Source organism: Eriocheir sinensis, chromosome 21, assembly GCF_024679095.1.
Source record: "Eriocheir sinensis breed Jianghai 21 chromosome 21, ASM2467909v1, whole genome shotgun sequence".
In the NCBI taxonomy this organism is placed as follows: Eukaryota; Metazoa; Arthropoda; class Malacostraca; order Decapoda; family Varunidae; genus Eriocheir; species Eriocheir sinensis.
In genome coordinates, this window is record NC_066529.1 from 18,560,523 (window position 1) to 18,632,611 (window position 72,089).

Consider the following 72,089-nt stretch of genomic DNA (forward strand, 5'->3'; position numbering starts at 1 on the left):
GCTAAGCCTATTCCACTCATCCACCACCCTGTTAGTAAACCAATTTTTGCCTATGTCCCTGTTGAATCTGAATTTATCCAGTTTAAACCCATTACTTCGTGTCCTACCCGGTTCTCTTACCAACAAAACCTTATACACGACCTAAATAGACATAAATAGACTTGAAAGACTACCAACCATTTATTCTTATTATCTTAACTATGAGCAAAGAATGTCAGCCATTCTGGAGAGCTCACGGTTCTATATATCCAACTCAGTCAGAGGGGGGAATACCTAACCATGGAAAAAAAATTAAGTACTGCACACATAAGAAACACATAGTCTTACAGGATGATTCTATGTTGACAATTAAAGTGATTGAGAAACTCCACAAAGTCTAAAAGTAAGTCCGGAGATAAATATGAAGAAAACAAAGGTAATATTTAAAGTTATCAGTTGGCAGGACAACAAATAATGTCTGAAAACAAAACACTTGAGTAGAAGGATACACATATCTAGGACAAACAACACGTGTAAGCCCAGCCCATGGATGAGGAATCATGATGGGATAGTGTGCTTTTGATAAAGGTAAAATTGGGAGCATATGCTGTAGCTGAGCGTGGCCATGGTGCTTATCTCTGTCCCATTGGCCCTTGAGCCTGTGGTGGGTGAGAACGCATTAACCTGGGAGAAAGGGCAAGTGCAACAGCCAATTTACCACAGCTTACCTTCCCCAGGTTTCTCCAGGTACCCATTTATTGACAAGCCCCAAAAGGAAGGATGAACAGCTGTGTGAGCTGAGCAAAAATTGCCCAGGCCAGGATTCAAAGCCTGGCCAGTGGATTTAGAGTTAGCCATGCTAACCACATCACATAGGCACATAGCACTAATATCATGAATAACAACCTGTCACTCACCCTGAGTCCTAACATAGTGTTCAGAAACTTGATGCCTCACAAAAGATATAGAGAGAAAGCTAAGAAACACACAAAGGGAAGTGGAGAGAAAAATGCTGGGTACAACATGGAGAGACATAAAGCAAGCATCATGGATTAGAAAACAGACAAAAGTTTGGAAGATATTTTGATGATTATTATGAATAAGAAATGAAGTTGGGCAGGCTGTATCATGTGTAAAACTGGTACAGATGGACAACCAAAGTAACTGAGTGGCAACCCAGAACTTGTGGAAGTCAGAGGACCAGATGCTGAGAAAATTAGAGCATTTGGTGGAGCAGGATGGAGTGCCAACATCAGACAAAGGTGGAAAATGTTGGGAAGGCCTTTGTCTTGCAGTGGACTAGTAATGGCTGAAGATGATAATGATGATGATTTTGATGACTACACTAAAGAGAAACATTTGAAAATACATCCTACCTGTGTCTGAGGTTGAAGGTGAGCCATGGGACAAAGCGGTACTTGTAGGACTTCCACAAAGTTCCAAGGCGTCCCATCCTGCCAGATGCTGGTACACAGTCGTGCCTGGCGGAACATAAAACATGTACTCCACAACAATTTCCACTTCCTAGCTTAAATTTCATGTTAAAGTTATACTTCTCTGGTTATTATATTTTTTTTAAAAATACAAATTTATTAATTACATGTACTTTACTAATCATCATACGGTACTAATGATTACTCTACCTACTATTACTTGAATATTTTTGATGACACCAAAATCATACAACTTATACCTACTACTTAATTTCTTTGATGAGGTGCTTTTCACATGTAATAAGTTTAGTATTGGTAGCCACTTATTGCCTGTGCTGTGATGACCACCCCTATTCACTCATATTTAGAATAATAATATTAAGTATATTAAGAGCTCAGCACTCAGGAAAACCATACAGTTCTGAAAGATCCTTCAACAAGAAATAACAAGGATCTGATCGATCTCCTTTCCCACACCACCAGCATTGCTATACCAAGTACAGCAGCGAGAGTTGCGTCTCTGGAACCAGGAACCAGCCATCTTCAGCCTTCCGGACTTTGAAAAGTTTAGAAGGAAAGAACTGATTATATTTCTGGTGCCAGAGCCTTGGGAACCAACACATAACTTGCAGCCAGCTCTCTCTATGCCATTAGTTGCACTGAAGTAGCCTAAGGCAATGAGTTCATCACACAGGGATCACTGGTCAATTATAGATTTGAGAATGGCATAGAGCATCTCCTCAAGTTCAAACATCTTGGTAGGGGTGTACACTGCAATGAGAGATATGAAGCCCAAGCTGTGCTTAAACCTCACCAGCATCATACACTCGTCCACCAGAGTAACCCCAACAGCAGAGGACTGCAATCTGCAAAAAGTGGCTATAGCTACTCCTTTGAGACAGGCACCACTGCTCTGGCCTGACGAGTTGTAGGTATAGTCCCCACTACTGATCTCTCCATTCCCAGGCCTCATCTCTGAAAACCCCACTATGTCCACTCTCAACCTCCCGAGTTCATCTGATGGATGGGATAGTCGATCCTCTGAGAGGCTCAGGGTGTTCCAGGCACCCACACAGAAAGCCTGCTAGAGGTTATCCATGGGACTGGCTCGACAAGCTTGTGTCTCATATGCACCACCCTGGCAGCTGCCAACAAAAGGGGGTGGGTGTGATTGGCGGGGCAGTGATGCTCTCATACCTACACCCCAGACCTGTCAAAATACTGGATGCCATAGACATGTCAAATTCACTTGATTAAATTAAACCCACACCCTCACCCACCACGGAACCCAACAAGAAGAGGATGATCATTGAGCCTATAAGACCAACAGCCCCAGGGGAGACAAATGTTATCCTGCTGACTGTGATGCTACTGTTATCCTACTGAGATGCTAAGTTATGTTATCCTACTGTGACACTACTGTTATCCTATTAACTAATCGATTACAGTGTGTGGTTGTTGATGGTGCCTGCTCTTTTTCTCTACTTCTTGTTTCTGGTGTTCCTCAGGGCAGTGTCCTTGGACCTTTATTTTTTAAGATCTTTATTTCTGACTTGGGCATTGACCTCAAAAAATAAGCTTATTTCATATGCTGATGATACAACTCTATAGTCCTCTGTTCACTCTCCTAGCAACAGAGGTGAAGTTGCTGCATCTCTGAATAGGGACTTGGCAATGATCACCGCTTGGTGTCAACTTTGGGGCATGAAGCTTAATGCTAATAAAACACATTCCATTACCATCAGTAGATCCCGTACCTTGAAGCCACCTCATCCTTGTTTGCATATTTTTGGTGAACAGATTAAGGATGTTTCTAGTATTTGTTTGTTGGGAGTCACTCTTGATTCTAAACTGACATTTGAGGAGCACATCCGTTCCATGTCTTCCACTATTGCACAGAAGACAGGCTTACTTCGTAAGTGCTTCAAAATATTCGCTTGTGACTCAACTGTAATCAAATCTTTTGATGCATTCATTTTGCCCCACTTTGAGTATTATGCTCCTGCTTGGATGTCTGCTGCCAATTACCATTTAAACTTACTTGATAAAGCTATCAATTCAATTAAATTTATTTCTCCAGCATTTGTTCTTGATCTTGATCATCGGCATCAAGTTGGTGCCTTTAGCATTTTATTTAAAATTTTTAAGAATAATCGGCATCCCTTACACAATGCTTTGCCTGATCCTTTTACTGCTGCCCGGGTCACGAGGTTTGCTCTCAGTCAAAACGATCTTGCTTTTAATCCTATGAATTTTTGTACAACACAATTCTCATGATATTTTCTTGTCGTTGACAAGTTTATGGAATCAGTTACCCAATGAGATTGTCCTTTCTGCAGACATTTTTACATTTAAGTCTTGTGTGAATTTTTTTTTGGACCAGAAATTTTATTTTTCCTCCTTTTGGCTTTGACTGGCCAGTTTCTTATCTGTTCGTTGCCTTGGCTTTTCTCCAGTGCCTTTTGGTATTATGTGTGGTTCAACTTGTTGTATTTGCACCCTGAAGGGAGGCTTTAGTAGCTTATCATAATAATAATAATAATAATAATAATAATAATAATAATAATAATAATAATAATAATTGTGATGCTAAATTATGTTATCCTACTGTGACGATAAGTTTTGTTATCCTACTGTGATGCTAGTAAGTCAAATTACCTTACTGTGATTTTTTATTTTATTTATTTATTTTTTTTTTTTTCGTATACACCTGTAGCGCCTGTAGGCTCTCTTGAGGGGCTTGGATGGTAGTCGGCCCAAGCCCGTCATGGCGCAGGCAAGTGTTATTTATAGTGGCGCCATCTTCTCTTGGCTCATGTTGCCCCCCGGAACTCCTTCTTGATTCACTGGGACGGTTTCCTCTAGAGTCCAGGTTGATGGGTGGTCTTCAGGGCAGCATTTGGGTAGTTTTAAGCCACTCGGCGGTGACTGAAAAATCCGAGGTGGTAGCGTGGGGATTCGAACCCACATCGTCCATCACGCAGTGAATGTGGGCCCAGCACGCTACCAATCAGCCACCGCCTACCTGCTAAATTATGCTATCCAACTGTAATATTATCCTCCTGTGACACTGTTATGTTATATTACTAAGTTGTTAGCCTACTGACTGTTATGCTAGGAGACAAGAGCAATGTGATCAACCAACTGGATCTGGATGAATAATACACATGGCACCCGTACAGGTGCATAACAGGCATATATGTGTTGGCTGTTGGGGGGACGGGGGAGTCGGGTGTGCAGGGGAGGGAAGTGAATCAAGTGTAATTGTTGATGTTGATGTGTTGTGGTGACAAGTGATTGTGCATTTGTTTTCTGAATGAGTCTATTGTACCTCAGTCTAAAATCTGATGAGGGAGGGTGTTCCAGTCACGTATGGTGCGTGGATCTGGATCTGGATCTGGATAATAATGCACAAGGCACCTGTATGGTGCATAACACGCATATTAGTTGGCTGTTGGGGGGACGGGGGAGCCGAGTGTGCAGGGGAGGGAAGTGAATCAAGTGTAATTGTTAGTGTTGGTGTGTTGTGGTGACAAGTGAGTATGTATTTGTTTTCTGAATGAGTCTGTTGTATCGCAGTCTAAAATCTGTTGAGGGAGGCTGTTCCAGTCACGTATGGTGCGTGGAAAGTATGAGTTCTTGTATGCGTCAGTGTTAGTATGATATGTTTGGTATTTATGGATGTGTGTGTTACGAGTACGTTGACTGTTTGCCTTGTGTAGGTATGTTTGTGGGTCAATGTCAATGTGAGTGTTTGTGATCTTGTACATAAGTGTAAGTCTGTGTGCTTGTCTGCATATGTGAAGAGGTTCCATGTTTATCTGTTGTTTGATCCGTGTTGTGATTCCATGTGATGTGTTTGTAATGAACCTAGCCGCCTTGGTGTTGATTTGCTCTAACCTATCAATGTTTCTGTGTGTGTAAGGATCCCACACTGTGGAGCAGCATTCCAGTGTTGGTCTCACAAGTGTGTCTTAAGCTATGTGTTTAATGTCAGGTGTGCAGTTATGTAAATTCCTCCTCAGGAACCCCAGTGTTCTGTTGGCTGTGGCACTGATATGGTCTATAAGTATGAGTAGGTAAAGATTCGTATTAGGTCCGTGCCAGTATCTCATAATCTACTTTATGAAACATCAGTATCTCTTCATATATCTTTTCTACAAACCTTCAACAGTCATGGAAATGCTTTGAAAATCCAATTCAAGGACTTTTTTTTACTCTTGAAAATAAGGGATAATGTTTGCGAAAGCGCGTCGCCTCCTCTGCTGGCCGCGGCGACGCTGCAGCCGCCGCAGCCGCAAAATAGCTCGCAGAGGGCTTAGGGCCGGGGAGCATATTTAAACTACTCCAACCGAACTTTACGACCTACTAACGGGGGGGCTGCGCCCCCCTCGACCCCCCCTTCTGACCAGGGAGGGCTACGCCCCCCCCTAGACCCCCCCCTCATGTATATGTGCCTTATTTCAGCGAGGAGGTATTTCTCGCAACACCCGCTCTGGCGTCGCTGACCAGCAGAGGAGGCGACGCGCTTTCGTAAGCATTATCCCCTATTTTCAAGAGTAAAGAAAAAGTCCTTGAATTGGATTTTCAAAGCGTTTCCATGACTGTTGAAGGTTTGTAGAAAAGATATATGAAGAGATACTGATGTTTCATAAGGTAGGTAGGTAATGAGATACTGGCACGGACCTATAACGAATCTTAACCGTATGAGTATAAAGTATGAGTGCTTGTATGCGTCAGTGTTAGTGTGATATGTTTGGTATTTATGGATGTGTGTGTTACGAGTACATTGGCTGTTTGGCTGTGCAAGTATGTAAATGGATCAATGTCAATGTTAGTGTTTGTGATCTTGTACATAAGTGTAAGTCTGTGTGCTTGTCTGCGTATGTGAAGGGGGTCCATGTTCATCCGTTGTTTGATCCGTGTTGTGATGCCAGGCGTTCGAGTATAATTGTTTGTAATGAACCTAGCCGCCTTGGCATTGATTTGTTCTAATCTATCAATGTTTGTGTGTGTGTAAGGATCCCACACCGTGGAGCAGTATTCCAGTGTTGGTCTCACAAGTGTGTCATAAGCTATGTGTTTAATGTCAGATGTGCAGTTATGTAAATTCCTCCTCAGGAACCCCAGTGTTCTATTGGCTGTGGCACTGATATGGTCTATGTGAGAGTTGAATTTCAAGTTAGTTGAGAAATGGATAACAAGGTACTTGTGTGTGTGAACTGATTCTAAATCTGAATTATGGAGGGACCATACAGACCGCTGACCGGCATGACACAAGCTCCTTATAAGGGTGTCACGTGCCCCTTCTCATGCTGGTAACCAATGTAAAGGACGTCACCGATATTCACCTATGAACAATCTCAGGAGCTTTCCTTTTTACCGTAATATCACACAAAAAAATTAAAGCAAACTCCGTAAGAAAGCTTCAAACAAGGAGGATCGGTCTTGATCTTGGTCATGTGCTCTTGCTCTTGCTGTACAGGTGACCCGTTGGATTGAGAGTGCCAGGGTGCTGGGTGAGGAGCAGAACGGATTCCGAGTGGACAGGCGAGCAGAAGATAATATGTTTGTTGTAAATGAGCTGATTGAAAGGAAAAAGAGAGAGGGAGGGAAACTGTACTTAGGCTTCCTAGATATAGAGAAAGCTTATGACAGGGTGAATAGAGATGTGTTATGCAGAGTGCTTGAAAAAGTTGGGCTGAGTGATAAGATTGTTAACATAATTAGAAGTATGTATGTAGGTACAAGAGCAAAGTATAGACTAGGTGATCTAGAGACAGGTTGGGTGAAGAGTGAAAGAGGAGTGAGACAAGGCTGTATATTATCACCAACATTATTTAGTCTTTTCACAGAGGAATTAGCAGTCAGAATGAGGAGAATGAATGCAGGAGTGAGAATTGGAGAGGATAAAGTATGTGTGTTGTTGTATGCGGATGATGTGGTGGTTATGAGTGAGTCTGCTGAAGAACTACAGAGTCTCCTAGATGTGGTAGGGGGTTATGGAAGGGCTTTGGGGTTAGGTTCAGTAGTGAGAAGAGCAAAGTAATGATAGTGAATAGGTCAGAGGATGAGAGAGAAACAACTTGGAGACTGGAAGGGGATGAGTTGGAACAGACGGAAGAATACAAGTATCTAGGGGTGTGGATGGAGGTAAATGGATGCGGCAGGGCCAAGAATGTAAAGATAAGTATGGCAAACCAGTGGGTAGGCCGTTTAGGGAGTGCAGCGAGGATGAGAGAGCAAGTATGATGTCATCCGTGAGGTTTGGAATAGAGTGGCTGTCCCGAGCATTATGTATGGAATGGATGTGATGACATGGAATGACAGTGAGATAGAAAAATTGGAAGTGGGGCAGAATAGGGTAGCAAGAATGGCACTGAATGCACCAAGGTTTGCAGCAGTAGAGGCTCTTAGGGGGGACATGGGATGGAGCACGTTTAGGGAAAGACTAGTAAAGGCAACCTTGAGATATAAAGTGAGACTGGAACAAATGGAGGATGCAAGATTAGCAAGGAAAGTATACTTGTGGAGTATAAGAGATGGCAAATGGGCGAATAAATGTGGGCGAATGATAGACAGGAATGTTATGCTAAGTAGGTGGGTGTACCGACCCTTTGAAGATAGACAGAATGTGTTTGAATGGAGAATAACAAACAGAAATGGAGAGGGGTTTGAGTGGGATGTAAGAAAGTGGAAGAATGTGATAGATATGGCAGTTAAAGATGAGGGATTGAGCAAGTGGAAGAATGAGATGGAAAGAAACTCTCGACTGGTATAGGGAGAAAGAGGCCCCAAAGTGTGAGGTGTGGTATGAGGGAAGCCTGGGAGGTGATCTTCTTTTCCGTGCTAGAGCGCAGTGTCTGGATGTGAATGCAAGGAACTATAGATGGTCTGAGTCCCGCAGCAAAGTATGCCAGATGTGTGACAGGGGTGTGGACGAGACTGTGCAGCATGTAGTGCTGGAATGCAAGAAGTATGACAGGGAGAGAACGAAGATGATGCATGTGTTTTTGAGCGAGATGGGACGTGATGTAAACGGGAGGACTGGAAGGGAGTGGATGGTGCTGCTGCTGGGGCTCAGTGGAGAGACGAGTGGACGAGTGATTGAGGCAGTGAAAGAGTTCTTGGAGGGCATGTGGCGTGAAAGATGTAGGGAATGATATCTTGCCCCGAGAACATTGACTTCCCGCATGTTTTGTTTTCTTTTCACAGGAGCTGCCGATATAAAGGCCTGGCTGGGGAGAAATCCCGAGCCACCTGTGACATCAAGATCAAGATCAAGATCAATGGAAAGTCAGGCCTTCGCATCGGCACAATCTGTAAAAATAAAAACAAAACAAGCAGTATCCATTACAAATCTTCCAATTCCTTATTTCTTGCACACCACATCTTTTCCAGAAAACTCTTCATGGCTTCTATAATTCTATAATTTGCTTCAGCACTCAGTCCCAGCAGCAGCAGCATCCATTCCCTCTCTGTTCTTGCAATCCTCCCATTCACATCCCATCTACATCCATACGTCTCGTATGGAGTATGCATCTCACGTGTGGGGAGGCTCCACTCACACAGCTCATCTGGACAGAGTGGAGTCTGAGGCCCGTACCAAGAGTGCCTTCAATCCTTACCACAAGTCGCTCGGGAAGGTAAATGCACATACACACACTGCAACCTTCTTTTCCCCTACTAGATCTAATGCACGCACACACATACAAACACACCGTGCTATTCATGGAGGTATAATACCTCCATGGTGCTATTACAGCCATAATATTGTCCGTTTCATTCCGTCTGTCCACTCGTGAACGAAGATGTGGCACCTGCGCATTGTGAGTTTGTGATTGCGTGAAGATCATGTGAATGTTTGTGTATTCAAAAAGTCCTCAAACCATCGTATATGAACCGCAAACAGAAGATTTGCATCGATAATATACCATTCAAGGACACAAAGAAACAACTTTGTATATCAAACAGTATAGTTTGATCATATTCGAATGATCTATAGCCTTTCAGATACTCATATTTCATCTCATTAAGGGATATATAGTGACATACGACTCTGCAAGTGTCTATACATAAGGAATTTTGATGTTGCAAGTATAAATAACATGGGTAGCCTAATATATTCGAAATAGCCTGGCTAGCATCGCATTCAACAGTTATTATTTATTATTTCATGGGTTTTTTTCCATTATTAATCGTTATTTGCATGCAGTAAAATATTAAAATACCCTTTGTTTGCACTTGCAGAGCCAGATGTCTTAACTGAAATGAGAAAGAATTTGAAAACCCATAGATCGTTGGAGAATGTGAGCCACGAAGGTTCCCGCCTGGATGGTACCTCTGTGCTTTGAAGGCGCGTGTTGTTGTTGTAAACAAGACAAACATATTCGCTACAACTATAATATACGACTTTCCAATTAGGGAAAATATTTTCTCAGATTGTTTTAACTGAACCGCAACTATCTGCCACGCCAAATTTGGAAAATAAACATATTTTTCCTCGAAGGTCTGAGTGAAGACACGGGGTAGACCAAAGAGACTATATACGTTCTATAGTTCTATAGTCCTTCGTCTCTCCCGCAGACCTTCGTTCCAAAAATGCTAATGACTATAGGTACGCACCGTCCTTCCCTTCGATCTTCGTCGCTAAACCTTCGTGACTCTTGGTACGGGCCCAACGGCGGAATTTTCAGTGAAGCTCTTCCCTCTTCGTCGAAGCGTCGCTTAGAGAGTGTGTTTCCGTGAAGAGATATTTTCAAACCCTAGTTTCTCTTCCCCCTTCGAAACAATCTTTCCGTGTAGTGTTGGTACTACTGCAAATCAAACAAACGTTGAAAACCGAAACATTAATGCATTTTAGGTACATTTCTATAATGGAAAATATTGTGTGGCAAGTACTTATGTAAGCAGTGCTTGATACAGTGACATACACTATATATAGCAGAAAATTTACATTGATGGGTTTAATTGGTTGGTATCTGTGGCTATGTTTGCTTCGCTCTGATATCGTCCCGTTACCTGTGGGCGGAGCTTAGGAGACCTCGTTAGAATAAACTGCTTTTATTTTCTTTATTTTCCTCCTGTTCCATCTTTTCTTTCTCCTTCGTTATTTCTCCCTTGTAAATATATTTTTAACTAGCTTTAGAGCTCCTATCAGTGGGTGAAAAATGGTATCATCTATATTGCTGAGCTTTGCTAAGCTCCACCCACAGGTGACGTCACGAGTTTGGAGATTGGCTGTGGGAAGCCCAGCACGGAGTACCACATAGCACCACATATTCATATTCAGAAACATTCACCAGCTGTCAGTCCGTCACTTTTAAATTTGTCCCAGCACTCTTCATGCTTATGGTTTGAAGTGGCCGCCCTACAAACGCTTAAAAAGGAGAACTGTTGTGAATAGTTGAGTCTGAAGGGCGGGGCATGCTGGCTTGGAGGTGCGTTCCAGTGTTGGCTTAAATTATCATGGGAACCGTGAAGTCTTGAATAAACAGAAAAAAATAATGTTTCTCGCATTGTATGACTTTTTATATAAGGCCCAGAAAATTTATATTGTTCTTATACCCAATTAATAATACAGCTACATGGAAAAATGTTGTAATAAAGCATTAAATGTGCGAAGATATTAGCGAAGAGCGGGCCTTCACCTCCTCTTCGTCAAGAGAGGAAATTAGTTCATTTTTTTCCCGCTCGCCGCTTCGCGCGCTGCATCAAAGACACTCCTCGTCACTGAGCATACCGTTTGGTCCACGAAGCCTTCGGCCGTATTCTCAGTGAATCTCTTCCCCCTTCTCGCGAGGAAACAAGGCTTCGTGGACCAAACGGTATGCTCAGTGACGAGGAGTGTCTCTGATGCAGCGCGCGAAGCGGCGAGCGGGAAAGAAATGAACTAATTTCCTCTCTTGACGAAGAGGAGGTGAAGGCCCGCTCTTCGCTAATATCTTCGCACATTTAATGCTTTATTACAACATTTTTCCATGTTGCTGTATTATTAATTGGGTATAAGAACAATTTAAATTTTCTAGGCCTTATATAAAAAGTCATACAATGCGAGAAACATTATTTTTTTCTGTTTATTCAAGACTTCACGGTTCCTATGATAATTTAAGCCAACACTGGAACGCACCTCCAAGCCAGCATGCCCCGCCCTTCAGACTCAACTATTCACAACAGTTCTCCTTTTTAAGCATTTGTAGGGCGGGCACTTCAAACCATAAGCATGAAGAGTGCTTGGACAAATTTAAAAGTGACGGACTGACAGATAGGTTTCGGCCTCCGGGCGAATGTTTCACAAGTCTGTATGAATATGTGGTGGTATGTGGTACTCCGTGCTGGGCTTCCCACAGCCAATCTCCAAACTCATGACGTCACCTGTGGGTGGAGCTTAGCAAAGCTCAGCAATATAGATGATACCATTTTCCACCCACTGACAGGAGCTCTAAGGCTAGTTAAAAATATATTTACAAGTGAGAAATAACGAAGGGAGAAAGAGATCTCATGGAACAGGAGGAGAATAAAGAAAATAAAAGCAGTTTATTCTAACGAGGTCTCCTAAGCTCCGCCCACAGGTAACGGGACGATATCAGAGCGAAGCAAACATAGCCACAGGTACCAACCAATTAAACCCATCAATGTAAATTTTCTGCTATATATAGTGTATGTCACTGTATCAAGCACTGCTTACATAAGTACTTGCCACACAATATTTTCCATTATAGAAATGTACCTAAAATGCATTAATGTTTCGGTTTTCAACGTTTGTTTGATTTGCAGTAGTACCAACACTACACGGAAAGATTGTTTCGAAGGGGGAAGAGAAACTAGGGTTTGAAAATATCTCTTCACGGAAACACACTCTCTAAGCGACGCTTCGACGAAGAGGGAAGAGCTTCACTGAAAATTCCGCCGCTTGTTTCCTCGCGGGAAGGGGGAAGAGATTCACTGAGAATACGGCCGCAAGGCTCTTCGTCTCGTCAGCTCTCCTCCTCCTACTGATAGTCTTCTACCTCTTAAATTCCGCCGCGATGTTGCCTCTCTTTCTTCTATCGATATTTCCACGCTGACTGCTCTTCTGAACTTGCTAACTGCATTCCTCCCCCCCTCCCGCGGCCCCGCTGCACACGACTTTCTACTCATGCTCATCCCTATACTGTCCAAACCCCTTATGCAAGAGTTAACCAGCATCTTCACTCTTTCATCCCTCACGCTGGTAAACTCTGGAACAATCTTCCTTCATCTGTATTTCCTCCTGCCTACGACTTGAACTCTTTCAAAAGGAGGGTATCAGGACACCTCTCCTCCCGAAATTGACCTTTCTTTCGGACACCTCTTTTGATTCTTTTTGGGGGAGCAGCGAGTAGCGGGCTTTTTTTTATTATTGTTTTCTTTTTTGGTGTGCCCTTGAGCTGTCTCCTTTGTTGTAAAAAAAAAAAAAAAAAGCCCATCTCACTCAGTGCCACCCTCATCATCTCCGTCCTTTCTCTCAGGTACTTTCCACACACCAGTATCATATGCACGACAGTTTCATCCACACCCCTGTCACACATCTGACACACTTTGCTGCGGGACGCAGACCACCTGTAGTTTCTTGCATTCACATTCATACACTGCGCTCGAGCTTGGAAGAGAAGACCACCACCCAGGCTTCCATCATACCAGCTGACACACTGCGGGGCTTCCTTTTCCTTGTGCCACTCCAAAGTAGTCTTTCGCTTCATCGCATGCTTCCACCTCCTCAGACCGTCACCTTTCACTGCACTGTCTATCTCTCTCTTCCATTTTTTCACATCTCATTCTAGACCCTCGCTATTCCTGTCAGTCACCTTCCATTCAAAGAAACGCCTCCCTTCCTCTCTGCTCACCCACCTGACTCGCATACCAGAGGAGGATTAAAAACTCATGCAGTTTTTAATCCATTTGCTCTCATGCACACTCCACAAGTAAACCTTCGATCCGTGCCAGTCTCGCGTCATCCATTCGTTCCAATCTGACTTTGTATCTAAGGGTAGCCTTCCTAAATCTTTCCCTAAAGGTACTCCACCCCATATCACCCCTTAAAGCTTCCACCGCTGCATACCTTGGTGCATTCAAAGCTAACCTACCGATCCTATTTTGCCCTGCTTCCAATTTATCCATTTCCAACTCACTCCATGTAATCACCTCCATCCCATACATCACACTCGGCACTGCTACACTCTTCCACACCTCTCTCAGCACATCATACTTACATGCTCTCATTCTTGACGCACTTCCCAGACGGCCCACCCATTGATTAACTAGACTAATCTTCTCATTCTTTGTCCTTTCACATCCGCTCGGACTCATCCATACACCCAGGTACTTGTATGCATCTGTTTGCCCTAGCTCTGTGTCTCCTAGCCTCCAGGTCCTATTTCTCTCATCTTCTGCCCCATTCACAACCATTATCTGACTTTTTTCATTACTATATTTTACTCCAAAATCTCTCCCATACTCATTCACCACATCTAATAGTTCCTGCCTAACACCTCTTTCACTCCTCACCCACTCTGTCTCTAATGCTCCTAACCTATACCTGGCTCTTGTATCCACATACATACTCCTAATGATTCGCACTATCTTATCACTCAAACCTACTTTCTGCAGTACCTTGCACATCACCTCCCTGTTTACTCTATCATACGCTTTCTCAATATCAAGAAACCCAAGATACAACGGACTTCCATTCTTCTTTTTCCTCTCTATCATCTCATTTACCACATACATATTGTCCTCTGCCCTCCTGTCTGTGCGAAAACCATCCTGCTCCTCACCCAGCACTCTCTCTTTCAATCCACTTACACAGCCTTTCATTCAACACAGCACAGAAAATCTTTCCCACCGTATTTGCCAGGGCTATCGGCCTATAATTCTTCAGCTCTTTCTTACTCTTATGTCCTCCCTTGTGTATCAGAGTCACTCTGCATTCGTTCCATTCCCGAGGCACTCTTTCATTCTCCCATACACAGTTGAACAGCTCAATCATCCTGTCTATCACCACCTCACCTCCATTCTTATACAATTCATACGGGATCTCATTCAGCCCTGCTGCCTTGCAATTCTTCTGCTTCTTCAAACATACCTCGACTTCCTCTCTGCTAATTCTCTCATTCAGCTCATCCGCATCCTTCCTCTCAAGCGTTACACATCCCTCTCTCACCTCAAAAACTTCACCCAACCCTCCAATTTCTTCCCAGAAACCTTTTATACACTCTTTCATTCTATCTGTGTCCCTGATATCCTCACCATTTACTTTCAGGCATTCCACGGTTTCACTATCAGTCACACTCTCACCCCTCAAGAATTTATACCATTCACGCCCACCTTCTAGGCCTTTTTCTTTCAGAGCCTCAATCACACTCCTCTCACACCTGACCTTGGCCTCCCTAATCTTCCGTTTAGTGACCCTCTGTTGCCTTACATACTCTGACCATGTATTCTGATATTCATTCTCTGGCTCAATGTTTTCATGTCTCTCTTTCCTCAGTCTCCTACAAACCTTATTCAGCCTCTTTCGCTCCTTCCTAGCATCCCTGATCTCCCCATTCCACCACGGCTCGTACTTTCTCTTCCTTCCATTCGTACTCACGTACCCAATCCGTCGAGTTGCGGCTCTCCTTACATTTCCTACAAACTCACTATTGGCTCCATCCACGTCATGCACACTTCCATTTATCCAGTCTAATTCCCTCAGGTCTACCTGGAAATCTTCCCATCTAACATCCCTCAACCTCCATTTCTTTCTTTCCCTCTTCACTTCACCTTCATTCCTAGCATACAGGTCACATTCCACCACCAGCATATTGTGATCAGACACTACATCAATCATTCCGTCCTCATCTATCCACATACGAGACACACGCTCACGCATTCTCCCATTCACTAACACATAATCAATAGCAGACTCCTGACCCCTCGCACTCCACGTCACGCGTCCCTCAGCCATCGTCACATTCAAGTTTTCCAGATTCATTTCATCCACAAACTCATCCAGCATTTCCCCATTCCGGTTCATTCTCTCCCCAAGCACACCCACATGTGCATTCATATCTCCCATGACCATAACTTTCTCTCCGGCATAATCCCTCACAACTTTCCTCACTACGCCATATTTCCCTCTGTTCTCCCTCACGGCTCCCTCACCTTCCACCGTCATGTACAACACAATCACTATCAACCTCTCAGACTTACCCTTGGCATTCACACACTCAACTTTCACTGCTAGCACATCTTCAATGTCCGCACTGGTCCCTACATTTACTTCTACTCTGAAACCCTTACTTTTCCTGTGGAGTAGGGCTACACCTCCTCCCCGTGTATTCTGCTTCTTTCTGCCTTTCCCAATCATAGCAAACACTTCCCCATTCACTTTGTATCATCCGCTTTATATCAATTAGAGTCCCTTGACAGAGAGAATCCCGACATAGGCGGCCCAGGCTGCTGGGCGCCATTATTGGCCCTTCGAGCACCGCGCCGACTTTGAACTGAGGTAATAAAAACATAATTTTACCTATTTTGGAAGCGGATTCGACTGCTTTTTAACGTAACAAAGCCTTGCTGCCTAGCCTTCGGCTGTAGCAACATGCCACAGAGGGGATACGAAGTGTATAATTTGACTACAAGGCAGCTGAGAAAACAGAGGTGTGCTAACAGTCAGTCGTCTTGGGAGGAAACCATCGGTTATGATATCAAGACACACACACTGCCATTGTGTGTGTTGCTGTCATAACCGCCCTCCCTTTGCACTGTCTATGAAAATCGTTGTGAGAGAGGCACAGCTACAAGGACTGAAACAATCGTTCACCTCAATTCCAGACACCGAAGCTGACGAGGGAAGCTTATGGCCTTATGGCCAAAATTAGTGGCTGTGATCTCTCCCACAGGGCTCTAGCTGTTATTACAAACTCACAATGGATATTTCACAGTCTCATCAAGGCCACAGTCTAAAAGACTGGACGTGTTACAAAAGTTTAGATGAACAGAAGCTAGCTTTTGGTGAGCCATAGGTACCTGTCTTGGTAAAACTCAAGAATCACACCCAACTCACTCTAAATGCTTACACATTACTTTTTTATGTTGTATTTCCTAATCATCACTCTGGTAACCGTTTCCATTATTTTTACTCGTTTATGAGATTTTAAAATGCGGGGAAATATTACTATTCCTGCGGTGATAGGTTAGGTTACTATTTAAGAACATAAGAACATAATGTTATGCCGGACGTATTACTTGGGTTCCGTGTCGCCGTCAGGAGACTCCGTGGGAGGGAGATACGTAAAACACCTTGCACAGCTTCTGTTGTTTAATAATCCTCCTTAGTACAATTCATTTTGATTCTTCACTGACCACTAGCTGACTATGACTTACAGTGGGGTACCGAGGAGGGGGGGGGATGGACCCATGGCCCCCCCCTTTTGCAAAGAAAAATAATAATGAATAAATAAATGTTACAGGAAAATAATAGGAATATGTATATTAGTATTACGATTACGAATGTGTGTGTGTGTGTGTGTGTGTGTGTGTGTGTGTGTGTGGAATTGAGAGCTCAGTGGCACCGACAGACAGAGTTATTTCCCCTTTGGTTTTGTTTTGAGTTAATGGTAGGATATAAGGTGTACTCTGAGTGAAAAAAAAGTAAGGTGTTAAATGATGGGTTCATAAAATTGTGTGTAGAGTGCGATGTCAAGCTGTCAACTGAAAGCGGCGGAGGGGTGTTTGTAGCGGGAGCGGGGAGACAGGAAGAAGAGGAATACGAGAATGGGATGGCTCTGGCAGAGAGAGAGCACGAAAGTCGTAAGTGTGACTTCTCTCCTTCTTGCCTCTCATATTTACTTGATTTTAGGTGTAAGGTGCAGTCAAAGTGATTGGAGGACTATATAATTATACTGTAGAGGCACTAAGTGAACTTGTCTCGTGACAGTGGTGAGTATATATGTAATATGATTCTGTATTATGACGGGGAGAGTGGCAGGCGACGCGAGACGCGTATGGGACCTGTAAGGTCGACCTTTGCCGCTATATTATCACCTTTAATGACCGTTTTGTGCTTGACAGTGGACAGTGTAGAGTGGCTGAGTAACTATATTGTATGTTCAGCACTTGAACAGTGGAGCTGCTGAGTTGAATAAGAGCAAGTGATCTATTTTGAGAAACATTCATTGACGACGTAGGCTCACGTGGCCGTAGCCTATTCATGTTATCCGTATAATATTTTCTGACCACAAATTCCAACTTTCTGAAAATTATGATTGATAGACTTCATTTTCTGTTTATGTATTACTTTTTTTCTATAGCGTGTGTCATTTCTTGAATTCACGGAGGCTTGGGATTGGTGCCTTTCCATTCTTTACATATTTTCTCCTTGGTCACAAAACGCTAGAAAACGCTTCACGTACGTACTCTATCTGGTGTAAGAAAGTCACCACTGACTCGGCTGATGCCCCGGATAATTCAGTTAATCAGGTAGGTAAATAATGAAATAATGATTAAGAATAATTACTGCAAAACACGTTAGGTGAAGAATCAGCAGCCAAGCCTAATTTAAAGCAATAAGTGACCCAGGTTTTCTCATGAGTTTGGAAGTGCTCACCTCAGTTCTAAGTGTCACTAAACCCTTGCCAGAAAAGCTGCAGGGGTCACAACAAGAACTGATGGGTGCTCTTGGAAGTGTAGCTACACAGAACTGCATAGATGCATTTCAGTCCTATCGTGATGGAAATAAGATCAACCAACTTTTTACCCAAGCTGAGGAAAGGTACGGAGATATCATCCAGAAGCCTTGAACAATCAGTGGTCATCAGAAACATAATTAAGGCTAACCCTCCAACAGCAACTCCATAGGAGTACTATCGAAGAGCTATTTTTCTCCCATTTTCGGACACTGCTATAGCACAACTCAGGGAAAGGTTTGCATCTAAACACATTAGTAGTTTTTTGTTGGGAAATCTTGTTCCCTCTCTTTCAGTTGATAATGATTTAGTGAACTGAAGGAGGCAGTTGAATTTTGTGGAAAATTTCTTGATGGAGATTCAGCTCTCGTTGAAGATGAATATCTACGGGGGCAGAGTTATTGGAAGCGTCGTGAATCTCATGAGAGGTCAAAGCAAGTTGAGACATTGGCATGTGCCAAAAAATTGGGCACACATCCAAAATTTTTCCACCTTATTGCAATTTTCTCAACCCTACCTGTTACCACTTCCACCAATGAGCGCTCCTTTAGTGACCTTAAATTGTTTAAAGCATACCTTAGGAACGCAATGAGTGAAAGTCGTTTAAATGGACTGGCCTTACTTTGTTTGTTGTGACACAAATCTTGATCATGAAGTCCTTGATGAATTTGCACGTAAGAACAGACACCTAAATTTGTGGTAAACCAGTTTCAATGTATTGTTGTTAACAGTAACTAATCTAATTCATCTAGTTAATTTTTATTTTATATTCATAAAATACCTGACCCAGTTTCCATGTATCTTGTAAAAATATGTATTACAGCACCAGCCTGTACAAACGAAGATTATACATGTTATATGAATATAACATATTTTTCCTTGCCAGTATATTACTTTTTTTTTATCAGAGCATGTAGTTTTAAAGTAAGTAGTGTTATTTCGAGGGTAAAGTTTTGCAGCCCAAATTACAGAAATGAACAAGATTTTAAAATTAATGTTCGCTCAAGTAACATAAAACTTTTAAGATTGTTTAAATCTCCCAGATTTATGTTGTACTTATATGCTACCAACAAACTTCTAAAATGTACAATGTATGTATATGTATGTATCAATTCATGTATGTATAAAAAATAATAAATTTACCCTAGCGATCTAACCCGAATCCTCAAGCTGTATGGGATCCCTGCGCTTGCAATATTACTGGACGTAGAAAAATTATATATATATATATATATATATATATATATATATATATATATATATATATATATATATATATATATATATTGGCCCCCCCCTTGTCAATTTTCTGGGTACACCACTGATGACTTACTATGACTGTGACTGACTCCTCTCGCCCTCTTCTCAGTCTAGAACGTTAAGGCGGCTTTACACCTGGCAATTCCTAGTCGGCAATACAGGCGCGGCTGCATTTTTGGTCTGGGTCTGGGTCTGGGTCTGGGAGCCCTTCGCGCGGCAGGTTTTCTGCAGCTAAGCGCGTTCGTCTTGTATTGCCGACTGGCGGCTGAGTACAACATGTCGGCGCCAATAAAACAAGAAATGACAGATACAGACAACAAGATTTGGAGCCAGGAGGCCGAGGTGGCATTACTAGAAGAAGTGAGGCAGCATAGATACTTGTGGGACCCACAAGATAAGCTGTATGAGAAGCTGAGTCCACGCAAAACAACTTTTGAGAGAGTGGCAGCAACATTACGAGAAATGTTTATCTCTTTGCGAGATATCGAAGGAGGTAAGGAACGATTATTTTCGTGTATTATATAATCACACTTTGTAATGCCTGGGGGTTGCGATGGCATGTTCCTCCCTTCTCCTTTGTTGTTAAATGCAACAATGAACAATCAATCAATCAATACTACTGAAGGTAAAACTCGTTTACTTAAAGTATTTCTACAATATTAGGCTAATGGACCAAACTCATTGTGGTTTTAATATATGGTAGTAGCCTTTTGGGGTCTCTGGGATGAATTCATGCACTTGCATTTACTTGCAATTTATGTCTTGATGCTCCCGGCGGCTCCTCCCACGTGTGAACGTACTTGCTCCCTAGAGCACCCAGCTGGTCTAGCCGCTAGATCGTCGCGGCTGTATTGCCGCCCAAGATTTGCCAGGTGTAAAGCCACCTTTACAGTATATTCGATCATACAAGAATGAACATGTAGCAAAAATCTGGGCGAGTTGGCAACACTTCCTGCCTGGAGCCTGACCTCGGGCCCTGCGGGGCGCGGGCAGGGCCTTACTCCCCGCCCCCTTGCTCGCATCTCCCGGAGTCTTCCAGAGGCCCATAGACCCCGGGGGAAGCTTCCAGCACAACACTATCCCCCTCTCTTAATTGTGATCGTCCCGATCACACACTTAACTATATACAAAAATAAGAAAATTAATCAAAAACATAATAATCGTCGTATCGCCGTGGACGCCTGCGTTGTCTCTGTCTTCTGTCCTCTGCCTCCTGCGCGTCTGCCTCCTGGTGCGCCTCGTCGTCGTCCGCTTCTTGGGATGTTCCTGGAACATCTGCCGAAGGCGGGAGGTTATCTCCCTCGGCTGAAAGGTCCAGAAGACCTATGTCGTCGTCGACCTTCTCTCGGTCCTGGACGTCCCTTGCATTTTCGTCGGCTGCTGGGTGTATGTAGTTGTCCCAGGTGTAGTTTCCCGGACCGTCACGACCGTGGTACCTCCATAATAGCCGGTTGACGTGGACAACTTTCGGCTTGGTCCTTTCCGTTCTCCGGATTCGGTAAGTCACGTCAGAGAGGCGTTCTAGCACAGTATAAGGGCCTTCCCAGGGCCTTTGTATCTTAGGAGACTGTCCTTTCTTCCTCTGCGGGTTGTAAAGCCAGACTTGGTCTCCTTCCTTGAAGTCAAAGTGGCTTGCCCTCATATTGTAACCGCGCTTCATTGCCTCCCAGGAGAACTTCAAGGCACCACGGATTTGATGGTGCACCTCTTCCAGCCGTTCCTCTAGCTGACGGGAAAAACTGGAGGCGTCCCTTTGTAGCCTTTTGGGGTGTCTGGGATGAATTCATGCCCTTGCATTTACTAGCAGTTTACGTCTTGATGCTCCTGGCGGCTCCTCCCACGTGTGAAGGTACTTGCTCCCGAGAGCACCCAGCCGGTCTAGCCGCTAGATCGTCGCGGCTGTATTGCCGGCCAGGAATTGCCACGTGTAAAGGCGGCTTTACACCTGGCAATTCCTGGCCGGCGATCTAGCGGCTGGGTGCTCTCGGGAGCAAGTATCTTCACACGTGGGAGGAGCCGCCGGGAGCATCAAGACGTAAACTGCTAGTAAATGCAAGGACATGAATTCATCCCAAACACCTCAAAAGGCTACTACCATATCTTAAAACCACAATGAGTTTGGTCCATTAGCCTAATATTGTAGAAATACTGTTGTGCTGGAAGCTTCCCCCGGGGTCTATGGGCCTCTGGAAGACTCTGGGAAGAGCGAGCAGGGGGGCGGGGAGCAAGGCCCCGCCCGCGCCCCGCGGGGCCCGCGGCCAGGCGCCAGGCGGGAAGTGTTGCCAACTCGCACATATTTTTGCTATATGTTCTTGTATGATCTTATATATACTGTAACGTTCTAGACTGTACTGTTCTGTATATATATATATATATATATATATATATATATATATATATATATATATATATATATATATATATATATATATATATATATATATATATATATATATATATATATATCCCATTCAGCTCCAGAAAAAAATTCATAGATTTTTGCAAAACTTCTCTGATATATTCCTTAGTTTGTGTAAATCCTTCCTATAAAGAGTATTTTTCAAAATTTTACCTGTGGGATGAATAATTGCACCTGAAAATTTGTCCCAAACCTGGGACATTAGTGTTTTCACTCTTTTTAAAATTACAAGTGTTCTGGATTATGTCATTATAGTAAGAAAGGGAGGGAGACAGAAAAAAATGTTTTATGGTTTATTGTTAGGAATTTATTTTCACGTTTAATAATGAAAAATTTAACTTCTAGCTTTCTTAAAAAAAAAAAAATTGTATTTTTATAGAAAATTATACATTCGTAGAAAAGATACATTATCATAAAAAAAATAAAGTAACTTAATATCACATGACTTTTCCAGCTTATCACAGCAAAGGCACTGATCTAGGTAATATAAACTCAAAGACTATAGTTTCTGGTAACAAAATAGAACTGCTATTTTATGACTAGCACAATCATCACATTTCCTTTAATATCCTTAAATTTCCTTAAAATTAAAGAACAAAACATGTAGTTCTTCACTGCATTTTAAATGCTAATAACTTAATAGGTACACAATGCATTTTAAATATTAATGTTATAAGTGAGTGCTTTGAGGTAGCATACATAATATGTTGTAATCATAACTGAAGTCTATCAGTACTTAAGAGTAGTAATAGAGCTTCACTTATGATACTGAAAATTCATTGTTTAACAGACGTACATAATTGCATTGTAACATCTACATCAATATCTATAGTAGTTGAGCTCCTTCCTGCAAAGTAAATATCCTTTACATTAAAAAGGAAATCCTTGTGTTATTTCTTCATTCCAACCTGAAGCAAGCTGATGTAGTGAAAATAAGGTTACAAATTCACTCAGGTTTATTCACCACCAGGCTTCATCACCTTGGTTCAGGTTGGAATGAGCACAATGCTGTTAGTGTTTTACATTAGTTCACGGCATGTGAAACAAGCTGTAGCAGTTTCTTTCTGATGAAACACATAGGAACATTTTGCATGTTGTGCAGGAAAACCTTGTCTTCTCAGGACAGCCTGGATACCTACACCTGCGTCTCTCTGTGTACTTTGGCAGTGATGTAGGCATATGCAAAGCATGTGTTGCACGATGTGGAAAGCTAGGCAGAGGCAGCACACGTTTCCTGTCATGATCCTCATCTGATTCAGAGTCAGTCGCATCATCAGGTTGACAGCTAAGCTGACCACTAATCAAAGATTCTGCAATCTGCATTTTAAACATCATACTGTCCATGGCTTTTGTACCAGCTTTCTGGCAGTCATGTCTGTATTCTAGCCAAGAATTTCCACAAGCTAAGTCAAAGAGATGTAGAATTGTTCTCACTGAAAACTTTGCAGTACGAGACTTACTGCGGTAGTAGAACAGCACTTGATCTGCAACGTCCACCCCACCCATATTTGTGTTGTATGCCTCAACTACTCTGGGACGGGGTACCTGCACATGCTTGTGGTCTTTCTTTGACCAGCGTTTACACTCTGACACTGGGTTAATTCCATGTTCATTAGATGCAATGAAAATTGGCTTGCTGTCATACCACACTGTTACAGAAAAGGCATTATCATCTCTAACAAGAGAGTCCACAGTGCCTCTTCCACCTTTTTTTAGTTGTTTCTCAGTTTTAAGGGAACTGAGATTTGGGACTAGATTTTTTTTTAAAGTACCAGTAGCACCCATGCCCAGGGAATCCATTATTTCAAGTAGTCTAGGAGTGGTAAAGAATCTATCAAAATAGAAACTTGTACCTTGTGGCACTGACTTTACAAATCTCAAAACCCCTGCCTCTCCCAAAGTCATCTTCTCTACATGGGGTAAATTTAACCCAGTTCTCTCCACACTTGCAATTAGTTCCTCTTTTCCTTGATAGAATTCCAAATCTAAAATCATCCCATCAGGAGCAGCTAGTGCAAACATCTTCAATCCATTTGGAGTGGGTTTCCTGGGCATGAATACTTTCAGCTTACTACGCCCTGTAAATGGGATCATCATCTCATCTACACTTACTGAGCATGGCCTGTCTAACTCTAAGCATCTGCCTCTCACAGACTCCAGTAAAGGTCTTATCTTCCACACTTTATCCATTTTTTTTTTAGCTGGAGTAGTAAGGTTATTGTCAACTACCCTTAGATTGCTTCTAATTAACTCATACTTCTTCCTTGACATGCAGTCAGCAATCAGTTTGATCCTGAAGTTTTTCTGCCAATACATATGCTGTCTAGGATATTTAAGAACAGACATCACAAATGTTATGCCTATAAATGTTTTCATCTCCTCCACAGTCAAAGCTAAGGGGTTGCCTGTCTCTGACATATGTTTTTTTTGTGTTTCCAGTGTAAGTGCATTCCATATTTCCTCAGAAATATAACCTGAAAAATATTCAACTGGAGAAACAACAGTAGGCTCTGTAATTGCAGCTTCATCAGTATCTGCTGGAAACATTTTCCTAAAATGTGAATCTCTGTGAAATAAGTCTGATCTATTTACCACTCTCCTTTGATTTGATGCATGATTTGGTGATGGATGTACTGCCAGATCATCAAGATGTGCTGTACTTGTGCTTGGAGCATCTGATGAAGACTCGACCTCATCCACTTGCGACTCATCTTCTGTGTCTGTCTCAGTAATTATTGTTCCATGAGGAAAAAGTTCAGTGGCCTCAAGAGAAGCAGTTGGCCAGTCATCACCTTCCTCTTCATCCTCCTCCTCCTCCTCAGAGGCCTCAAGCAGGCGTAGTATCTCCTCCGTATCTGTAAAAGGAAAAAAAGATCAAGGAATGTTCACATAAGATGCATCTCAAGAAATGTTCCCAGTCACTGTCAATTATGATCTGAATGCACAAACTCTGTGCAAAAGCCTCTATTTTCCCTCAGTAATGTTGAACAGTAATGCTACAATAGAAAAAGCTTGTAATTTATACAACATAAATTTTTCACTAATCATAACTGTGGTGGAGTTTATTATGTGTTTGATATAACAATGTGAAATGCTAAGGTAATTTGACATTTAATTCCTGACACCATTTTTAAATGCATTGGCTTGATTTAATTAAATACTTGTAATTTACTTTTATTACTGTAAAACCAACTGGGATACCTTAATCTCAATTACACTCAACCATAAAAGGCTACAGAAACTCAACTTTCAATTCTTTCACATCTGCTTTGCTTTTTAAAAGCCTATTACATTAATTAAATGTCTTCATGTTTTTTAAATCCCATGCTGCAGTAAACTCACACAACAGTCCCTTTAAATTGATTAGGACGTGTACAATTGCATCAACTTTCAATAGGAAATCTTCCACATTATTCTGAAGAAGTTCCAAATACCTCTGTAAGCTTCCATAACCTTAAGCACTTTACACAGTCATTAATTCAAAAGAAATCAGTGAACTTCTGTAACACCGATGCCCCAAATTTGGAACAACTCAACAGCAGGCACACCAATGTCCCAAATTTAGAACCAGATCTACAGCACCCATCCACTACAGAATTATTAAAAATGCATGATTATCGGATTTTAAGACATCAGGCACATGAACAACTGTCCTGCGTCAAAAACAAATCCCAAAATTAAATGTCTACATGTCTCTGACTTTCCAAGCTGCAGTGCACCCATAAAACACTCCCTTTAAACTCATTAAAACGAGTACAATCTTATTAACTTTTGATGTGAATTCTCCAGTATGATATTCTGTAGTAGCTCCAAATACCTCTGTAAGCTTCAGTGACATTAATCACCTTACAGAGTCTTTAATGCTTCCTTAAAAGAAATTTGTGATCTACTGTAGCACCGATGCCCCAAAATTGGAACAAGCTCAAACACCCCCCCCTGAACTGCTTAAAATGGAATGATTTTCGGGTTTTCGGACTTCAGGCACATGAACAACTCTCCTGTGTCTCCTACAAACCATTAAAAGCTAAAAATCCTAAAGCAAACGGCTGTAAATAAGGATTACTTACCCATGTCCTTCAGAGAGCGGAGAAGACAAGCACCACATGCAGTTCCCTTGATTGGCGCCAAAGAGACTGTATACGAAGAGATAGTGGTATGTAGTAATTCCTCGGGCGTGCGGAAGTAGCGCCATCTATTGCAGCCCACCAAAAACGTCACTTTTCAGGGGTAGCTTTACTATTTTTGAAGTACCTGCCACAGCACCCTATCCTGCCTTTACTTATTTTTTTCATTATTGTAAAATGATTTACTAATGGGGTAAAGAAAAATATATTTGTTCTTATGTTTTATTAGGTATTATCTACACTATATCAATTTGTTATTTTAGGAAAAATATGGTGTAGAAAGCATTTGATAATATATATATATATATATATATATATATATATATATATATATATATATATATATATATATATATATATATATATATATATATATATGTGTGTGTGTGTGTGTGTGTGTGTGTGGCAAACATATCCAGTGCTTTAAATACAAGCAAAGCATACATCATTCTATGCATGCTAGATTACTATAATGCCTTTGCAACTGTGGTAACCTGGATGTCACACTGGTCCTGTGTCCCAGGGTAATGGGTTCCCTAACACCACAGGCTCAAGGGCCAATGTTACAGAGATGAGCACTGAGGCCACGTGCTGCTACAGCGTATGCCCCCAACCGTACCTTTACCTTTTGCAACATGCTCTTAGCTGAGCAAAAATATCATACTAACTGTACAAGTGCCAGATAATGGCAAGCATTGCATACTGCTTGACAGGGCAGAGAACAAAAGCTTCTAATCATTACAACTGAAATAAACAATGGGAGACACTCAAAGCTTGTTAACTGAACATGACCCGATTTATAACAGGCAAAACCAACAATGGTGCGTTATATACAATGAAAACTATATAAAAATGTTGCAAGGCACATCAATATAAGAGCAAAGCACCATAAAACATTCTGAAATACATGATGGAGGACATCAAGAAGGTAACACATGAGTTGTCTTAAATGGAATGCAATAACTTGGTGGTCCTGGGAGACAGCCGAGACTGGAGGTGAAAATGAGATGTAGGACATGATATGATCTCACAAGGTCTGACCTTGGTGTCATGGTCATGAAGATATTAAGCTCAGTAGGCACAACTATGCAGCGGAGGCACATATGATAAAAGCAAATGAGACAAAATAAGGCAACTCAGTGTAAAAAAATAGCAGGAAAGTTATGCTGCAGTATGTGACACACCAAATTACAGGGCATTACATTTTGTCAAACAAACAAACAAACACCTATGTGATTATGTATATCATATAAAGCAGAAAAAACATTGCATGCTGTAATACAAACAAGATTACTCCTGGAAGCCACATTAATGATGCCAGACACGTGATGATAGACACTTAGTGTGATGAAATTACATGCTGTATTTCACATTATGAAACCAAGCAAAGTGTCACTGCAGCACATATTAGGTAAGGCAGACACCAAAAGCTTGCTACCTGAACAAGATTAAATATAACAGGCAAAATCCACAATAAAGCATTGCATACTGATGGCTAGGGAAGAGAACAAATGCTTCCAAGCATTATACCTGAAATAAACAATGGCAGATATTCAAAACTTGTGAGCTGAACAAGACCTGATTTATAATAGGCAAGACCAACAATGGTGCATTACATGCGATATCTGGCAGGGGATTCCTTGCATTAGAATTGGAAAGTGGCAGACACCTAAAGCTTGTTAACTGAACAAGATCTGATTTATAACAGGCAAAACCAACAATGGTGCATTACATGTGATATCTAGCAGGGAAGATAAATGATTCCTTGCATTACAACTGGAAAGTGGCAGACACCCAAAGCTTGTTAATTGAACAAGATCTGATTTATAACAGGCAAGCCCAACAATGGTGCATTACTTGCAATATTTGGCGAAGTATATGGAAAAAAATTCTTGGCGTAACATGAGTAATACTAAATAATGGCAAATCCCACGAAGTTTCTCTTCTTTTGACAAAGCCTGTGCTCTTTGCTGCAGGGCTGTCAGAGTCTATTTGCTCCAGCCAACATTTACTGAAATACCCCTGAGCCATGAGTGAAGTGTTGAAACTGAAGGCAAGTGAAATACTGTGCTCAGAAATCTATTAGCATTTGGACTTTGATAGTATAAGGCCAGAGCAAACCTCCTCTCTTGTAACCCATATCCTTCTACTAGGCTTAGATCTTGGCATCTTGCAGCATGTTGAACCTGACCTCAGAAAAAATCCACCCCTATTGGATCTAAAAAATTGCTGGCTCTGGGCAAAAACTGCCCAGGAGTTGTAACAACCTGGGCTTTGAGCTGCCTTGCCTCCCGGTGCAGACGGCAGACTGTTGTGTGCAGCAATTTTCACTTTTCATGTCTGAAAATACATGAAAAAATATTTAATCACAATTAATCACAATTCTAAATAATAAAATAGGTGTATGTAATTGCATTATTGTCAGTGCTATAAGTGAATCTAAGCATTGACATTATGTCTGCACACCAGCTTCGATGGAAGGCTTCACTTAGATTGCCTGACAAGAGTAATATTTTCAGGAGATGGGGGAGAGGATACAACTGGAGACTCTTGACAGATATAATGTCAAGATCTACAAGCACCCATTTACCATATATATCTTTGATGTTCAGTCCATACTAAAACATTTGTCAATGTGTTGCCACACTAAAAATCTAAAAATTCCCTGTTTCTTCAATGTTAGTCATACCTAAGCCCTGCTAAACCATCCAAGTGAATCAAGAATGAGTTCTGGGCGGCAGCATGAGCCAATACTAAATGGCACCACTATAAAAAAAAATTGCCTGCATCATGACGGGCCTGGGCCGACCGCCAGGCGCCTGAAGAAAACCTACTGGCGCTATAGGCAGGTGGAAAAAAAAAAAAAAAAAAAAAAGATCACATCAGAAGAATGGACAAAGGTTTGTTAGTGGCACTTCAAGGTTATGCTACCTCTTCAAAGATTGGCCAGTCATGGTTTAAAGTGGAACAGGATAAACAAGAAAGAGGTAGATATCTGTGGACACTACTGTTACTATCAATTGCCAGCCAATGGCAAAATTTGAACCTATGCTATCAAAAACATAAGACCCATATGCTGATCACTTGACTAATCGTAACGGTACTACACCCATTGAAACATAATAAAGAGTTTGAATATATCATTCAAAATTTCAACCTTTTTACATACGTTTTTTTTTAAGATATGAAGCCTACTGGTGTAACAGTTAAATATTGAACTCAATTTGTATGCAGAGATGTGAAGTATGTTATTAAGCTGTAATGTTTCCAACAGATTAGTTGTGATTAAAGCAACATGGAATAGTTACTAAAGAGGATAAATTATCACTGAGAAGAAGAGGTTCCTTACTATATTGTGGTGAGCTTGATGGCCGAGTCGAGTTTCCTCCAACCCCATCAAGTTCACACCCTGCTGAGAGGCAATTTTTTAATCAAAGTGAAAAATGGATGCAAATGGTCACTAAAACTAGTTATTATACTTGGTGTCACAAATTTGGGCAAAGAATTTAGGGAAGGATTCCCGGACTTGGCGTCACTGATGAGGTAAATGATCTCGTGCACTCATTGGGCTATAATATATACATTATTATAATGTGTATTATTGTCTTGTTACTATATATTACCTACTGATAATGGAAATACATGTCAGGATTAATCATCAAATACAAGGAAAAAAGAATCATGTATGGAAATTGTGAACTTTTAAGTTCATGTAACAAACAAGGTTTATTATACACAAAAAGGTTGGATACTTCAGATGTAAAAGATTTTTGGATATAACATCACCCCCCTCCTCCATATTGGTTCTTTGAAGCAAGGGTTGACTACAGCTGATTATTATTTGCGGCAGGTTACACGACACTAATTTTTTTTAGTGCAAACCATCTGGAAATCAATGATCATTATAAGGAATACTTCTCATGAGTAGCTACTAAAACTTGATAACCTAGAAGGATGCACCATCAGACTGTAAAGGATAGATATATTATAAGACATAGCTACATTGGTGGATCCAAAGGGGGGCCCAGGCCCCCCCCAATGTTCCTGAGTGATACAGGAAAACTTATTTAAACATCCTGTAACTTTAAAACGAAGGCGTTAAACACAAATTGCCATAGATGAAAAAGTGTTTAGAGTTGCTTTTCCTATCACTTAACGTGTGGGGAATACTATTTTATACATACCAAGAAGCCGATGTATGAATTTTCACTGTATGTTAATGTGCAAGTATTTTTGGTTAAGCTCTACGGATAAAGTGTTGAGAACATTGCTGCAACCTATTACAAGTGAAAAATTTCAATGCGGACATATGCCCGACGAAACTTGTTTTCTAGAGCTATTTTGTGAGGGTGGCCCACGGACTAAGCGTCACTTGCAGGGCCTTGGCGTGCAGCTAGTCTAGTATGTAAGTTTGTGGATGGATGGCACAGTTGTATTTAAGTTTTGTAACTTTACATTGATTTATTGTGTTTTACTGAAGGCAGACCATTCATTTCAGTTTACATATGCCTTATTACTATGCTGCCTTAACTAAGAAGTGTTTTAACTTGTTAGCTTGGTAAGCAGCAGCCAAGTTTTCTTTATAGCCACAATATATGAACTGACAGTTCCCCCTGCTTGCTCCTCCTGGAGACTTCCAGAGCCCCATAGGCCCCGGGAGAAGCTTCCAGCACAACAGTATGCTGGAAGGCGGACCCAAACACGTGGCCGCCCTAGTGTTGAAGGGGCGGGTGCCGAGATGCTTGACTTCTTAATGTATTGATAAAGTCCATCAAAGGCGAGACCGATACACCCAAACCAGGTGCTCAGAAAAAAAAAAAATTGTTATACAAACATAATTTAAAAAAAAAAACTTCAGTTATGCTTGATTTTGCAGGGCTTTCTTGTAAGAAAGATTTTTAGAGGATAACTTTTCATCGGTCATTTATTTTCTCTCGTTTGCCAATAGATAAAGCAAAGAGAATGATCAACTACATTTTTATTAACAACAGTTTCACTTATTGTATTGAAGTGTAATTGTTACAAGCCCTAGAGAAAGACTGGTATGTTACGATAATTGAAAGAATAGTTCAAGCTTTGTGGGCCCTGCCACCTAAAACCCGCGGGCTGGCAACTTTGAAATATAGGGTGAGGGTCTATATACACCAAGTCAAGTTGTAGTGCGGCGACGGCCTGATGAACGAGCCTCACATAACCCAGTTAGCCAGTGGGGTACCTCTTTGGCCGACTCGTAAGGAGTGGCTCTCCCGTCACGCTGGTCGCGGGTTCAATCCCAGGCAGATGGGGAAAACCCTCTCCTTGTGATTAATTTCTCGTGTGTTTCGATACAGGCAGAGGACGTGTGGAACCGAGAGAGTAATAGAAAAAGAGAATAGAAAACCTCGTCATTAAAAAGTCATACGCAGGTTTGTGGGAGGAGACACGGCCGAGGCGTGGTTTATGCGTGACACTGCTAGGAGCCAAACTAGAGAATGTAGAAACAGGGATTTAGAGAAAGAGGAAAGGCGGACTAATTTAAATCAATCACTTCAACATGCCCTCCCTGACACCGAACACCGCCGTTTGTAGTCATTGAAATTACAGTCACGCAATAGCACAATAAAAAGACATTTTTTTGTCAGTGGCTTGCCTGAACGCGCTGTGAAAGAAGGTGAGAATGCACATCCAGAGTGCACATACGGCCCCAACTTAATTTAGTCACCCCTGAACTGGCAGGTATTTTTTATTTTTGGTGGGGGGGGGCCCTCCAGGTGACGTCACCCCAAAACCGCCTCCTGGGCGTACCGGTCGCAGTTTTGAAGCAGTGACGACTTGGTATATATAAATATATATATATATATATATATATATATATATATATATATATATATATATATATATATATATATATATATATATATATATATAGACTTAGGGGTGAGGTGGACATAACTCGTACACGGTCACGAGACGTACAAAGGCCGTCTTGTCGAAGCAAAACATCGAGAAGAGTCTCGCTTCCTACAGTAGAAAGAAAATGGGACAACAACAGCTGACGCAGCCATCATGTGCCGCAAGCCTCACGCCTGAAAATGCTTGGCGAGTTTTTTAATTTTCGAGTTGTCTGATGCAATTTTCTCGCCTCATAGTATAGTGTATGGTGATTGTGAATATGTCTTTAGTTTGCTGGTGAAGGTTTCCATGGCGAATATGATCATACTGAAAAGATATTTGCAGGGAAAGATATTGTTGTGCCGAGTTTTTGTGTTCGTGGGAATCCCGTAAACAAACATGTGGGTAGTTCACGAGTCGTACAGCTAGTGGAAGCAAAATGTTATTGTAAAGCCTGGTTACATTTGACAAGCATAGAAAACCACCTAAAAAGCACAAGTTAAAACACTGTCATCACTTGCAGAATTGGAAATCCAAACAATCTAAACTGATACCTCAAAGGAAGCCCACAGCCCTAGGATTACTTTAGGCATTTGGGTTTGAGTCTTGGTGCAAAGCCAGATTTATAAGAAATTTATTTATAAAGTTGTACGGGCCGTGAACACTTCGTCTACGACCCGTGACCCCCTGGTCACAAACCGTACAGCAATTGAAATAAAAATAAAACCTTCCAATGGAGAAAAAAATATTCTCTGGAGAAGCTCAACAGATACTTATAGAGGAAGCCCATTTCCTGAGGAGTATTATGCACTCTTTGTTTTGCCTGTTAGGGCAAATACAGATTTTTAATCAATATTTTCCCACTAGTAGTATGGGTTGTGTCCACCTCACCCTACCTCATTTCTAATATTCAGCGCAGCAGTGAAAAAAACAAAAAAAGGTTTGCAAATGACTGATATTAGCTCCGTGATTTTTTTTTTTTTTTATTGGTGGACTTTATTTATTTATTTTTTTTTCGATTGGTTGACAGGATTTTTTTTCTTCGTGGGTATCCTTATTTTTTGGCTTTGGGGACAGCATTTATTTTCCTAGATGCTCAGTTCCTTCTACAACAATGTGGGATGTTTGTTTAATTGTTATTGTTGACAGTTCATTTCCTCCACTGCATAGCGATACATGGACTCTATTGTAGGTAGGTACACATATTTCTTGATCTTGATCTTGATAATAATGCGGAGGGCACCAGTTTAGGTGCATAACACGCATATAATTTCTTTCTTATATTATTGCAAATCACATTATGCATTGCCTGGGGATCCGCGGGATGGCCTCCTTTCTCCTATGGTGTGTAAGTCCTTTTGCAACAAAAAGATCAATCAGAGCCAAATTCACAATCCAACACCGTGGCTTTGCAATCGCCCGAACCAAACTCTTCAATTAATCTTCTACATTCCATAATGGTTATTAGGTTTTCGATGCAACACTAGATTCACAAGCGATTTCCTGTATAGTTTCATGAAAATTTTAAACTTAAACATGAACACAAAACACTATACAAGAAATTTTCGAAGTCTTTGGCATACCTGTCAAGTCTTACGTTTTTTGCGTAAGTCTTACGTAATTTCGGTGATTTTCAAGTCTTATGGCGTAAGTTGAAAATCTTCGTATTTTTTCCGCTTGCGATTTTTTTATTTTTTTATTAATATGTATGTTTTAACAATTTGAAATATATCGTACGCGCCATATTTAAATTCATGAGAGCGTGCAGAGTAACGGTTACTGTTACGGTTAGTGTGTGTGGTGGGGAGGGGGAGGGGGGTGTTGGGGGTGGGGGGGGGGAGGAGGCGGTACCTCGTGCACCCTGCTTTAGTCCGTCGGAACCATACCTGTCAAGTCTTACATTTTTTATACACAAACTTATGGTTTCTAACGCAAAATCTTATGGCAAGACACCACAGTAGCTTGACAACTATGCTTTGGTATTGGTTTGTAGGCTTACTATTGTTGTGCTGGAAGCTTCCCCCGGCGTCCATGGGCCTCTAGATGGCTCCGGGAGGAGCGAGCAGGGGGGCGGGGAGCAAGGCGAGCCGTCCGCGCTCCGCGGGGCGCGGCCAGGCGCCAGGCGGGAAGTGTTGCCAACTCGCACATATTTTTGCTACATGTTCTTGTATGATAATATACTGTAACATTCTAGACTGTACTGTTCTGGATATATATAGGAGAAGAGGGCGAGAGGGGACAGTCCCAGTCAAGGTAAGCTAGTGGTAAGTGAAGAGTCAGAGTGAAGTGTACTACTAAGGAAGACTATCAAACTACAGAAGCTGTACAAAGTGTTTACATATCCCCCTCCCACGGAGTCTCATGACGGCGACACGGAACCCAAGTAACACGTCCGGCATAACACTATTATACCCCATCATGGCGAATTGTGAAAGTAGTCCTCATGCAATCATCAACAATCGCCTTCCCCCGGTTATTACGGACATCAGGACTAATGTAAGATAATAGGAGGGGGCGACGCTTCCCCTATCAGAAGGTGTGTGGCTTGGCTGGCTGGCTGGCTTTCTGAGTGCCCATGTGCCTGTGTTTTCCTTGCTGAGAGGCCTAAGCATGTTTCGGGGGAGTTCTTATGTATTTTTTATCCATCCGTTATGGTTTAGCGGTAATTTGTTGTGTTTAGTTTCCCGACATCTCGCCAGCAAGTCTTCGGTAAATAATGGTTGTGTTAGCGTGACATTGTCTCGCTGCGTCTTGTTCCAACCTTCAAGTCTCCCGGAAAACCATATGAAAGACTGTAAAGATCAAAACAAGTGTAAAAATAGCTATGCAATGTGTGTGGCTTAACAAGACTTATCTATTTTGAAAGAACAAGTAGTCTACTGTTTGTTAATGCTATTGTCTTATATTAATGTACCTCAGCTGCGGCGAGGTAAATTTTCTTGTACACTGTGGGATGTGGAAGAAAACCAAAGTTACGAGGGGTGACTGCTGCTTCTGATGTGAGAGCGAGCGTTACTATGGGCTAGATCAGTGGTTCTCAACCTTTTCTTGTCCAATACATCCTTTTCACCAGGGGTGTATTTAGGACCTTGAAACATTGGGAGCTTAGCCCAGCTCAAAATGCTGGGTGGTTGGAGCCGAGAGAAACGCGGAGTTTTTAGGGTAATTCTGAGGCCTCTCTGACATACTGTCGTGCCTTTCATGGGCACTCTTTTAATTAATTATGTAGGTTCATTATACCTCAAAGTAGAATTAATTGTTGATCATTTAAACCACAGAGTAAAATTAGTAGTTTATTCACCCAGTCTTATAAGGCACTATTATCGCACACAGGATCATCACCTGTCCAAGTAATATAGGTAACGCGACTTTAAGAAAGTTACTTGAGGTAATTATTGTTAAGAGATTCTGATGGTGAACTAAAGGTCATAGGACAGGGTCCACTTATTAGAGGTTGGCTTACGTATCTTACATCACTAATTACACTTGTAAATACCATGAATACGGGTTAACATTAACACCGTAAACTAACATGCACACATGGCAATAAGTAGCACCGACATAATAATTGTTTCCACCCACACGGGGAAACACAGACTCCACTATTCCACACCTTAATTAAGTCCTAACTAAAACTAGTGAATGTTTGCGCGTATCCATTGTTACCCCTGAGAACGACACACATACCACCCTTTTGGCCTTCTCCTTCCTTCCTCTCTTCATACACCCTGCCACAGGCAATCCCCCACAACGCAGCTTCAAAAGTGTTCACGGCTGCGTGCTGGCCTCGGTCTTGGCGACGCCCAGCTTCCCATCTGTCAGGTTTGCCTTTGGCGCACCTGAAAGGGGCGATGTCGCTCGTGAGAATCCAGTCTCAGTTATAGTATTATAGCCAAAGTGAGTTGAACTCCGTGAACAGTTCTTTCCTCACCTGAAAGGGGCGGTGTCGCTCGTGAGAATGAGCTCGCTCCCACAACCTAGTGCGAGGAAGGGGCATTAGTCTCGGCCCTATCTCTATATTCATTCCCATCTACTATCCAGATCAGACCCGATGACATACCGTTTTTCGCAAATATCTTCCAAACGAAGACTCGGATCAGCATGGGGCTTTGACACAGATTATTTCACACACTCCGCTAATTTTTTACGCTATTGTGCAATGCCAGATGCGGTTAAGTATGGCGTTTACTCTTGACTGTGATGGCAAAACCTGCGTGAGCCACTTACACATTCGAACAGGTGAGGCGTGACGTATTTGTGACCTGTATCCACCACCTACCTCCACCCCTGGCTTCCCCTACTCCCATCCTTCCCTTTCTCTCGCTCCTACCATCCTCCCTCTCCCCCGCACTCTCTCCCCCCGCCCACTTTCCCCCAATACCCCCCCCCCCCCCCGCTCTCTCTCTCTCTCTCTCTCTCTCTCTCTCTCTTTCTCTCTCTCTCTCTCTCTCTCTCTCTTCCAATTTACACGATATATGAATACATGCTCACGTATGACTTGCATTAATGGCAGATAAATATAAATTATATGCCGTCTGCATCAGCATCAACAATGATGACGAGGATGACCTGTTTGTCGATGGTGATGAATATTGAAGTAACATTATGTGGTCAGTTATTTGCATTATTAATTCACCCATCATATACTCGCTGACTATTTTTGTGTGCTATGACTTTTTAACATATCTACATGAACCCATATTGTATGGCAGTCTTTTTCTAATATCAGAATAAAATTTTCATGTATTTCTCGAATTTCGTTTCACGTTTTTACTCTGCAATGAATTCCACCGTATTCCTTTCCGTCCCTTAACGCGATTTCCTATAAATGATCAAGCGTCAGCTACGTGCTTCATCCCATCATACGCTCAACGTAACCTGTGGGAAGGAGGGTCATATACTCGTACAACTTTCAATGGTTGTATAATTGCCAAACAAACCTCATACAGCACTTAAGCAACATCCAGTTACGCTGGAACAGGAATCAGGGTCGTGTGCAGAAAACACCAGACCATACTTAGCATATACTTTCTAGTTATCCGCCAGTATAGACAAGTCATATGTATGCAGTGCTTCACATCGCATGTATACCGAGAGAGAGAGAGAGAGAGAGAGAGAGAGAGGGGGGGGGGATGGGGAGAAAGAGGGCGGGGGGAGAGAGTGCGGCGGAGGAGGAGGAGGGTAGGAGGGAGGGAAAGGGAGGGATGGGAGTAGGGGAAGCCAGGGGTGGAGGTAGGTGGTGGATACACGTCACAAATACGTCACGCCTCACCTGTCCGAATGTGTAAGTGGCTCACAATCAAAATGTTCTTGGTGTGACGTCACGGAATGACAAACTGATCGCAGGTTAGGCCTGCTTGAGACCTGAGATTTCCTTGGTAGGCCTCCAATATCAATATAAGGTCATTGGTATTTTATTTCCATTATAAATATTTACCGTTCTCCCGCAATAATTAAAAGAAGGTAGATTGACCACTTTTGGCAACGATACCCTGTTTTGACCCCTGACACCTCTGAATTTTGTTGAAACGACAGATTGTAGGGGAGATATGGCAGCACAACAGGCCTCTTTGTTTCAACACCCATCTCTTTCCTCTCGTTCTCTCTCTCTCTCTCTCCCTTCTCTCTCAAACTTCTTTCTCTCTCTCCCATACTTTTCATTCTTTTCTCCTTCTCTTGTGTACTTCCTTCTCTCTCTCTCTCTCTCTCTCTCTCTCTCTCTCTCTCTCTCTCTCTCTCTCTCTCTCTCTCTCTCTCTCATGAGAAACCCACATACATATATAACTGGTTAACTCTATTTACATGGGGAAATATACCATTACAATTGTAGTACATTTCGGGCCATTACAATACATTAGGGCCAATCTATGTGTTATTGTATTTAGCAGTAACACTGAAAATATGGCAAGTGTGTCATAATAAAATTTTCAAGGTCATTATCAAATTATGGTAAAGCATAAGCACATTTAAGCGCTTAAGATCGATGTATCATACATATAAATGTACTGTACAGACAACTTCAAATTAAAATTTATTCTTTCACGTACGTTTACTGCAGAGAACAAGTCACTAAAAACTGATGAAAAGCAATTGGCCATTTTTACAATGTACTATAGTAAAATAAGGAGCATCTGAGTAAGTGAGCATCAAGTAGGCTAATTAGCAATCAGAAACTACCATTTTTCACAAATTCATTTAGTTTTTTTTTTATTAAATTTATTCTGTTACCAAAGAGATTGAAAACTACAACTTGATCAGCACTCTTACACTAAATTCTCAAGTTTTTGCCCGGAAAAAAAAAAAAATTGTCCGTGTCTGGAAATTAGACCGCCAGCAAGTTCAATATAATAACCCTTTTTTTTTTTTTTCAATAGGAAGATAAAGCAATTCATTTTGTAAATAATATTAATATTAATGGTAGCCACAACTTAAGTCTGAAGAAAAAAATAATTGTTTACACTCCAGCGGCTACGGAACGATCGATTTAATTTTTTGCTCTACTCACCTAAAAAAAAAAGAAGAAAAAAACTTTTAGCCTTTAGCCTTATAATATAGATGTATTGTTTATCCCGTTGTCATAGCCAGGGTAATCATATCACGGTAGTAAATAATGCGGCCTGTCAGGTTTCATCTCCTGCAGCCTACTACTCTACTACTACATTTTATAAATTTAGATGCTGGTTTTTACTCCTGCCATGTCATCAGTTCCTGCAGGCTGCAAGTTTATTTAATACAGGGTTAAAGACGTATTAAAAGCTTCTTTTACTGTTATGCTTTTAACTTATTTTTATATCAACGAAGTTCGATCTCGCGTAATTGTCACGTAACTATATAATGACCACAGGGTTTTGCCTATAGCAAAATATCAATAAATTACCGCTTGAAATTCGTCAAATAATAACTGGATCCTTTGAAAATCTGAAAAATTACGGTCCCTCATACCACTTCGAACTGCTGAATGCAGGAGCAATTCGGTACAGTGTGCACATTTCCCATCGTTACAATATACATAACTTCCATATTTTTTTTAAGGAGCTAGTATGCCTAGTGTGACAAAAACGTTTGAGAACCACTCAGCTAGACTATGGATACTTGCTAGCTGGCAAAGAGCCCTCTGCTTCACCAACCTGAGCTAACAGACAATGTAAAGGCAGCGGCAGTCTCCCGTCATGACTCGTCTGCAGTTACAGCAAAAGCAGGAGGTAACTCTAATCCGCCTGCTCTTGCCTTGCAGGCTGCAACTCATTGCCTTGATCCCCTTTCTATTTGAAAAAAGCTGCTTATATCCATACCCTCAAACTCAGGTCTTGCTCGCTACTACCAATCAACAATTAGCTCTCTCGCTCACACGTGTGCGCGGGCCGGGATACGCACCTTGGCTGGCGCCTGGCACCACTGCCTGACTGATGGCCGAGTGGCGAGTGGCCATGAATACGTGATAGGAACGTGAACCGGAGAGGAACAAACCGTATGATCTCCGTATAAGATCTATGAAATCTAATTTCTATTACTAACAGCTTAACAAGAATTAACATTTTGTATTGGCCTGGCTGGGGCTATTCTTAAAAAGAAAAAAACTTTGAGATCTGGGGCTATTCATAAAACATTCGGGGCTATAACCCCGAAAGCCCAGGCTTAACTACGCCACTGCTTTTCACCAAATGTCAGAATGTCCTTTCCCTCTTTCCGAGATTGTCTGACTCCAAAGCACGAGTCGCATCTCTCCTGTGAGAGCGGGTGGAGTGGCGACACTTCACCAGAGGGGGGAGAGGGAGCTATTTATTGCAGGAGGGTTAGGGAGAGCATAAGTGTGGCAGTTCTGTCTATGGGTTAGCAATTTTGAATCTTAGGGTTCAGGAGCATGTGGTACACGGTCCGATAAGCTGGTGCAGCTTGTAAACGATACATAATGCGTTCTGTGCTTGAAGGCAATAATCTATCTTATTCATATAATAACATATGTATTTAAAAAAAAACAGTACTTATATGTCGTTATATACATTAGTTTGTAATCCTGATGTATCTACCTCTGAAATGTTCATAGCCAATTATCTAGTTGTCAACTGTCCATCGGTATGCTAGTTACTATTTTACTCATAACAGGGCGTGTAGAATTTTTTCTTTTTACATTTTTTATTCAAAGTAAATGCTCGTCTGGGGGCCAGTTCAAACATTAGTAAACCAAGAATACGAACGGACGTTTTTCGCCACTGTAGTGCCGTCACCTCTCCGTTATGAAGGTGAGTCAGGCGACGTGCATAAAAATAATGTTCCATGGTTTGCGTCTAGCCTCACTTCTCACTGTTCCGTGGCCCTTGATACTTTGACAGACGGTCTTTTCTAAAAAATCAACTGCAGTAACAGACAGAACCACGGACATGAAGTTGAATTTATTGAGTCACTGAGGTGTTGGCAGTTGTTTCTTGAATCCAAGACATACTTGTCCGGTAACATTAACATCTCCATCAGGACACCGTTGCAGACAGTATACATCTAATATAATGGCACCTGCAGGCTCCTACCCCTCGTGACAAGTACTTTCGTACAATTTTACACAACTCAAAGCATACGTATACACACAAGCAATATTACAATGCTATGCTCAGCGCTAGCATGGCTCCCATCTCAAAATAGGTGAAAAAAGACCACGTATTCTTTTTTCCCACGAGTCTGTGAGGTGGGGGTGGAAGGGTAGGGGGCAAGGGGCGAGCTGAGTCACCTATGAAGAGCTCCGTCCCTCCCGCGCGCCACGCCTCCGCCCTGTGGGACAGCGGCCCCAGGAGGGACTTGCTCGTGTCTTGCTGCAGGTGAACTATTTGGCGTCCTTTGCGTCGTGGTGCAGACAGCTGCCGTCCTCCGGGGTGACATCAGTTGCCCCCTCCGGCCCCTTTCCGCATATTTATCTCCGGGATCCAACTTTCCCTCCAAAGCACCTCCCATTTGCCGCCACTCGCAGCCTCGTGTTACGGACACGCATAAACAATCGAGCAAAAGCCGGACACGAATCATGAGTCAGAGGAGAGGGCCTCCCCTGCGTCCTGTCCCCCCACAGCCCCTCATGCCCCCGCCTGCCCCCTGTCCATGCCACGCAGAGGTCCGGGAGGCTCACCGCTGCTGTCTTGTTTGGGCCCGCTGCTATCCATCTTCCCGGCGCAAAAAATAACAAGGCAGCAAGAAGTGAGGTGACTGGCAGTATCTTTGATTATTGCCTCATGAAAAATATTGTTTTGCCGGCCATCTGAATCATGAGTGACGGTCCATCACGTGGGCTTGCGGGAATAATTTGCATGTCACTGTGACGTCACCACGACCACGACGACGCCGGGAATGTGCCAGCTAGGGGTGGATCAAATACAATTGTATTTGTTTTTGAATTGTATTTAAATGCAATTTTAATGTATTTGTATTTGTATTTGTATTTTGACATCCAGAGAAAAAAGAATTTTGTTTTTATATTTGTATTTTGGCACCCAAAAAAATAAGTATTTTGTATCTGTATTTGAATTTTGGCACCCAGAAAAAAGTATTTTGTATTTGTATTTATATTTCGAGTCAAAACCATTTGAGGAGGATAAATACTGTTAAGGAAATAGAAAAAGAAATAATGTTAAACCGCGTTAAGGCGGAGGAGGAAACAGATGAAGGTTGAAGGCGAAGGAGGAAAGGATTAACGTCAGATCACGGGGAAAGCGGAGTAAGGAGAACATTAAGGTTGAAGGCGAAGGAGGAAAAAAATATTAAGGGTGGGGAGTACGGAGGAAATTAACCTCAGGTCACATGGAGGAGGAGTGTAGGAACTAGGAAGTGATTTTTTTTTTTTTTTTTTTTTTTTTTTTTTACGTCGTTGCCTGTTGCGCCGGTTGGCATCTTCCTGGTGGGGCCTGATGGTCGGCCCAAGGCTTCTTCCAGGTGGGGCCTGATGGTCGGCCCAGCCCGTTCTGGCGCAGGCGAGTGTTTATAGTGGCGCCATCTTGCATTGAGGTAATAAGATGATTAATGTTGGAAGAGGAGTAGGAGAGGATTTAGGGAGTTACTGAAGGATGGGGTGGCTCGGAAGAAGGATCCGCCCGCAAAAATGTGTGACGTCACGGACATGGGAGACGTATAGGGGATGAGATGTGAGTGAAGACGACGAGAGACAGTAAACCGATCTGTTGCTTTAACTTGGCAAATGCACTACAGTCATCTATCAAAAAGAGGTTGCATCCATTTCTTGAGAGGACTGGTGTCATTGCCGCAGCTGTCATGGGCCCCAGAAAATGCAAAAGGAAAAGGTTTCGAAGATTGTGGACCTAATTATTTCCCAGTCAACTCAACCGACCTTGAAGAAGAAAACATTTCAAGAGAGTAAGCCTTTCGTCTTTTCGGCTGGCATGAGTGCAACACGACCTCGTCTTTTTGCCTACATGCCTCCAGCTGGGCAAATGATGGCAAGTGCATCATTATACCTACACTACAGTGGTGAAGGCAGAACTTGAAACGTACCTAGAAGAAGGTGTTTTGCCTTTTGATGTCAATCCACTGAGGTACTGGCATGATGCAAAATGCTTAAAAAATTTGAAGCACTTTGCCAAGAATATTCTAGGGTGCTGTGCAACGTCGGCACCATCTGAGAGGGTGTTTAGTAAGGCCGGCAATTTTTACACTCCTGAGCGAGCAAAACTCGGCCCGGAAACTCTCCGGGCATTAATGATGCTAAAATGCAATCATGATATGTAAAGTGTAAACTTGTGAAAAAAATATCTTTATATTTTGTGCATAATTTCAGGAGTATTTTTATTTGTATCTTTGAAATCTGGAATAGGAGCATTTGTATTTGTATTTGTGTTTTTTGAACCAGTACTTGTATTTGTAATTGTATTTTTAGATTCAGGAATAGAAGTATTTGTATTTGTATTTGTATTTTTAGATTCAGGAATAAAAGTATTTGTATTTGTATTTGTATTTTTGGAATCCCGAACAAAAGTATTTGTATTTGTATTTGACTTATAAAAAAGCAGTATTTGATCCAACCCAGCTGCCAGCTGGCCTTCGCCCCTTCCCCCCTCCACCCCATGGTCGCGCCGGACTTACGCCGCCTGACCCAAGAATCTTACCTGGGCTGGAGGGGGGGGGGGGGGGGGGTTATTTTACGGAGAGACAGACCCAATAAAATTTAACACGTCAAGGGTATTGATCTGCTTTTTTGTGGTCATGTAGCCTATACACCTGAGAGGGGAACGAAGGCGAACAAGAGGGGAACCCAGCAGTTCTTGGGATAGTGTATAATTAAGAAAGTATACTGAAGGTTATACTTAAGGTGAAAGAAATTGTCATATGAAACAACATAATACTAAGAGTCAATTTTTCAGTCAGCCCGACAAACCAGAGGAAGGTTGGATGCTGGCAGAAGTTCGCAGGTCACAAGTGAAGGGGAGGGGGAGGGGAGAGGTGCACCATGACTAGCGCCAGTCCTTGAGAGTTCAAAAGAGCCTGCCATGGCGTCTATGTGGAGATTTTTTAATCTAGGATCGCCGAATGGAGGATCCCGCATCCGCTTTCTGGCAGGCCGCTGCCCCTCCGTGCTACAAGGTACAGCGAGCCAAAGGTCCTCGGGTTTAGGGGATCACGAAGGTCAGATATTTACTGCTGCGTGAGACTTTCATCTGTGGGGAAAACCTGTATGCCAAGGAGGACCTGCTCTCCCTGATTGACGGCTGTCAGTCTATCACATCCCGTAATGTTTCGCTGAAGAAAAGTTATGGCCTGCTTTTATGATTATGTTCTGTAAATGCATTTCAGAAGAAAATATGTATAAGTTATGAATTATAATCGACTCTCCGTTAACACAGGTGTATGTATCACCCTAAGTTCCTGAGCTACATGCGGCGCATTGGATGTCTCCTTAGCTGTCTCCGATGATTGAGTTACTCGATGAGTGATTACCTGGAGAAACCCAGGGAAGGCAGGTGCAGCAGCCACCCGGATGTGGCAATTGACTGTATCTGTTGATGGAGGACCTTTATTCACCACGAGTTCATAGGCTGATGAAAATAGGATAAAGGCTTGGAAATAAAAAGATTGTCTTAGAGGATATCTCAGCCATTCTGCCACAATATTGTCTGAAGGGGCTATCGCGTCGCTTTTTCGATGATTCGACGGGGAAATAAAAAAAATAATAATATACGTGAGGAAAAAAGATCCATTATAAGCTGCAAATGCAGCTAGGGAGGAAAAAAGCCCTGTGAAACTATATAAGGAAACAGACACGGTGTTGGGAAAGGACCTGAAAGTACCTTAGGTCGTTGGGCTTCTGAAGGCGTCACATACCTCGACCACATGACGAGGGACGGCGATGCATGTCATCACAAGATTACCAGACGTGTTAATGAGACCTAATTTGTCTTATTGTTGATATCACTTCTACTATAATCACTAGCATCACTACCACCGCCACTACTACTACTACTACTACTACTACTACTACTTCTACTACTACTAAGAAGAAGAAGAAGAAGAAGAAGAAGAAGAAGAAGAAGAAGAAGAAGAAAAAGAAAAAAAATGAGAATAAGAATAAGAATAATTATGATCACTCCATTATTTTTTTTTATTCTTATCCACTTCTCCGTAATCCTCCAGCAACGACAGAACAGATAACAGCTCTTTCCACACAGGAAGGCGCGTGTGTCGTCACCGCCACTCACCTTATTAGGACTCAGAGCGATGTCCATCAGTTACTCGAGTCAATTAGGTGTTTGCGACGCGCTTTTGATGAAACTGTATACTTGGAACCCTGCGTTAACTGTCATGTCCATCTCCGAGAACCGATAGGCAAAGTCCGTTAAAAGAATGATCGCCAAAGCCAAAAACAAACAATAACAGTTCACACACACACACACACACACACACACACACACACACACACACACACACACACACACACACACAAGCATATATGTTCCTCAAAATTTCACCAAGGGTTTCGATTTTTCCTTCTCTATTGAGTGGCCGGTAATTATCTCCTAAAATAACCAAGAAACACCGAGGCGAGACTCACTTCCTCCTCTGCACCACAAAAGATTTGGAAAACACTCGAAAAGCTGATAGATTTAGGTGTTCTTTTACCTCGAGAGATTTTTCCTAAAGATTAATAACCTGTCGGTAGTGTTTCCGTGAAGTGGGGTGGGTGTGGGAGGGGGTAGGGGGAGCGTGCACGCGGAGTCCCGCCTCCACACCAGTGCGTCGCCTACACGCCTCAAAAGAGGTTCATGAAAACTTTGTCTATTCTTTCCCAGCCTCGGCACATGCTAACCGGGATATACAAATACAAACAACATGCTAACCAATACAATTTAATTTATCACTTTACTCACATAACTCCTTTCGAGTTCGTACAGAAAGGAAGCCTCATTACATTAAAGCTTGGATATTGTAGGCTGTTGCCATCACAGATTACAAGTGCGAACCAATTACTGCATAATCATGTCATTTTGGGTAATGTTGTATATATATATATATATATATATATATATATATATATATATATATATATATATATATATATATATATATATATATATATATATATATATATATATATATATATATATATATATATATATATATATATATATATATATATATATATATATATATATATATATATATATATATATATATATATATATATATATATATATATATATATATATATATATATATATATATATATATATATATATATATATATATATATATATATATATATATATATATATATATATATATATATATATATATATATATATATATATATATATATATATATATATATATATATATATATATATTATATGCTGTCTAATGTCTTATATAATTTTGTTAAAAACCTATGGGATGTAATCGACTAAAATACCATTACCTAGTTGATATGCATCCATTATAATATATAATAAATAATTGCTATTTTGCTATTGCTGATTAAACAAATTAGTACATTGTGACAAGATGCTGCATGTGGAGCGACGCTGTGGCTGGAGATGTGTTTCTCATCGCGAGGCCAATGAGGGCGGCGGCGCTGGGGCTTCGATCCCGCTTGGAGGAGAACCGATCAGCGGACACGATGCGTTCCCTCCTTTCCAGCGTCCGGCGCGATGCGCTGCCGCCCCAAACACTGGTCGTGCTCCGAGCTGTTGCCTTGGGTCAAACGGGGCATGAGTAGCCGGAAACGGCAGTAGCACCGGCTACATGCTGAAGACTCTTGCCTTTGTGGATAAGCCAAGGACTAACTGAACGCGGAAAGCCTCAGGAACATGTTTGCTACGGGAACAAAAAAATTTCAAGGAAAAGGAGCCCATGGAAGGGAAGCCTCATGAAAAACTTATGAAAATACCTAACCTAACAAGAGATGTAACCTCTTTAAAACGAGCTCAATGGAAGTGACTTTCTGGAATAGCCTGAAGGAGGAAGTCTCACGCAAGCAGAGTGCCTTGGAAAGGTTGTAATGGAGGGAGCCTCATGGACGGGGGAGTTCCATGAAAAAATAGCCTCATAGGATAAAAAGTCATTCATAGCCTCATTGGATAGAAAGGAGTTGTTCTATAGGAAGATTAGCCTCAATGAACGGTCTCCTGGGAGGGAAGACTCGTGGGAAGGGAGCCTCATGCAAGGGGGTGGCACATGGAAGAACGGGGGCTTTGTGGTAGGGGGAACTCACGGCGGGGCGGGGGGGAGCCTCGTAGAACGTGAGATCATCATGAAAGGGAGTCGCCAGAAAGAAGGGGACTGCATGGATAGAAGCGTCACATAGAAGGGGGTGGCAGTGGAGAAGAAAGAGCATTTGACTGAAATAGGAATGTCAGGGGAGCTATCGGGGAAGACCTCTGTTTAATGGGCAACCTCAGGGAGGGAAGGGAGCCTTATGAGAGTGTCTTCCTGAAAGGAAGATCCTCATGGGAAGTTAGCGTTATGGAAAGGATTGTCTCATGTGAGGACGCCTTTATGGCAGAAGAAGCCTCGTGGAAGAAGTCTCAGGAAATGGAAGATTCACGAAAAGACGAAACTTGTGGAAGAGAGGGAATCTTGTGGAGAGCGGCCTTAGGTGGAAGGTAGATCTTCATTTAGGATTTGTTTAAGTTGAAGGAATGTCAGGGGAGCGACGTTTGCTCGTGGGATGTGTTGTGTGACAAGGTATTGGTGTGATGTGTGTGTGTGGGTGGGGGGGGGGGGGGGGAGCGCCGGAGACGTATTTTTGTGTGTCAATTGTGTATCCAAGTCGACAGAGAGCCTCACACTGCCGCAGCCGGGGAAAGGCACGGGGATATGGGGTTGTTCGACTATACACACCCACAGTTGGTGACAGTGCTGAGGATACGGGTGGTACCATCCTGCTGGGTCACTTGTACCTGGCTGAGTTCCGTAGGAGAGCACCTGGAGTTCCTCTTGACCAGGGACATGAGGCAGCCACCGCTGGGTTCCCTGTCAGGAGTCAAGGACGTGCACGTAAGGACAGGTTCATGGAGCAGAGAAACGGTGAAGTAATCGTCAAATAAGACACACATTACAAAACAGCGGCCAGCACGGCACTCACCTGGCCACACACTGGTCCTCGGAGACGGTGTCGCATTGCCCGATGCATGTGCCCACGTCTATCACCTGTAAAGGACGATACTGCTCACTGTGAAAAATGTCACCGGGAGATAAGATGCACAACATGTCATGAGCTGAGGATCCACAATCAGACAGAGACGAAGGGGAGGGACTGAGCTATTTGTATCTAAAGAAAAGAACAATGGCCTATAGGGGCATGCCCTCAGTGACTCGCACGGACTCGCCTGTGCCTGGGGGTCGTCTGGGGTGGTGTAGTTGTAGACGTGTTGCAGCAGAGAGGCGCGGTAGCAGGACTCTCTGCAGCCACACTCCTCCACCACCGTCACACACTCGGACCCTGAAGGCGCGCAAAGCAAAACAATTACTCTTCCCTGTAAGCCGACGCCGAACATATTGACATCAATCATGAATGATGTATAAATAATAAACGGAACCTTTGTCAACAAAATATAAATGCCATCCTCCAGACTGGAAGATCCTACACATAATGGCGCGGCGCTAATGGTGTACCGTAAAACTAAAGGAGCGACTCGTTACGGTTACTCACCGTTAGGGCCTTCCACCGCCACCGTCCGGGACTTGGTGGCCCTGCAGCCTAGCTCTGCGATAAATAGGAATCATAGTTATTGTTACAACTCTTGCCATGTGTTCAGGCAGTGTGACAGGCTGTGATACTCTTCGTTCCGTGAGGACGAGTAGTGAAGGAGAAGATAAGGATGGTAATGACGAGGATGAAGGTGAAGAAGATGGAAAAAAAAACATGCAGTAAAAAAAGAAAAAAAAACATAAAGGGAAATGTATTCAGCACAAGCCGGAGAGAGAGAGAGGGAGAAAAAGAGAGAGAGGGACATAGAGGAGTTAATGCCCACCGTGTGCACAGTGCCCCTGACAGTCGCCCAGGTCCAGCGTGGTCTGCAGCGGCGTGCCCTTGTGGAGGGTGACGGGGCGGGGCTGGCGGCGGCAGGAGTGGGGTCGGGTCTGACAGCTGCAGGCCTCCGTCACTGTAACACTCACCACGCCCTCCACGGTGGACAGCCTCTCCACGCGCCAGGACGAGGCCGAGCACACCTCCTCGCCGGGGCAGGAGGGCTGTCCGCGGGTACTGGAGTGCATCAGGAAAAGCTGGAAGAAGACGCGAGAGTCTGAGGGACGCGACGAGGCACCGCTCAAGGTGTCGATTTAGAGCTGTCAAATCTCTTACTTACTTTGCGCATTATATTTTGATTTCCCCATAATGTTTTGTCTGGGGAAATTATTCGTTTCGAGTAATTATGTATCTATCAAGACAACACACACACACACACACACACACACACACACACACACTGCTCCGATAGCTCAGGTAGTTAAAGCTCTGCCCTGTCAGACTTCGCGGCCCGACAGGCGGAGGTTCGAGCCCCGCTCAGGCCGGAATTTTTGCGCTGAGAAGGAGTGGTTACTGTTACCCCTTGAGCAAGAGGGATGGGTTGTGTGATGTGTGGAGGACCTGGCAGTACCCAGAGATACACTATAAGGAGCCTTGCTCTTGTCGGAAGGATGCTTACTGCCGATGACGAGTCCAGCTCGTGATCAGTCGGTGCTGAATTACACTCTTGATGGGTGAAGAGGCTCTGCACAGCTGCTGCTTACTCACAGTTAGCCTAGATACATGATATTCAAGTTACTCCTCACACACCTGTCATTACTAGAATATTCACAAAATTTTGGTGCATTCAACCAACAACATTATTTTCTACAACCACCCCACCGATGCCTCGGCTACAAATGCCTTTTGGAGGTCTGTTTTAAGTCTTCATCGCATCTTGAATTTTCCAACGCGAATCTCATCCCAGTGAGCTTCGTGAATCAGTGATCAGCCATGGCAGCCTGTGTCCTGAAATGTTAGGGGCACGGCAGCACCTCGACAAGAGCCTCCCTCTGAAGTATACCTGGCGCAGCCTTCCTCCATGGGGTCTCGAGCAAGTTGACATGGAAAGTGACACAAGAAAATAAATTAGACCCCGTGAACCAAACAGGAAAACGTCGTGAGGACCAGACACTCACCGTTATTGGGTCCATGTCGGGGTTTTCCCGCATGAGGCGCTGTATATCATGTTTTTTCATCTGCTTCTTCCTGCCGCCGCACCGTCTTCGGCAGTGGCCCACGTCAACCTCGATCTGCTGCCCCGTTGTGTCTGTGGGGAAACAAGCCTTTGTCTCTATTGGCCTATTTTGCCTCAATCTTAATCTATCAGTCTGTGACTCTTGTCTATAAGTATTCCTAAGGCTTTGTCTGTCCGCCTATCTGTCTGTCCGCCCATCTATATATATATATATATATATATATATATATATATATATATATATATATATATATATATATATATATATATATATATATATATATATATATATGTGTGTGTGTGTCTGTCTGTCTGTTTGTCGGTCTCTCTATGTCTGGTTGTCTGATATCTGTAAAATGTCGTCACAGTATACAAATTTGCAAGCGTGCTCTTTGAACTCTGAGCTTCGCAAGGGCGCGTGCTTGCCCGTGACAAAAGTTGGCACCTCATCCTTCCAGACAGTCTTGCCAAGGAGGGTGAAGAAGGAAGACTTTTGGAGGTGGTTTCTTTCAATTTATTTTCTTCTTTCCTTGGCCAGTGAGTGTCATCCGGAGATAAGTCCCTGTTAACCAGCTTGACCAAGCCGTGGAAGTGTAGTTTGCAGTACCTGAGATCCCGATGCTCTTCATTTTCTGGTCACGGATGCAGCAAGGGTTCTCCACGGAGGCGGTCGGAGAAGGGGACAAAATCTCTTCCGGAGACTCGTCATCGTCAAGGGTCCAGGCTGTTAGGGAACAGGCACATGTTGTAACATTAACAACGTTCACAGGTTTTCCTGTGTTTATTGAGAGAACCTATTTACCATGTACTAAGAGCACAGTCTTTGAAAAATTGCCCCTTCCTACCTAACGCAGACGGTGACGCTATGGAAACCAGAACTGGCAGCAAGAGCAGGACTGTTCTGAGAGTGGCAGAAGCCATGAAGATAGCGAGGCGAGTTATCACTGAGGCACTGAGGGGCGTCCTGGAGCAGGCGCGCGTCGGGCCACGGGAGCAGAGCTACTGGAACCTTGGACGCGCCGCCGCTCTTAATAATTGAGGGAGGGAGAGGCGGAGAGGTAAGTGGGAGGTGCCACCCAACTCCTGCCCACCCACTTGTTTCCATAACGAAACCATCATTGAGGGAGTGTGCCCAGGTGGGGCTCGCAGGTGGCCTCGCCAGGTGCCCTGCCCCCGACACGCCCACACTCTGGAGGGGAGTGGCTCTGACCGGATTTCATTTATCGCTCTGTGGCGGAGATATGGCGTGGCGTGGCGTGGCGTGGCGCGGCGAGGCGTGGGGACTTGACCCATCCCAACAATGCAGGGGCCTGGTGCATCATTACCTCTGGCCGTGGCCTGCGCCCTGACCAATGGGCCGCCCAGGCTCCTGAGCACCGCACTATCCAGGGGAACGGCAAGTGTCATCAGACAGGTGCACGGCTGCCCCGCCCCGGCCTTGTACCCCGCCCCCCTCCCCCCCTGCCCTGTGTCTGGTGAGCTCATCTCTATGATGGTCACCGAGCACCACATGGCACCTCTGCCATTTAGGATCCAGCGCCTCGTTCATGCGACAGTAATCACCGTCTTGACGCTCTCCTGGAGGAAGTGTCTTGTGCATCACATAATAATTCAAAGTAAAAAAGTGAGCAGCGGCCACCGATATCCGGCGGCGACGCGGGCGAGTCCAGCGTTACGGAGCACATGTCACCCCTTGCACGTGTCATTTTTGGCGCCGAGACCCGCGGCCGTCCCTGGCCTATAAAACCTGGGAGCTGGAGGCCCAGTTCATGCTCTCGTTTAATTGATGGTAATATTCTGAGTGATAAATATATATATATATATATATATATATATATATATATATCTATATATATATATATATATATATATATATATATATATATGTGTGTGTGTGTGTGTGTGTGTGTGTGTGTGTGTGTGTGTGTAATCATTTCATTTTCATTTATCTATTTATCTATTCCTTTCATTATTGTCTTTTGGGCGGGTGTCCTTGTTCTTCAGCGGCGATCCACTTGGGTAACCTACCGCAGCGCTTCTTGATCCCCCCTGGCCTGGGGCGAGGACAGGCGGTGCGGGGAAAGGGAGTGTAATAATATGAGGGGAACAACATGTAGTTAGTTGTTTTGTGTTTTAAAACATTTCAGTTCACAACGCATAATCCTTAAACAAGTCTACCAGGTCACGATGGAAATCTCTAAATAATAGGGCAGAAAACACGAAAGGACTTGAAAGATAAGTGTTAAGTAAAGATATCTAAACAAAGATAAAACTCGCTATTGGTGCGGCTTCACAGTTTTAAGTATCTCGAGGTCTGACCGAACTTATAGTTTCGAAGCTGACGCAAGTTTGAAATGCTCGCGTTCCTCGTACAGTCTACGACTTTCCTCTTTATTATTCTTTCTGCAGCATGAAGGGAAAAATCGTTCGCCTCTGGTACTGACAGAGTATCTGCAACTACTTCACATTGATGTGTGATAAAAATAAGAAAAACAGTACGGGAGCAATTCTAGGCTACAATAGTAAGAGTGCTATTGCCTCCGCGGCCAGGCGAGCAGCTGGGGTGCTGGCTGCTGGACGTCGAGTTGACGACAAACATCCCACACAGGCTGGGCAAAGGTCCCTTGCATCTACGCTAGACGATTTACCGAATGTCATAGGACATAGTAATTACAGCGTCATCTTTGTGTCGTCCAGGTTACCATGTTAGTATCCTGAAAGCGCCACAGCAAACCTTGCCTGCCCGCTATCAGCTCCAGGAGGCTACACCGTTGCATATCAGTTGTCTCAGTCGGGAGCTATACTAGGCTCGACTGAGCCAGAAGACAGGCAGCCAACAACACACACAAAAGGCTGCAAATATGGTCAGTATTTATACTTGACAGCATTCTTGCAAGTCTTCACGCCTCTGTCTGTGAGGTATACGAGACAAGCGGCTGAGCTGGACGCGGCAGGAATGTTGCTCTCGTCGTAAAACCGGAGCTGGTGCATGTGAGGGGGCTGTGAGCGTCCCGTCTGGTCCCAGGGGTGAGGGACAGAAAAAGAAGCTATTGTTAACTAGAGTTGATAGAAAGCAAATGAAATTGATGGAGATTTTCTAAGGACCTCGTCTCAATCTCGTTGCTGAGGAAAGTCTGCGACGACTCACTGGCCCCGGCGGACGTCTGCGCCGTCTTTGACATGAGAGCTGTCGCCAACTATTATGCCACAGTGTTCTTAAGTCATGATAGTGCAAAATGATTAAAATATATGGTAATGGTAACGTAAAGTCATGGTAATGGGTTTTTACCCACCACAGGCTCAAGGGTTAATGTGACGGGGATAGCACCGTGGCCAGGCCCAGCTATAGCGTATGACCCCAACTCTACCTTACCTTACCTTCACCCTCTACAAAAGCGATATAAGATTTGGAGGTGGAGAGGTCTGCTCTACACTCTCTGGTCCATTATATCAGCAGGTTATCCTTTCCAGCATCCAAAGTATAAGCCTTCCTCGTCCACCCCCGCGTCTAACTCCTCGTTCACTCCTCTCTGCTAAAGTCCCTCATTATTTTTGTCCTTTTCTTCCACAGTTTCTTCATAATTGATACTCTTGGGCCCAGGATGTTTCTGTTGCCACGTATACCGTCACCGCGGCCAATGTCCCCTTGGCCTTGCCCGTTACCATAACTACTAAAAAAAGTATCATCACACCCTTCTTCCATTTTTATATAATTTAATGTAAGTTCGAAATTTATCGTAATTAATGATAGTTTATCTCTTTTGTTTACTCTTAAATTTCCAAGAACCTCGCGCCCTGTGACATTCTTTTGACCTTTATTATATCCTACTCTAATACCCTGCACTTCCTCAGTTTCCTTCGCCAATTTTCTGTGCTCGTCGATTGTCATTGGAATGATTTCTTTGTTTTCCATTTCCCTTTTCTCTTTTACGTTCTTTATATCATATAAAATTGCGTCTGGAATTAATGGTGCTTGAGCAGAAGTGAAACACCTATTCTGTCCTGAGTTCTATCTCGTCTCTGTTAACTTATACAGTGGCAGCGGCAGCGTGTGTGGCAGAGGCGGCAGGGAAGTGCGACGGAGGCAGGGAAGCAAAACCTCTGTGGCTGGAATGAATGAAGGTGGCTGGCCGAGGAGAGAGGGAGTGGCCGCTGGACGAGAGGTTAGTGGGGATGAATGGAAGGAGGGGCGGGAACAGGTGAGGATGAAGCTCGTTAACCTGCTGGCCCCGCTCGGTGTGCCCGAGAATCAATCTTAGACACTCCTGCTACTCTAATAAGGGACTCCGCCTCCCCTCCCCCTTCAGGTCCTTTCTCAGAAAAGGAGCAAGTTCTGGCTGACCACCGTCAGGGACTGGCCAGGAAGTGTGTGTGTGTGTGTGTGTGTGTGTGTGTGTGTGTGTGTGTGTGTGTGTGTGTGTGTGTGTGTGTGTGTGTGTGTGTGTGTGTGTGTGTGTGTGTGTGTACATAAGAATTCTGATAGGTCACAGCAGGAGTGCATCAAAGCAATGTGACCATAATTCTCTATTGTCCGGAAATAAGTACACACACACACACACACACACACACACACACACAGTGTGTCTGTGCTGGTCACCGAGCACCACATGGCACCTCTGCCATTTAGGATCCAGCGCCTCGTTCATGCGACAGTATCACCGTCTTGACGCTCTCCTGGAGGAAGTGTCTTGTGCATCACATAATAATTCAAAGTAAAAAAGTGAGCAGCGGACACCGATATCCGGCGGCGACGCGGGCGAGTCCAGCGTTACGGAGCAAGACAGGGTGAAGATAAGTTGGGTTTATCTTATTTCACAACACACACACACACACACACACACACACACACACACACACACACACACACACACACACACACACACACACACACACACACACACACACACATATATATATATATATATATATATATATATATATATATATATATATATATATATATAATATATATATATATATATATATATATATATATATATATATATATATATATATATATATATATATATATATATATATATATATATATATATATATATATATATATATATATATATATATATATATATATATATATATATATATATATATATATATATATATATATATATATATATATATATATATATATATATATATATATACATATATGCATAAGAAGGGTGACCGTTCCAATCGCCCAAACTACCGCCCTATAGCTTTACTTTCCTGTCTAGCTAAAGCTTTTGAATCAATCCTTAACCGGAAGATTCAAAAGCACCTTTCCACTTCTAACCTTCTATCTGACCGCCAGTATGGGTTCCGCAAGGGGCGTTCTACTGGCAATCTTCTTGGTCATCCTCTCTTAGCCGTTTCAATGAAACTTTCTCAGTTGCGCTAGACATATCGAAAGCCTTCGATAGAGTCTGGCACAAGTCTCTGCTTTCTAAACTGCCCTCTTTCGGGTTCTATCCCTCTCTCTGTTCCTTTATCTCCAGTTTCCTTTTCGGCCGTTCTATCTCTGCGGTGGTAGACGGTCACTGTTCTTCCCCTAAACCTATCAACAGTGGTGTTCCACAGGGCTCTGTCCTATCACCCACTCTCTTCCTGTTATTCATCAATGATCTTCTTTCCATAACAAACTGTCCTGTCCACTCATACGCCGACGACTCCACTCTTCATTATTCAACTTTCAATAGAAGGCCATCCCAACAGGAAGAACACGACTCCAGACTGGAGGATGCAGAACGCTTAACCTCAGACCTTGCTATCATTTCCGGTTGGGGTAGAAGGAACCTTGTGTCCTTCAATGCCTCAAAAACTCAATTTCTCCACCTATCAACTCGACACAATCTTCCAAATATCTATCCCCTATTCTTCGACAACACTCAGCTGTCACCTTCTTCAACACTAGATATCCTCGGTCTATCCTTAAATCAAAATCTCAACTGGAAACCTCACATCTCCTCTCTTACTAAATCAGCTTCCTCGAGGTTGGGCGTTCTGTATCGTCTCTGCCAGTTCTTCTCCCCCGCACAGTTGCTATCCATATATACAGGGGCCTTGTCCGCCCTCATATGGAGTATGCATCTCACGTGTGGAAAGGCTCCACTCTTACAGCTCTTCTGGACAGAGTGGAGTCTAAGGCTCTTCGTCTCATCAGCTCTCCTCCTCCTACTGATAATCTTCTACCTCTTAAATTCCGTCACGATGTTGCCTCCCTTTCTATCTTCTATCGCTATTTTAACGCTGACTGCTCTTCTGAACTTGCTAACTGCATGCCTCCCCCCCTCCCGCGGCCCCGCTGCACACGACTTTCTACTCATGCTCATCCCTTTACTGTCCAAACCCCTTATGCAAGAGTTAACCAGCATCTTCACTCTTTCATCCCTCACGCTGGTAAACTCTGGAACAATCTTCCTTCATCTGTATTTCCTCCTGCCTACGACTTGAACTCTTTCAAGAGGAGGGTATCAGGACACCTTTCCTCCCGAAATTGACCGCTCTTTCGGCCACCTCTTTTGATTTTTTTTATATATATATATATATATATATATATATATATATATATATATATATATATATATATATATATATATATATATATATATATATATATATATATATATATATATATATATATATATATATATATATATATATATATATATATATATATATATATATATATATATATATATATATATATATATATATATATATATATATATATATATATATATATATATATATATATATATATATATTTATATATATATATATATATATTAGGAAGACACCTACCGAACGGGCGTGAGCTACTCCCGGTGAGGATATATGGGAAGCGAGGAGGGTGCTGAAGCCCTTCAAAGACCCTTCCCATGTCCTCACTAACCGTTTCCCTTTTGTCTCATCAACACCAGAGAGCAGTTCAGCATGCTCTCTAGAGACAGTTCCTCTCTCTTTCTACACCACACTACGTTCACAAAACACACACACGTTTTCCCAAAATTCAAAATTCAACATGGCGAAAATAATAACTGCCTCGGAGTCCCCGCCTGGGGGGGGGACCATAAATTCCCCCAGGGAGGGCTTCCTTCTGGCTGCCGACTTGAGAGGTGTCCTGATAACTCCTCGAACCTCCTCCTTATCAATTTCTGCAACATTCGCGGTCTCCGTTCTAATTTTCATTCTGTGGAACACCATCTCTCCTCCTCTAAACCTCACCTTCTCTTCCTTACCGAAACACAGGTTTCTGAGGCTACTGACAGCAACCTCTACTCTGTTCCCTCCTACTATCTCTATCCTAAATTTCAAGCCAAAGCTGGATGTTGCGCCTACGTGCGCAACGACATCACTTGCTCTCGTGCCCACGACCTTGACTCTTCTGAATTTTCCACCATCTGGCTAAGACTTCATTGTCATTCTATTACTAAATACATCTGTGCTGTTTATCTCTCACCTAACTCTACTAACTATGTAAAACTCTTCGACTATTTGAACTGTAAAGTGGAGCGCATCTTGACCCACTCTCCCTTCGCTGAAATCTCCATCTTGGGAGATATCAATGTTCTCCACCAGCTTTGGCTTTCATCCTCTTTCACTGACCAGCCTGGTGAACAAGCCTACAACTTTGCTCTCCTCAACGACCTAGAGCAGTTGGTTCAGCACCCTACTCGTATTCCCGACCGTCTTGGAGACAGGCCCAACATTCTAGACCTCTTCCTTACCTCTAATCCTTCTGCTTACTCTGTCAAACTCTTCTCTCCGTTGGGCTCCTCCGATCATAACCTTATTTCTGTATCCTGTCCTATCGCTCCTGTACATCCTCTGGACCCACCGAGGAGGCGATGCTTCTGGCATTTTGCTTCAGCTCGGTGGGACGACCTGAGGATGTACTTTTCCGATTTCCCGTGAAATGACTACTGCTTCCAGGAGAGAGACCCCTCTGTGTGTGCTCAGCGCATCACAGAGGTGATTGTCTCTGGAATGGAGGCATACATTCCACGTACTTTCTCTACTCCTCATGCTAAAAAGCCTTGGTTTAATCACGCTTGTTCTCGTGCTATTAAAGATAGAGAGGCAGCTCACAAAAGGTTCCAGAGCCTTCGAACTCCCACTAACTTTGATCTATACATTTCAGCCTGGAATCATGCCAAATCTATTCTCCGACTTACCAAAACTTCTTTTATAAATAAAAAATGTCAACACCTTGCTTCTTCTAATTCTTCCCGTGACTTCTGGCATCTAGCCAAAAATATCTCTTCCAATTTCACTTTTTCCTCTTTCCCTCCTCTCCTTTGTCCTGATGGCAGCACTGCCGTCTCATCTGTCTCTAAGGCTGAACTCTTCGCTCAAACTTTCTGTAAGAATTCCACCTTGGACGATTCTGGGCATATTCCTCCTACTCATCCCCCCTCTGACTCTTTTATGCCTGTTATTAAGATTCTTCCTAATGATGTTTTCTATGCCCTCTATGGCCTCAACTCTCAGAAGGCTTATGGACCTGATGGAGTGCCTCCTATTGTCCTTAAAAATTGTCCTTCTGTGCTGACACCCTGCCTGGTCAAACTCTTTCGTCTCTGCCTATCAACATCTATCTTTCCTTCCTGCTGGAAGTATGCCTTTGTACAGCCTGTGCCTAAGAAGGGTGACCGCTCCAGTCCCTCAAACTACCGCCCAATACCTTTACTTTCATGTCTATCTAAAGCTTTTGAATCAATCCTTAACCGGAAGATTCAAAAGCACCTTTCCACTTCTAATCTTCTATCTGATCGCCAGTATGGATTCCGCAAGGGGCGTTCTACTGGCGATCTTCTTGCTCTCTTAACTGACTCTTGGTCATCCTCTCTTAGCAGTTTCGGTGAAACTTTCTCTGTTGCGCTAGACATATCGAAAGCCTTCGATAGAGTCTGGCACCAGTCTTTACTTTCTAAGCTGCCCTCTTTCGGATTCTATCCCTTTCTCTGTTCCTTTATCTCCAGTTTCCTTTCCGGCCGTTCTATCTCTGCGGTGGTAGACGGTCACTGCTCTTCCCCTAAACCTATCAACAGTGGCGTTCCACAGGGCTCTGTCCTATCACCCACTCTCTTCCTGTTATTCATTAATAATCTTTCCATAACAAACTGTCCTGTCCACTCGTACGCCAACGACTCCACTCTGCATTATTCAACTTCTTTCAATAGAAGACCATCAAAACAGGAAGTACACAACTCCAGACTGGAGGCTGCAGAACGCTTAACCTCTGACCTTGCTTTCATTTCCGACTGGGGCAGAAGGAACCTTGTGTCCTTCAATGCCTCAAAAACTCAATTTCTCCACCTATCAACTCGACACAATCTTCCAAACACCTATCCCCTATTCTTCGACAACACTCAGCTGTCACTTTCTTCAACACTAAACATCCTCGGTCTATCCTTAACTCAAAATCTCAACTGGAAACCTCATATCTCCTCTCTCGCTAAATCAGCTTCCTCGAGGTTGGGCGTTCTGTATCGTCTCCGCCAGTTCTTCTCCCCCGCGCAGTTGCTATCCATATACAGGGGCCTTGTCCGCCCTCGTATGGAGTATGAATCTCACGTGTGGGGGGGCTCCACCCACACAGCTCTTCTGGACAGAGTGGAGGCTAAGGCTCTTCGTCTCATCAGCTCTCCTCCTCCTACTGATAGTCTTCTACCTCTTAAATTCCGCCCCGATGTTGCCTCTCTTTCTATCTTCTATCGATATTTCCACGCTGACTGCTCTTCTGAACTTGATAACTGCATGCCTCCCCCCCTCCCGCGGCCCCGCTGCACACGACTTTCTACTCATGCTCATCCCTATACTGTCCAAACCCCTTATGCAAGAGTTAACCAGCATCTTCACTCTTTCATCCCTCACGCTGGTAAACTCTGGAACAATCTCCCTTCATCTGTATTTCCTTCTGCCTACGACTTAAACTCTTTCAAGAGGAGGGTATCAGGACACCTCTCCTCCCGAATTTGACCTTGCTTTTGGCCACCTCTTCTGATTCTTTTATGGGAGTAGCGATTAGCGGGCTTTTTTTATTATTGTTTTTTTATTTGTGCCCTTGAGCTGCCTCCTTTGTTGTAAAAAAAAAAATATATATATATATATATAGATATATATATATATATATATATATATATATATATATATATATATATATATATATATATATATATATATATACATATATATACATCTATTAATATATATTAATATATATATATATATATATATATATATATATATATATATATATATATATATATATATATATATATATATATATATATATATATATATATATATATATATATTAAAACATCGTCGCACACCGTTGAACCTCCTGATGGGGCGTGTTACGGACGCGGCAAGCTGTCCAGCTCTGTCCGTGCTGTTCCTAGAGGCTCAAAGAGATGGATGACAAGTGACTTGCTGAGTGGTTTAGGCGGTCCTGGGAAGCTCCCTGGTGCCGGCACTGCCGACCTCCCCTTTAGAAGCAAGGTAAAGAGCCTTTACCTTGTGTAGAAGTAGACCGTGGCGGTGAGGCTTCTTTTGATTTTCTCATGAGGTCCTTACTCTCTCTCTCTCTCTCTCTCTCTCTCTCTCTCTCTCTCTCTCTCTCTCTCTCTCTCTCTCTCTCTCTCTCTCTCTCTCTCTCTCTCTCTCTCTCTCACACACACACACACACACACGGCCCGGTAGCTCAGGGGTAGAGCGTCTGGCTCACAACCAGAAAGGCCGGGGTTCGATTCCCCGGCCGGGTGAAGATAAGTTGGATTTATCTTCTTTCACGTGTAGCCCCTGTTCACCTAGCAGTGAGTAGGTACGCGACGTCAGGCAATGAGTTGTGACCTCGTTGTCGCGGTGTGTTGTGTGTGAGTGGTCTCAGTCCTACCCTAAGATCGATGCTATGAGTTCAGTGCTCTTCCGTAGGGGAACGGCTGGCTGTCTGGAGAGAGACCCGCAGCACACCAAGAGGTGAATTACACACACACACACACATACACACACACACAGAACAGTGATAAAGGACATGAAGTCAGAATGGAGAAATGTAGATAGTGGGGTGCCTTTTCCTAGTGTATATATATATATATATATATATATATATATATATATATATATATATATATATATATATATATATATATATATATGATATGCCGGAGAAAGTAAATAGTTACATAAGTTTGTTTGCAGACGATGCAAAATTGCTGAGACACATAAGAAATAGTAAAGACTGAGAAATTCTGCAAGACGACCTAAATAAGATTTGGGATTGGAGTAAGAAATGGGAGATGGAGTTTAATGTGAAGAAATGTCATATAATGGAAATGGGAAAGAGTGAGGGGAGACCAAAATGGACATATAGAATGGGAGTTGGAGAAGTATTAAAAATTCAAGAAGAGAGAGATCTGGGTGTGATAATACAAGATAATCAACAGTCAGAGAGTCATATAAATAATATATTCGGAGATACGTATAGAATGGTAAGAAATATCGGATTAGCATTCCACTACATGGATAAGGATATGATGAAAAAGATGATTATCACTATGATCAGACCAAAGTTGGAATATGCGGAAACTTTGTGGTCTCCCCATAAGAAGAAACATGTGAAAAACTAGAAAAATACAAAAGATGACAACGAAGATGGTTCCAGAACTGGAGGGATTGCAATATGAAAAAAGTTTAAAGGAAATGAACCTGCCAACATTGGAACAAAGAAGAGAAAGGGGAGACCTAATGCAAATTTATAAATTGTGGAATAAAATGGAAGAAATAGAAGAAGTCAAATTTTTACTGTGTCCTCGTGTGTTGCTGGTGTTTCTTACTTCTCGCAATAACAACTCCTCTTGAGCAAGCGGGATGGGGTGTGTGGTGCGTGAGGTCCTGCGGCAGTACCCATAGATCGACGATAAAGAGCACTTGCTCATGTCGGGAGGGTACCTGCTGGCGATTACGAGTCCAACACGTGATCAGGCCGTAGTGGTGAATTACACTTACACACACACACACACACACACACACACACACACACACACACACACACAGCAGCAGCATCAGCATCAGCAGCAGCAGCCCACAGGCTGCGAATATAACCTGCCGTGTTCCTGAGTGTGTTTTTACAGCACACTTAAGCGGCGGCGGCTGAGGAAAGCGGAATGAAAACCGATAAATCAGCGCGCCTCGCCGGGATCGACTCGCATTAAACACAGACATGTAAATATAGTAACCCACCGCCGCTGCCAATATCAATACCGGTTTGGAGGCGTCGGATAGCCAATTCATTTTAGTTTGTCCATAAATAGAGAAGGTGATAGCGGGAGCAGCGGAGCACCTTGCGGCCCGCTGACACATACCCGCGTGAGAATGCCGATCACTTTTATATTTTTGCTTAATATATACTGCTGGTTTACACCCTAGGCACATTTTTGGCCGTTAAAATATGCTTATTTTTAGCACTCAGATCTTTTTGTGACCCAAATGTTTATTAGAGCTGGTTATAAATAGGTGAGGCGAGTGTCAATGTTATGGCAGAGTGGCGGCAGGTAAGGGGGCGGCGGCGGCGTGTCAGGCTGCCCGCAACACCCATTCATCAGTGGAGGGAGGGCAGCTAGGCGGGGGAGGGCAGGGGAGGGCGAGGGCAGGTCGTGGACGTAGGGTGGGAGGTGAACCTGACGCCTCTGGGACCTAGTGGAAGGGAAGGGAAGGAAAGAAGTGTGTTCCCCTTAGAGGGCCCTGCAATGCCGCCTCATTGATTTTTTTTAAGGGTTGCTTACGGCGCTTGTAGACTCTCTTGAGGGGTTCTCTTGGACGGCCCCAGCCCGTTAGCGGGGCAGGCGAATTATATTTATAGTGACTGCCGTGATGTATGACTCTTGTCTGGCCCATTCTGTTCCCCGGTGCTCCACTTGAACGAAGTCCCTGAAGTTAGGGTTGATCGAAGATCTGGGCAACATGTGGGTAATTGATCTTCCGCCACTCGACGATGGTTGAACATTGTCAGCGTGCATCGGTGGGACTCGTGGTGTCATGCTCCTCCAGAGTGTCAGTTACCCAAATCCTGGAGGACGAGTGTACGCCTCAGCCCTGCGTGGCCAGAACACACTGGCCTCCAGCCTACCAAATGTTACCCTACACTACAGGATTCCTTTCCTTACATATTGCGTCCTACTATTTTTCCGAGCGTTTCTATTTTCAAATCTGTCACTGGCCTTTGCTTTCACAGTTTTGTCTAAGATATATATTAATGAAACCAATGTCCCTTTTACCTGTATTTTCCACACCATATCATGTGGTCAACTTTGAGAAATACCGAAACTAAATACCCTCGCCCGATGCTTAAATATGTATTGCGTCTTTAAAAATACTAGCCTTTTTTCCACAACCTGAATCTATGTAAGTCTTGCCCCCTCCCTCCCCTCGGCACGTGCCGCGGCGACTGGTCCCGGCTCGAAGTATTTGGTATTCAAGGCTTTCCTCGCTGTAGTTCACTGAGACAAGTTTGTTTTCTTAGGATATTGAAGCCATTCGCGATCCAATATGCAAGTGTAAACAACCCTTACACGGCATCAAACTACCAAGGATGGGGTTCTGGCGTCGACTATTTTGGGGCAGTAAAAGTACAACTTGTCAGTGGTAAATTCTCCCAAATTCCTCAACCACTCTGTCCTTAGCGTCTGCAATCTTAGCACGTCTCCATTTAATGGTAATAAAGAGACGCAACTATTGTTTCTGCTACGAAAGTAGCACCAACTACTCATGCTACTACTACTACTACTACTACTACTACTACTACTACTACTACTACTACTACTACTACTACTACTACTACTACTACTTCTACTACTACTACTACTACTACTACTACTATTTCTACAACTATTTCTACTACTACTACTACTACTACTACTACTACTACTACTACTACTACTGCTGCTACTTTTTTTCTGCTACATAAAAGATACCTCCACCCATGTTTATTTTCCCGAAACATAATCATGGAGGGCTCCATAGCATAGCACTTGGAGGTCATTAGCTCCAACTCTGTTCGCTAATGACTGTGGCATCCAACCATATCACTAATACTACTTAGCACTAAATCTACACATAACACCTTATCATCTATTGCGTCTAGATCCCCCTTTCCTTCCCTACTTATGTCGCTCCCGACCAGGCCCGAGAGAGGGGGGGGGGGGGGAGCTGGTATCTCAGCCCCAGGGCCCGGCCTCACAGGGGGCCCGGCCGCCCGGGCATGATATGTGTAAATTAAGATACTTAGGGGCCCGGAATTACTCGCAGCACCAGGGCCCAATGGTAGCTCTATCTGGCGCTGCTCCCGACCCACCCTAATGTCACTCTCCACCACTGTGGCCTCATAGTCCATATTGGAGATGTTGGTGGCTTTTGGGCCAGAGTGTCTGGTGCCCCTGAGACATAGGATGGCCGACCTGAGCAGGGAGAACGAGAGGCGACACCTCATCCAGGCGACAACGTGGCTCCTTTGCTGATGCTCCTTTTCTGAGATCAGTCCCGCGAGTCGTGCTTAGAAGCATCGGGCCTGGGGACCCATCCCGCCGGATGTGGTGAAGACTAGGGGGGTGAAGCTGCCCTGATCCACATGCTGGATTCTTTCACCGTATGCCCTCGTCTTCTGCTCGTTTCTTTGGTGGGCGGCTTCCAGGGGCAGCTCACGGTAACAGGCACTACTACTACTACTACTACTACTACTACTGCAGTACTATTACTACTACTGCTACTGCTAATGTTTCTACTACTACTACTACTACTACTACTACTACCATAGATAATGACAATCATAATCATAGATAATAAAAACGAAAATAATGAGATATATGATAATGTAAAGTTATGTTATTTTTTTATTATTATCATTTTTATCATTAGTAGTAGTAGTATCATTATTATTATTATTATTATTATTATTATTATTATTATTATTATTATTATTATTATTATTATTATTATTATTATTATTATTATTATTATTATTATTATTATTGTTATTATGATTATCATTATTATCATTATCATTATCATTAATATTATTATTATTTTGTTGTTGTTGTTGTTGTTGTTGTTGATGTTGTTGTTGTTGTTGTTGCTGTTGTTGTTGTTGTTGTTGTTGTTACTGATATTAAATCATGTTACATATCTTCACTTTCCTCTACATGTTCCGTGACATCGAAACTTGAAGTGGAAACTGTCGACGAATGACGAACATACAAACGTGCTAGAGAAAAGGATTTTGGACTGTCTCTTCGCCTTGTACGATGTGCAAGGAATACAGGACACTCACGGCCACCACCTTGGTGGTTCATTGTGGCTGCCGCCATGCTACAAGTTTGTCTATATGCATCGCTTTTCCATTTGTGGGAACAGAGGCCCCGTCACGCCGCTAGACAGCAGCCTTTACTCGCAGCGAAGATTGGCAGCCTTGCCAGCGGTGGATCGGCTCCGGATCCAGGGAAGCCCCACGGCTGGGCAAATTCCTTTACGCAGTCCATTCCCCCCTCGCGGTCATACCCCCTCGCGTCGTCCCCGCGGGGGAGGTGGGGGCGTGGGTATAAATTGTAAACCGTAAGAGTACAGATGTTGCAGCACGTCCAGTGTCCGCATTTAATTTCACACGCACACTTGAAGCATCACCCATTTAGGGTTTCGAACAGTTTTGCCCCTTAGTACCCGTTATGGACGCAATAGGATTAGTGAAGGGATGCCGACACCCCTTCACCTCCTGCCTACGTATACTGTTGTCATGGGGACAGGCTGGCGGGGAGTCTGTGATAGCTTTGAAACATTGAATTGTTCTCTCTGCTTGTGCCTCTGCCTTCCACACGGCGTTGAAATAACATCTAAGCTGCCGCCTTTCTACCTAACATCGAAAATTAATAATCTCGGTTATGCTCAAGACAGGACAAGTGATGATTTTTACTATAATACAGGTGTCAGTGGTCCAGGTATAACGCAGACGCCGCGGACGGGCCACGGCCACTCGGCCTCTCTGGAGTGTGGGCGGCGAGGGCGCCCCGACGCCCTCTTGCTGGCGCCAAAGCCCAGCCCATTCTTCCCCCACCCCCCCGGGGTGCAGCGCCTTGCTAGTCTCCTCGCCGTGGCTACGGTCACGGGGCTATCTGGGGGGCGGGCGTGGGCGCCACTCGAGTCCTCAGCGTGTCGGGTGGGAGTCCTGTGGGCGAGGGTCAAGGTCAAGGTGTTCTCACATGGCTGCATCCCACGGCCGAGTCGCACCGGCTGCTGGCCAAAAAGGGCCTTCATTACAAGGTCAGATAGAGCAAAACCAGCCACTGCTAATAAGGATTCAGTGACAGATGTTTTCATCATTGTTTTCCTTTATCTCAACCCGGATGCGGAAGCCACCCCACCCGACGCCCCGCCCGCCGCCTTGCCGCGGCCTGACCACAGGCGCTCAGCGGGACCTCCTCTTCACCCGTTGTTGAGGGCCATGGATGTCCGCCTGAGTTACAACTTCAGCGACCATCAGTGCTGAGGCCTACGACGCCACCATCCTCGCCCTGGCGGCCACACCAGCCTTACGCACCTTTCAGCTTCCCACAACACACCTGCGACGACTTGTCATAAAAATGCAACTGAGCAAAAAAAATAATTTTCAGTATCCTATCATTTGCAACGCCTCCGTGGAACAGTTATTTGCATGCCTAGCTACAAATATGCGGGCACGGGTTCGAATCCCGGCCAAGGCAGTCGGCGTGCAACCCATTCAGCTGTCTAAAGTCTATCCCTCCTTTCGGAATACTCAATAAATGAGTAACTGGGGAAACTTAGAGAAGGTAAACTGTGGTAACCCGGATGCTATACTGGCTTTGTGTCAGGTTATTATTGGGTTCCCTCCCACCACAGGCTCAAAGGGCCAACGGGACGGAAATTAGCACCGCCGCCACGCGCAGCTATAGCGTGAGTTTCCGACTTTTACCTTTATTATTTCCTGCCAATAGAAAAGACATGATGATACAAAAGTGTTTCTTGTCAGCCCCGCGTGCGTTGTTTTTGACCTGGCTGTTGGGGAACGCGGCCACCTGCCTCGCGCAGGGCAGAAGGGTGTTTATAACACACATATCACACTTCTTCCCACTCGAGTGGTGTCAATATATAGGCTTCTAAATACATCCCCGCTCTAACGGTGAGGTAGATATGGAGGGCGAGGCACACTGAGAAGCTGTGGCAAGGAGTGTGTCGTGGCGGGCAGAAGGGTGGCGAAAAGGGCCAAATGTTGAAAGGTGCGGCGTGGAGGAGCCAGGAGGAAGGAGAGAACAAGAGCACGACAAGGCCCCCCCCGCCGCCGCCGCCTCTTCGACATCCGCATTCGTCGCCACATAACCTCCGTCCTCATGAAGTTGGCGCCTTGCGTATTCCCATGACAAAAAATAAAGTCATTTGTTTTCGATTTTACTCCTGATGGATTGGCGTGCCACGGACATACGTTGATCACTAGTTACGGGATTGTGATGACCAAGGTGACTAGCTCCGGTGTGGCGCTGAGAGACATAAGGTACGCCGTCGATCCCTTGGTCCATCCTACACACTATCGCCTAGATCTCTAGCCCGTATTCTTAAATATATCGGCGCCTCAGTTCGCCTGTTTGAAAAGCCTTTCGTAGAAGTTACTGGGCTTCTCATGGACTCTTGTGATTCTAGTGATAGTTTTCCACGACCTCTGCACCACGAACTGGAAATTACCCATGGATACACGGTTAATCTTCTCTGAGGCCTTGAGAAATAGTAATAAAGGGATCTCGGAAAGTTTAATTAATATTATGGACCAGATCTACCTGGGAGGGTATGGATCGTTACTACAGAACACAAGATGACGTCGTATTACCCAAAGTTACTCCCGACAATATAGATTTCATCATTTAGTAAAGGGAAAAATATGTATATTTGTATTTATATCAACATAGCATTTAATCGTTACTCCAGAATACTTACTAATGAGGAGTGTTTTTTTCCGTTCGTGTACTGATTATTCAAAATTTATTGTCAAAAACGAACAGATGTGTGTGTGTGTGTGTGTGTGTGTGTGTGTGTGTGTGTGTGTGTGTGTGTGTGTGTGTGTGTGTTGTGTAGGGTGTTGTGCAAGTTTTTTTTTTTTTTTCTTTTTCTTATCCTTCAAAAAACACATCTCTACCCCACCACATTCTTGAAGCTCCAACTCATCACAAGCTCACTCTAGCATCCCGGAGCCGTGTGTGTATGTGTGTGTGTGTGTGTGTGTGTGTGTGTGTGTGTGTGTCTCTCTCTCTCTCTCTCTCTCTCTCTCTCTCTCTCTCTCTCTCTCTCTCGCCAAGGCAATCATCGGTGTCGTCGAGCCACTAATACATCTGCGCGCTTATCGACGTTAGCCGTGAGCGGGGAATCCGAGGGTCCGGCTGCTTCGGTGTGTGGTATGTGTTCTGCCGTCACATCCTGCTCACGCTATTGTCAAGATCACCATCACCTCCAGTCCGCAGAAGGGGTGTGGCTGGAGACTGTTATTGTTGTTGATGATGTTATTTGTATTGTTACTACAATTATTTTTTTGTTATTATTATTATTATTATTATTATTATTATTATTATTATTATTATTATTATTATTATTATTATTATTATTATTATTATTATTATTATTATTATTATTATTATTATTATTATTATTAATAATAATAATAATAATAATAATAATAATAATAATAATAATAATAATAATAATAATAATAATAATAATAATAATAATAATAATAATAATAATAATAATAATAATAATAATAATAATAATGATAATAATAGTAATAATAATAGAGCTATTTTCAACAGTAGTAGTAGCAGTATTATTATTAATTTTATTAATAGTAGTAGTAGTAGTAGTAGTAATAGTAGTAGTAGTAGTAGTAGTAGCAGTAGTAGTAAGAATGGTAATGATAATTATAATCATTATGGTTATTATGATTATTATCATTATCATAATTATTATTACAGAAACATGTAAGAGAAGCATCCTCTTAATCCTCTTTTAATCCTCTTAATCCTCTTCCTTTTCCTCTTAATCCTCTTTTAAACCTCTTAATCCTCTTCCTCTTAATCCTCTTCCTCTTTCTCGTTATTCTCTTAATCCTCTTCTTAGTTTCTTAGTCCTCTATTTTTTCCTCTTAATTTTCTTTTAAACCACTTAATCGTCTTCCTATTCCTCTTAATCCTCTTCTTCCTCCTCGTAAACCTCTTGGAACCTCTTAATCCTCTTCCATTTCCTCTTAATCCTCTTCCAAACCTTAATTCCTCTTCTTTTTTCCTCTTAATTCTCTTCTAAACCCTCCCTCTTCCTCTTAAACCTCTTCTAAACCTCTTAATCGCACTAACGGGGTCGAGGCTGTTGATGTGTTCGAGATAACGGGGTCGAGGCTGTTGGTGTGTTCGCACTAACGGGGTCGAGGCTGTTGATGTGTTCGAGATAACGGGGTCGAAGCTGTTGGTGTCTTCGCACTAACGGGGTCGATGCTGTTGATGTGTTCGATATAACGGGATCGAGGTTGTTGGTGTCTTCGCACTAACGGGGTCGAGGCTGTTGATGTTTTCGAGATAACAGGGTCGAGGCTGTTGATGTCTCCGCACTAACGGGGTCGAGGCTGTTGATATGTTCGAGATAACGGGGTCGAGGCTGTATTAATATATAGACTATCATTATCAATGGCTTATTGCATTAATGATAATCATCCTTACTATCATCATTATTGGTATTGATGTTCTTGTCGTATATTTCCTTGTGACATCGCAGTTAGGAATACGCGTCTGGTCACTGCGTCGCGTGGCGTACTATAGACAAACCATTTCAAATAGTCCGTTTGGGCATTCGATTCCGCGGGTCCTTTCCTCCCCTCTACTCTGCTCCACAGTTCCAACACCTATCCCTTCCTTTCATAATTATGTTACCAATAGGTAACATATGAGAGAGAAAAATAGATGCTGGGACTGCGTGGCAGAGCAGAAAGGGAGAAAGGACCCGAGGAATCGAAAGCCCAAACGGACTATTTGAAGCAGTTTTTTTTTTTGTTTTTTTTAGTAGGCACAGTGAAGCCACTGGTCGGAGCACACACACACACACACACACACACACACGCGCAGCGGTGCAGGCCTGGAAGCTGAGAACTGTGATCTTCCTCCGTTTTTGTTGCTTTGAACACTTCTCTGAATGGCCTCGTGCCCTCTGGGTGTCCATCCAGACTGCGATGACAATGACGCCGATGGCAGTGGCAGTGACCGTTACTGAAGACAATTTGCCAAAGAAATAGATATGATAAAAGATGTATTTATAGCAAAACAAATTTCAAAGTTAAATTCGAATTACTATGATAAGAGCCATTTCGATGACAATGATGATAATGATAATTTAATGATGATCATCATCACAATCACCATCGCCACCACCATGGTTTTGTAACACCTTCGCGGTGAGTAAGACTGCATGTGTAGTTTATAATGAGATATGTCAAAATCTTTTTTTAGATAATGCAGTCTTAGCGTTTAAGTATTTCAAGGTCATCACCATTCATTATGAAATTACATCAAACTAATCAATAACTACGGTCAACGACGTCGGTTACTTAGTCGGTGGGCTGAGCCATCGCGGTGGCGAGCCTCACCTGGTGGTGGGAAGTGTCGTCGGTCCAGGCCGCCGGGCGAGCCAGAGCCGGGAACTTGTGGGTGTGAAGTAAAGCCAGACAGCAGTGTCCTCAAATATCTTTTGTCTGGAAAACTAAGTGAAGTATTTCAAGATCTCGTGATCCGCTGGGTAAAACAAACATTAAACATATATGGTGAAATAGAGCTTCTTTTTTTTTCAAAATAAAATATACATCTTCCTTCATCTTATCTCTGCGATGACCTGCGTTAATTAAAGTTCTGAACGTGTGATTAGCAACCGGTATACAGCTTATCATAGTTATTTTAAAGATGCTACCAGTGCAAAAATAACAAATATTATTGCAATGACTTATGTAAGGTACATTGAAAGGATTTGGTCTGTTTCACAAGTCTGCGATGCATCGATTTTTTTTCTCGTGACCCACCTTTTGGTGGCGACCCAAAGTTTGAGAAACACTAATATAGAGGAAGGTGCCTCGGGTAACAGAGGAGGATCTCCAAGAGCGAGGCGGCTGTGGAAAATTAAAACCCGTGATATCTTCAACAGGAGCAGCCTGTGGCAGCGTGGACGATGTATACTTGCTTGGTGTCTTGAATAAACACCCACCTATAATTATTCCACAGACACGTGCAGAACGGCCGAATGTTGTGGCCAGGAACGTGTGATGCAAGGCCTTGGTGTGGTGCGTGTTCTCCCAACGCCCGCACCTTCACCCTCGTGCGAGGTGTGTGCCACAAACTCGAGGCAGATCACTGGGTGGCGGCGAAGGAACAACACACTGCTTCACTTAACAGGGTAATGTTTTATTAAAAAAGCTATTATCACAGTACAAAATTAACTTACAGTCGTACATACCATTCCAATTCCCCCAAAGCATTACCTTTCTTAGACAACAAAACCTGATGAGATACTTTAGCGCGCTTCGCGCCAGGAACGCCAATAAGTTAGGTTATTCGTATATAGATAAAAACTGGTAATCATTACTATAAGAATAACCTACAAATCTATACGTTTTGTACTATGTAGATATTTATATATTTATTAAGGAGCCAAAGTCATATAAACTGACAGTCTCAGACGGGTGAGATGGCTGTCTCCGGCAGTCTAGAAGCAGGACACAGCTGTCCGGTCTGGATGTGCAGGACGCCGCCGCGCTGGACAGCTGCCGCGGCGTCGCACACAGAAAATACTGCCAAAAAAATGTTTCTGCAGAGGTTTTCTTGTTTTATGAAGACAGACTGCATAGCTCTTGACTTCGTGCAACATGACATGCTGCTATTTGCTGCTGCCCATCCCGTCATCATCATTTACTTTTTTTTGTTTGTTTGTTTGTTTTACGAAATCATTTTCTCATTCATCTGTACTTCGCAGTTTCCGCGGGTGTGAGAGAGGTTAGTGACACCCGCACTGCATGGCCACCATCTGGTCGTACTGCTTGAGCACGACGTTTTCGTCAGAATCGAAGAAGAGCAGTGTCAGGTTGCCGTAGAGAGAGGGGACGCAGCACGGGGGCCGAACGCCTGGCGCTTTGCCCACGTGATGGAGAAAGCTCTGCACGGTGGCGTGATTAGTGGGGTTGACGCTTTGGATCAGCGGGAAGGCGCACTGTCCACGACACTGATAGGCGTTGTACACCTTGGGGTGCAAGATCCACGACGACCACCCGATCGCCTCGAAGTTCACGTGCATGTTCCGGCGCTCGCAACCTCGCGGCGCCGCGGCAGCTGCCACGGAGCGCCGCGTGCGGCGGACGGCGGGGTCAGACCGCTGCTGCACTGTGGAGGAGACAGGACGTGCGCGTGGTGAGTCTTTTATAGGAAAAGAAATAATTTTAGTTGCTACTTGCAACTAAAATTGCATACAAATACTTAATTACAATATTTCTCTCAACATTGCCTTCTATTCTTATCTCATCCGTTTACCTGCGTGCATGGCTGGCG

At 43.2% G+C, this 72,089-nt stretch overlaps 3 protein-coding genes across 3 annotated transcripts in view; all 3 read right to left on the reverse strand.

Annotated features, from left to right (window-relative positions):
• Positions 1–22,677: 22,677 nt before the first annotated feature.
• Positions 22,678–25,897, reverse strand: LOC127001456 (piggyBac transposable element-derived protein 3-like). The gene is made up of 3 exons (XM_050865983.1): positions 25,847–25,897; positions 22,919–24,634; positions 22,678–22,697 (listed from the first exon to the last, which is right to left on the reverse strand). The coding sequence occupies exons 1-3, from the start codon at positions 25,848–25,850 to the stop codon at positions 22,678–22,680; spliced, it is 1,740 nt and encodes a 579-aa protein (XP_050721940.1). The 5' UTR covers positions 25,851–25,897.
• A 19,716-nt stretch (positions 25,898–45,613) lies between these two features.
• LOC127001844 (uncharacterized) lies at positions 45,614–50,474 on the reverse strand. The gene is made up of 8 exons (XM_050867041.1): positions 50,310–50,474; positions 50,072–50,188; positions 49,406–49,536; positions 48,232–48,484; positions 47,910–47,963; positions 47,587–47,699; positions 47,343–47,407; positions 45,614–47,230 (listed from the first exon to the last, which is right to left on the reverse strand). Exons 1-8 carry the CDS (start codon positions 50,383–50,385, stop codon positions 47,089–47,091), a joined length of 951 nt encoding a protein of 316 aa, XP_050722998.1. The 5' UTR covers positions 50,386–50,474; the 3' UTR covers positions 45,614–47,088.
• A 20,457-nt stretch (positions 50,475–70,931) lies between these two features.
• The window catches only part of LOC127001845 (dorsalin-1-like), a 2,972-nt gene continuing 1,814 nt past the window's right edge, over positions 70,932–72,089 (reverse strand). Inside the window, exons 4-5 of the mRNA XM_050867042.1 lie at positions 72,072–72,089; positions 70,932–71,924 (exon numbers count right to left, since the gene is read on the reverse strand). The exon at positions 72,072–72,089 is cut by the window's right edge and continues 277 nt beyond it. Of these exons, the coding sequence (XP_050722999.1) occupies positions 71,542–71,924; positions 72,072–72,089 (401 nt within the window). The 3' untranslated portion in view covers positions 70,932–71,541. The remainder of the gene's footprint in view (positions 71,925–72,071) is intronic.

What these genes read in the sequence shown, in the direction of transcription:
- LOC127001456 (XM_050865983.1), bottom strand. An exon ending in GTACACAGAGAGACGCAGGT is followed by an intron (nt 22,698 to 22,918) that starts GTAGGTATCCAG and finishes TCACTACATCAG; the next exon opens with CTTGCTTCAGGTTGGAATGA.
- LOC127001844 (XM_050867041.1), bottom strand. Translation starts at nt 50,385, where the DNA reads ATGGCTTCTGCCACTCTCAGAACAGTCCTGCTCTTGCTGCCAGTTCTG. An exon ending in AGCGTCACCGTCTGCGTTAG is followed by an intron (nt 50,189 to 50,309) that starts GTAGGAAGGGGC and finishes GTTCCCTAACAG; the next exon opens with CCTGGACCCTTGACGATGAC. An exon ending in TCAGGGGCACTGTGCACACG is followed by an intron (nt 47,964 to 48,231) that starts GTGGGCATTAAC and finishes TATTTATCGCAG; the next exon opens with AGCTAGGCTGCAGGGCCACC.